Raw genomic sequence first — 60,948 nt, 5'->3', positions numbered from 1 at the left:
AATTAATAATGTATATTTTCAGGGATTAGAAACTAGTAAATATTTTTGTAGGGACTAAAACTAATATTTCTTTATTTCAACCGACAAAAGCATATTTAAGCGATAAGGATATGAATTTTAAAGTCTCACTTCACCGAGTGATCTCATATTCCAATTTCAACCACTCTCTCACGCGCCACCGAGAAGCGCGTGAGTGTAGCAAACACCTCAAGATGAATGACACCAAAATCAAATGTTTTCTTCTACCTATGGTAGTATTGTAACATAATCTCTCTTATTAATAATTTCCATAGCCACGTTGCTCGTCGCGTTCATCATCTCTCTGTCTTCGTTTCCCTTTTCTTGTTCATTTACGAAACTCAATTCGTTAAGTTTTGCTTACGTTATGTGGCTCACATGTGTCTCTCATGTGCAAAGTTTAGGTGACACTGAGTTGTGTAAATAAGTGAGTCACACTGTACCAAACCAAAAAAAACACAAGATAAGAAGAGTGAGTCATCATTTTGTGATTCCGCATAACCAAACTTAACAGCAATGATTAAAATCGATATATAATATATATATTTTAAGGCATTAGAAACTAAGAAAGAAATATTTTTCATAGACAAAAATCAAGCTATATTTTCTAATAATAAAAAATATTTAAGCCTTAAAGATATGAATTTTAAAGTCTCACTTTAGTGAGTGTCGAGTGATCCCATTTATCTAACGGTTCAAATTTCAACCACTCACCCACGCATCACCGAGAAACGTGTGAGCGTAGCATACACCTCAAAATCAAAATCGAGAGTAATGAATTAATGATACATTCACACTTCTCTTCTTTCTCTCCCATCTCAATCCTACACATTTGTCTTCCTATCTCTCCCTGCATTTCATATTAGAGCACATATCAAAATGAGTGGCACCAAAATCAAATGTTTCCTTGAACCTATGATAGTACTACTCTAATGTAAAATCTCTCTTATTACACGTTCATCATCTCTGTCTTCGTTTCCCTTCTCTTCTGCATTACCCACTTGATTTCAAGCTCAATCCTCCTTCTGAAACCGACCCATCTCTGGAAAAACCGTTTTCTCCTCGAAAGCCATCGCCTTTCCTTGTTCTGAATCCGTTTTCTGCAACCCCACATAATCGTTTTTTCTCTCATGGATGAACCTCTGCTTCAATATTTCAGCCCCAGAAAGAAGCCATCACCGTTGTCATTGACACCGCATCTCTGTCCGTTACCGGAGAATGACGAGGTGGTTATCCCCATCACACCTTCGGAGTTCAAAGATCGCCTCATCTTTGGTCCTTCTTCAATGGACCACCCTTCACCTTTGGCTGATGCCTTAACACTCTCTCGGAATTCACCAAAATCTTCTTCTTCTTCTTCTTCCACATCGCATGATTTTGCATCTTCTGCACCACCGCAATACTCACAGCAACAACAACAACCACTTGCTTCATGGCTCGTTGACCCGAATTATCCATGGCGGAAAACCAACCTCCACCGCTCCAAAACCGCACCGGCTATGGCTGTTATCAGCGATTTGAATCACCCGGCAACGGTGAAGAGACCCCAGTTTGCTAGCCAATCGATTGTTTTCCAGGCTGTGGTTCTTCTCGTTCTGTATTTGGCATTGGGGGTGGTGATTTACTGGTTCAATCGGCATAATTTTGTAGGTTCTGAAACTCACCCTATAGTGGATGCTTTGTATTTTTGTATAGTGACAATGTGCACTATAGGATATGGTGATATAACTCCCAATAGTACAGCAACAAAGCTTTTCTCTATTTTGTTTGTGTTGGTGGGTTTTGGTTTTATTGATATATTGCTCAGTGGGATGGTTAGCTATGTTCTTGATTTGCAGGAGAATCATTTGTTGAGGGCGGTGAAGGGTAGGGGTGAGAAGGATGGGAAGTCATATATAATTGATGTGAAGAAAGGGAGGATGAGGATTAGGATGAAGGTTGGATTGGCATTAGGGGTTGTGGTGCTTTGTATTGGGCTTGGTGTTGGGGTTATGCATTTTGTGGAAAGGCTTGGATGGGTAGATTCTTTTTATCTTTCAGTTATGTCTGTTACTACTGTTGGCTATGGTGACCATGCTTTCAAGACTATGCATGGTAGAATCTTCGCTGCAATCTGGTTGCTTGTGTCGACGCTTGCGGTGGCCCGAGCTTTCCTCTATTTGGCTGAGGCAAGAGTGGATAAGCGGCATAGGAGGATGGCAAAGTGGGTTCTTGGTCAGGATATGACTGTGGCTGAGTTTCTTGCTGCAGATATAGACAACAATGGATTTGTCAGGTATGGACCAATACATTTCCATCTCAAAAATTAAAGTAATTTTTGGCATCTATCAATGTTGTTCATGAAAGTATGGCAGGGAAATGTATTTGTGATTTAGATTCACAATATATATATATATATATATATATGTGTGTGTGTGTGTGTGTTTGGCTTGCTCCAATATGCATCATGGACCATTTTCTGAAGTGTGAATTAAGTATCTGCATAGTTCAGACTTCAGATGTTAGCTAAAGTTTTGACATATTTTTGGCAGTATAAAATATGATGTAAAACAGAGAATGAAAAAGTTAATACGTTTAACTTGGACCAGAAGTTATTTCTTCTTATCCAGGTTTTTGTTATATCTTATATGTTTGTGAGTCAATCCAGGTAATTATTTGTAGTTGAATGTCAGTTTTTAGTGAGGTTGAATTTAGAATCTCTAGCTCATGTAAGACTTGCTCTACAACCATTCTTGCCGGTTTCCTAGAGTAGCTCAAGGATGTATTTTCTTTGAGAAGAAAAATTCCATTCTTTGACCTAGCAACCTCCGCCCTCAACAAATATCTTAAGGGTCCCAAATATTTATCTAAAATTCTGCAGAGTGACTTTTTTCAATTTTTTCATTTGTAATATGTCATTTCCCGTAAGAATGATGTTGTCCACATAAATAATCTATACAACAGCCTTTTCTTCATATGAACGATCAACCTCTAGGTTATTGCTTTTGCTCATACGGAGCCTTCTTCACCTTGCATACTTTAAAGTTTCAAGTAACACCTTTGTTCAAAACCAGGTGGTGCTTCCATTTATACTTCTTTCCCCTCGACAATTCTACTGCTTCCCATATTAAATTCTTTTCAAGAGCCTTCATCACTTCCAATATAGTCTCCTTCCTCTCGTGAACCCATAGAGCATCCTGTATATTATTAGAAAGAAACTCCTTACATGACATCTGTGAAGTAAAAGCAGGAAAAGAAGGTGAAAGTTTCTCATATGACATAACTTTAGACAATGGGTGTTTGGTACATGACTTCGCACCTTTTTGAATGGGAATAGGAAGGTTAGAATCATCTAGTTCATAGGATTTATTTATGGGATCATAATTCGAGTGAGTAGGTTGTATAGTTTCATAAATAATATTACCTTGTGATTCCTCGGACTTGTGGTGATGGCGTGATGGAAGGGATAGTCATTAGACTATTTCTTTGAGTGTTTTCTTTCTTGAGTAGACAAGATCAGAGGGTGTATGACTTTGTGATTTGCACATGTCTCATTTCCAGTTGTTTCAAGGGACCCGTTTTTCAGAACTAGGGATAAAGTTGTTCTCCAGTTTTGTGAACTTGAATCACCACTTTTTCACCATCAATAGTTAAAATACATTTAGTTGGCGAGTGAAGATGAATTTGTGGATAATCTGCAAATTCGAAAAACCGTGTTGAATCTTCAAAAGTTCTCCCTGATGAAGATTAGTTGTTAAAACGCTTTTAATTAAAAAAGTGATATCCATGGTGACAATTTATTTTGGAAATGGGATCAAAGCACTTATATCCTTTTATTGTGGGGGCATATTTAACTAACACAATTTTTTGCTTTAGGATTCAGCTTATTTTGGTTTTGCTCATTATTATGAACAATTGTGTACCCAAATATCTTCAAGAGTATGGTTGATAACTGCCCATTTTTTGGAAAAGCTCTTAAAAAAAACTTCCAAGGGAGTTTTGCAATTCAAGATTTTACTATGCATCCAATTAATTAAATAGGCTGCTGCTGTCAAGATTGCATCTCCCTAAGATATTCAGGGACCATGTTTTTGAAAAAGTAGAGCTCGAGCAACTTCCCCTAAGTGGTTATTCTTTCTCTCATCCACCCTGTTGTAGGAACCTTGATGAACAATTCCATTTTCCATGAAAAAATTGTTTAGGCTTTTATTGAATTTTTTTTGCTATTATCACTTACAGAATTTTAATTGTTTTATGAAATTGGATTGTCACCAATTGGAAAAAAAGTTTAAAAATCTCCTCTTTAGACTTATCCATTCCCTCATCTGATACACTCAAGTCAAACTAGTTTAGTCATTGATAAAAGTGATGTTACCTGAAGGTGTAGAATATCTACTTGGTCCCTAAACATCACTATGGATGAGGGTATATGACTGGTTGCTTTGTAGGTTTGAGATGGATAAGGGAAACGATGATATTTAGCCAATTGACAAGTTCCACAATTCAAATAAGATAATTTCTTATTCTTGAAAAGTTCAGGAAGAAAATGCTTCAAATAACTAACATTCTTTCAGTCCTTAGGGACAGGAATGGAATTGAAACTCGTACGCTGACTTTGTCCACTTAAGTCACATTCATCTTCAAATATGTGGAGTCTGCCAACCTCTAGCATTACTAAATAAATACTAATCATCATCTAGAAATTCAATTTGTGTAACTTCCAACATGAAGAATTAAATATGACATGACAATTTAGATCGAGATTGAGTTTATTAATGGAGAGAAAATTATATGACAGATTAGGAGCTTGGAGGACATTAGGTATAATTAATGATGGAGAGAGAGGAAGTGATCCAATTCTAGCTATTGTAGAGAGTTATTCATTTGCATTTTTGAACTTCTTATTCCCTTAACAAGGACTATAAGAAGAAAACTATTTTGAGCAATCTGTCATACGGTCAGTTGCTCTGGAACAATAATTCATAGGGGTTTTGAGTTCTTATTTAAACTACAAAGAGTAGCAGTGAGATAAATACCTTTATAGGCTAAAGAACAAGATGGGTGGTATACTGTAACCTTTGGAGCAAACAGTTTGTATTGTTTTGTTTCTCTAATTCTTTTGTGAGTGAAATTGTTACAGCTATTGATGGTGACTCTTTAGTTTACTCAAAGGTGGTCTGAATAGCACTTCCTTCTTTACTAGATTTCTTTTTTCAATTTGGTGGTTTTCTGTAGAGTTTCTAGCAGGTTTCCTTATATGTGAAGGATTTCTACTATGACCACACCATGGTTTCTTTCACTTATTCCCTTATGAGTCAAATCCGTTAGTTGCTAGAGCTAACCCTTCAGTTTGTTGTGTTATTGGAAGTTCTGGTGTGTATAAGCCTTGAATCCTCACGTGTGATTTATGAGAAGACCTTCGAATAGAATGTAACAGTTTATGGTCTAGGATCCTCCCCCCTACCTCATCCAAACTTCAATCAAGACCAGCGAAAACATCTGCACTCCATCGTTCTCTTTCATCTTTGTTATGTAACTGTAAATTGTATATTTATATCTCTTAAGTATATATAATTATCTTCCACTGTAATTCTGAAATACAGATTCGTTGTATATTTTTTGTTTCTCGCACTCTCAGCAACATTGTTTATTATTAAGTGATATGTAACCAAAGTGAGTCGTAATGGCGCCTTAAACATATTCACAAGTAAGTCATTACAAATAAATAAATTAGAGGATACCCACTGAATACATATCTATGTGTGTATTATACATGCATCGGTGCCAAGTAGTATTTGGCACTATTACTTTGCCAATTGTGAAGCATTCCGGCTCCAAGGTCACTGCACTTTTTATTAATGAAATTCTTTTACTTACCATCCACTTTTTTCCTGGCTGCTTAATATCTGAAGATTTTGTTCTGACTTATTTTGGTCTAGCATAACAGTTCAGATAAACGTTTAGTCTTTAAATAATTCTCTTGTGCATAAAGTTTTTTTCCGTTGTATCTGGTAGTTTGGCCATATCTTGTTTCACTTTTGTGTATTGCTGACAAACATTTACCAACTGTAATGGTCAATGAGTTAGGCCTCATTTGTTTTCAACCCTAATTTACATTTTACTTCTCTTCAGTGGTTTGGATTATGTACTTCAAATTTTTTATCTTAAGAAAACTAAAATTTATTGATTGAATTTTCTGACTTGTATATCTGGTGCTTTTGCTGAATATGTTGAGTTTTGGTCATGCAGTAAATCAGAATATGTTATATACAAGCTCAAGGAGATGGGGAAAGTAACAGAGAAGGACATCATGGAGGTTAGTGAGAAGTTTGATAGACTAGATGCAGGAAACTGCGGAAAAATAACACTTGGTGATCTTATGGAGGGTCATAATGTATGATCTGTGTGTTGCCATTCAAGGAGTAAGGGAATTCTATGTCCCCAGTCTTTGTCACTTCAAGAAGGGAGTGTCAAATTCTCAAGTTGCATGCTGGAGAGTGGTTCACTACAGTTGATGGGAACTTTCTTCTTTTAGGGGTTGGGAGGTGGTTATTTTCCCTCCTACACTTTGTCATGATCATCAGCTCAACGAGTCACGGTGGATGAGAATGCTAGTGAAGTTTTGGTCCTTTTGCCCGAATCTTGCAAATTATTTATAGCATGTTTAGATCAGGCTCTTTTTCTTTATAGTCAATTTTGAAATTTTAGAAGTTACTCACAGATGCTTCTTCCCATAATTGATTATGGCTTCAGAATTAGTTGTAGAAGGATTTCCATACATGCTCTTAGAGGATGGTAGCGACCGACCTTGCTGGAATTTGAATATTACCAATTATAGTATTGTAGGTTGATGGGATGGCCGGTAGTAATGGAGGGGGCAATTTTGGTTGGTTAAATAATTATTTTGTACATATTCTTTTTGGTAATTAATTGGATTTATTCTTTAGTATTTTCTTTCTGGTGAGCTTCTCCGGGTTAGAGTATAGGTTCATTACACAAATAATTGTAGAACTGGAATTGCTTTTGCCCAGGTGATTCGATTAGCTAAGGCTATAATAAAGTTGGTTCAAATTTAAGTGCTTGCATAACCCAATTTAGTTAAGACATTCATTTGCACTCATATTTCTAAGCCATTGAATGACGGTTCTTCTATTACCTCACTTCCTCTCTTTTTTTCCCTTCATTTTACTGTGGTCCACATAGCTGACTTCATTTAGTGGGACGAAGCTTTTGTTGTTGTTGTACTTTGCTAGGAAACTGTTCCTTACTGATTGGTTTTTGTTTGGTGTTTGCCATACTGAAAACTGCAAGTATCCATTCCATTTCTCTTCTGAATTAAGGTACTTCTGCTAGTTTATTGTCATGGTTTGGAAATTGAGGCAAAGCTCAGTAGTTATCAACTTCTCAGTATGATACTAGGAAGTGTATCAGATGTTCATTATAAATTTGTATGCTATTAAAATATATTGAATGAATTCAGGAACTTGGTTCTGAGAAATAAGCCTGATATTGTACTCCAGTATTGTCCAAATTCTTGATTTCAAAAAATGACTACTTCTACAATCTCTTGAGAGGGTAATTATATCCTAGGTCATACATCTCAGTTACACTTACACCATTGGACATTGGTTACCAAAATGCACCCTCTACTGTGGTGATTTGGCATGAGACTGTTGTGAAGACACAAACCTCAATCAAGTGTAAGCAATGCCCATGTTAAACTATATCAAGATTTTGTCTTTTCCTAGAGAGAATTGGTTTTGATATCTCCTAACCAAGCCATCATTTGTCCACAGTTGAAGCAAAGAGTATTATGTAACATGTTCTAATCATGCACTATTTTACTGCACTGATCTATATTTCATGCTGCAAGAATGCATTATTGGGCTGACAAGGAGAAATAATCACAGGCCTAGAAGCCACTCCAAAAACTTCAGATATAGATTCATTTTATCTTCTCCCTGACACTAACAACCTCTCAAGGAATATTAAGTGCTTCAAGCATAATAATTCATCTGAGGCGAAGTTTAAGTGTGTGTTTAATGTCATTTGAGTTGAATGTAACTTAAATAGTTTTTCATCTGAATTCCTAAAAATATATTTCATTTTTTATCTTGAATTGTGTATTAACGTTTTCAATGTCAAAAAATAACCTAAGAACTGCTAAATTGAGTGCATTTCAGGATTTCAGTGGTGGGCTCAAAAGTTTGCTAAAAGCCTGACATTTCTGACAAGTTTTTATATAGTCCTAAATTTCAACCTTTTGACTTGTTTAACACTTCTCTTTTTGCTCAACTTGACGGTTCCTCCACAAGCAGCTCAAATTCTAGATGCCTTTTTGGGGTGTCTGATTGAAGCAGCAAGCCACTAAACAAAAAGAAAATGACAAAACCTGATAATGTCATTCAAAGGTGTCCATTATTTAACCTTTGACCATTCAGAAAAATCCACAGCACGTTACTCAACAAGGGTAAACTCGCCCTGGCAGCATTCTCATAACCAAAGTCTCCATGTACATTGTTTGACAAAAGTTCCCTTTGGGACTTGGAAGAAGAGGTTGAGATAAATAACAGAGGTCGTATATTCTTAACTCATATTAAATGCTTGTGAATGTGAATGTGACTGTTTGTTTGCATAAAGAATACGAGTTGGATTAGGTGACATTGTCATGAACCATTTGGATTTTGGACTATATAGGTGACAGAAGACTAAGATGATTCTTGGTGTTTCATAGTATGAAAAGGGTTTCATACTTTCATTCAGCACTATAACTGATAAAGGAATTGGGTGTGTTGGTTGGCTTTGTTCTTGAAAGCCTGCTTTCATCATTTTCTTTTACCCTTTTGCGTTTTTTTTATGTCATGTTGTTTGAGTCGGAAGCATTCATATTCTTTTTCGATACATTATAAAACAAAGCATTCATATTCTGATGGAACTAGTTTTTTTATTCAGTTTTTTTTCCCACACACAATACTTGAACTCAAGATCTTGTAAAAAAAAAAACAGGTTGTGTTTGAGTAAAAAACTAAATTAAGCGTTTATGACAATACACACTTATTGCATAAGCACTTATTTATAAGCGGGTTTAAGAAACTTATTGAAATAACCTGAAAATAAATAGGCTTAAATATTCTAGAGGTCCCTGAAATTGCCTGTCGTACGAAAATAAGTCCTTGAAATTTTTTTTCCGATTCCGAATCCCTGGATTTTTTTTTTTAATCAGAATAAGTATCTACTCGTGTTTCCAGCCTATGTGGCTCAATTTTTGCTGAGTCATTTATTCCACGTGGCTTTTCTATTTTTTTTAAATACACTTGGATTAAAAAAATAAAATTAAACATTTAAATTTAAAATTAAAATCTTTGTAGGGATTTAGGGTTAATTAGATTTAGGTATTTAGGGTTAATTATATTTAGGATTAATTAGGTTAATAAGATTTTAATTTTAAATTTAAACATTTAATTTAAAATTAAAATCTTTTTAGGGATTTACGGTTAATTAGATTTAGGGATAATTATATTTAGGGTTAATTAGGTTAATAAGATTTTAAATTAAATTTAAATGTTTACTTTTTTTTTCATGTGTATTTAAAAAAAAATAAAAAAGCCACGTGGAATAAATGACTCAGCAAAAATTGAGCCACAAAAGGCTGGAAACACAAGTAGGGACTTATTCTGATTAAAAAAAATTACAGGGATTTGGAATCGGAAAAAAAATTCAGGGACTTATTTTCGTACGACAAACAATTTCAGGGACCTCCAGAGTATTTAAACCAAATAAATATAGACTAGGTAAACATAACATCTTATTCATAAAGTAATTTGACAGCTTATGAAAGTAAGAAATAAGCTCAAAACAATTTCTTTGTTTACCTCATTTTCCTATAAGGTACAATCATGAATTTATGTCATCTTCTTGACAAACAAAATACTAATGATAGCAGATGATGGAATGACAAACAGTCAAACGCATATTGCAGTTGAAGTACAGGTGCGAGAGTCTGGTCTCTAGTGCATGCTTCCTTGTGTAGATGAGAATTCAACAAATTTCATTGTTGAATGGAAAGTTTTATATAATTATGTTAGATATCTGTGACTTGGTAAAAGATTGTAATTTCCAAAGAATCTTTTGGGTTTGGGAATAATCAAACCATTATCAATTGCCATAATCATGCTTTGTCACTGTGCACTAAAAGTTTAGTACTCGAGGTTTGAACAATCTTCAATTCAAAGCTTCGTTTTGCAAAATGTAAAAAGCAATAGGAACCTTTGGTGGAGAAAGACAATCAAAAGTAAAAGGTAATATACTGCTCTGCATCTAATAGACTAATAGCACGGTTAATTTATCACAATTTACACAGAATTTAAGGTACGTTAAGAACATGTTTGGTGATGGAGTTTGATGTTCATAATCACTACAGAGAACCTATAAAGTGTAACTTCCCAGCGTGCTATAGATTGTGTGTCAATCACCAGTCCAATTGTGCCAGCTTCAAACAAGAAGTGATTTTAGAGTGTTATTCACCTCGGACATGCTATAAGATGGATCTATCACAACTAGTGAATACTTATCAAACAGAGTTTTAAATTGCAGTCACGATTGAGGTTGTCAAATTGCGGTTAATTGATGGATGATGAGCAGTAGTTGCACTCATGATGTTGATGTGAGGAGGGAAAAACCATTTAGGTTGCGGTCGCAATTGCAGTTACTGATCGCAATTTAGAATCCTGCTTATTAAAAAATGAAAAAATAAGTATTTTCGACAGGGAACAAAAGTAAGTATTAAACCATGAGGTATAGCGTGGTGATTACTCACCCCATTTCTTAAGCATGAAATTGAGGATTTGATTTATACCCATGTAAATGAAGCACATTTTGCGGTCAACTAGTTACATTATATTTAGTGTTGCGGTGGACAAATTGGTCTCAGAGAAGAAAAAAAGTAAGTATCAAATCCAAAACAACATTATCAAGTATGTCATCTCTCATTAACAAATAAAAAAGCAAGTGGCACCGATTAAAAAATAAGGCAAAACAACATCTTAAATTAAAACAGAATATTGAAAGTATTGTGCTTAATTTCTTAGAATTTCTTAGTCTATCTTCAATGCATTGATCTAAGCCTTCCATAATCTTGAAGCTGGTACTTTACGAGACATGATCAGGTGAATGAAACAATCTGTCAAAGTGGGTCTATGATATTTAATCACCACACAAAAAAGAACAAAAGTTCACAATTCTTTCAAGAGCAGGGATAAAAAAAAAAAAAAGACTTGGTAAAATTGCGAGGCAGAAAAGTGACAAACAATGACTATGTCAAATTACCCTTAATTATTGTATCTTTCTTTATCTTCTTGTTTTTTTTTTGGTACAGATTTATCTTCTTGTTTACTAGTAAGCAAGTTGGTGGGTCATAGAACACGTTTTAAATTATTACTAATATAAAGTGGAAAGTGTTAGTAGTTAGAACAGTCAAATTAATCCTTGACTTCTTAAAGAATCAAAATCTAAAGGAACCTTTCACACTAAACACTCAACTTTTACTTAACTATTGTGTGGAGACGGAACTATTGGAAGTTGTGCTGCCATATATACATATTGTAACTTTGATTTAAAATGATGTATTATATTGCATATGGTTAGATAAAAAATTATTGAAAAAAAAAGGATCAAGTTAGAACATTCCAAGTGGTGAGTATCATTGGTGAAATGTTGACTTTAGCTTTCCAGTCAATAGAAAATATTTAACTTAGAAGGAAAAAGAATATAAGCTCATGTCATGGCTAAAAAGTGCTTAGTGATGTGGATTGGTTTACTACTGTACATTAAACTTATGCTTCAAGATAAGGCAACACCAATCAAACTTATGCCTGTCAAAGAATTGGTGCAAATATAATGGGAAACATGATCAATTTATGAATTAATAGTATATGCTATTTATAATATAATCTTTGTTAAAATTAATTTGTAGAAAAAATCTTGTGAATCTTATATTTCATGGCCCGCAATAGACAAACTCCATGTAATACATAAAACTTTTATATCCCTCCTAAATAATGTATAATTACTTTATGTGATGAAATTTCAACTTATGCAAAATGTAGGATTTATGCAAGTGTAGGATTTTTAAAATAAATTTAGGTTACTGTTTTTCAAAAAGCAAAGGGACCGAACGAGCAAAATTAAACACACACTGTATGGCTAACACTGCCTCCATATCCAATGCAGATCACCCAACCAGGGGTGAAAGGTCTACCAAGATCGGATATAGCTGGTTTTCCGTGAAATCTATTTCAGTAGAGCGTATGATGTCGATGGCCCGAGGTAGAGCACTTAATGGGATAGGGTGGCCCCATTTCGCCTTACCAACCCCAAGACTCACTCGCTTGAAGATGCCTAATAACCGCCGGTTCTTTAGTACTTGAATGGAATACCCAAGAGAGAACCCTGCAGTATATGGGTGCTCCTTTCAGTCCTTGTAATAAAAAAATGATAAGTTTTCCCCTTAAATTCTAAGTCACATATTCCCTCTTGTTAGTTTCTGAGTTAAGTGGTGAGAAAAATCTTAATAAGCTCGCATATGTGGCAATGTATTGTAAATGTCTTATATTAACGTGGCAGTTGTTGAGCCACACAAAGACACCATTAATGTGTGCTCTTATTGATCAAATCTGAATAAGCAGCGGGTTGCAACAGATTGAGTGCAACTTCAATATTGGAGATATTTTCCAACTTGAATATAGGGAAAATAAAATTCTCAAATGAAAAAGTTCAATGTGGTTCAGAAAAATTGCGGCATACAATTCAACATTTAATTTCATTGAACAAATTCATTGTAATCTCAACATATCCATTTCACCCGACTTAACAATATATTTGTGCATAATGTCCACACATATTTTCGTGTCGATCGAAGACAATCATTGCACTTCTTATTTGCATACCATTGAGTGTAGTGTGCTGATTTGGAGTCTCCCATCAATGGCCGCAACTTCAGCACAGGTTGGGCTCTATTCTGAGGGGTTCAAATTGGTTTACAAGCTTCTATGTCACTTTTGGGTTGGGATTAGAATGAATATTAATTGTGACCACCAATAAAAACAGAGCGACGAAATAATAACATCTTAAATCCAGAGACTCTATGGACCTAGCTAGAATGACTCATTTTGGTGTTAGATTTGAAGAGGTGAAGTAGGATCCTCCACTGATTCCTCATCTCCTTCGAGAAAAACTGCTAGGCCATCCCCTCCATCACAAAGAAGCTTTGAACGTTAAAAAAAATTGAGAACAATTGAAGGAGTGGCTTACTAAGGTGCAATGGAATGAACCGAGTTTTCCTCACCACTTAACTAGAAAACTCACAATAACTAAATAATTATATTGTTGATTCGAATTTTAAGGGGATGGAAATCAATATAGACTAAACACATATTTAAGCTTTAAAATCCATGTTAACTATCATGTCATGTGGCGTCTGCGTGACATTGTTAACTGGGATGATCAACAACCATCTAAAATAGTGATTTCTCCTTCACAACAGGGGTTAAAATTGATGATTTAAAATTTAAAAGGACCTTAATTAGAGGCATCTCGAGAGCGTCAAATCCATAAAAGAATCTTCATCGCTACGAATGATCCATGCACCTAACAAATAACCTGCCCTCTTCATTGTTGATAACGATTTCCATCATCAACACCAAAATACTTCAATATTTTATACCACAAAAACCAACTTTGGTCAACAATCTCATGCTTTTTCATGAATTTTTATATGTTTGATTCATAAACATTGTCAAGTTCTTCCATTGAATATATTTAAAAGAAAAGAAAAAAAATGGAAAAAGAACATAAGTTGTCCTTTTTAAGCAACCGCTCCCATCCAATTAACTCTAAAATGATATGTTCAACGTTCTTTCACTTGTCATGTCTCTTGAAGCAGTATTCGAATCAGTGTTATCAGACTCGGACCGGTGATCGACTCGGTCGAGACAATGAGTCAATGGTTCAACCACTGGGTCATTGGTTCGATTGCTTGACTCGGTTTATATTAAAAAATTATAATAATTTAAAATATAATCTTAGTATATCATATATATAAAATAATATACATTCTTCTTAACAAGAAGCAAAGTGGTGTAGTGGCAATTTGGATTAGCTTTCCTCCCTCTAGGTCATGTGTTCAAGTCCTAGCTATGACAATTTTTTTAAATAACTCTCAATTGAATATCATTTGACCAAATAATTAACATTGAATGTAAATTAATTACAGTTTGAATATTAAAAACAGTTTTGACAAAAAAAAGACAAAAACAGAAGAAAAAAAAAACGGACCGGTCAATTAAAACCGGCCGAGTCGCCGGTTTATTCCCTGAACCAGCCTGTCCAAACCGGTTCATACCGGTTGAATTGCATGGCCGATCCATTTAATGGCTCGGACCGGTCAAGGGTCCGGTTTCCGATTCAATCGGTCGAACTGACCGGTCCGGTCCGAGTTTTATAACACTGATTCCAATAGGTATAATGCTTTCCATAATTGACGTATTTATGTTTATAATATTTAAAAAAAAATGGGCGGCTTCGGCCTCAATCAACATCATGAGTCAGATGTCTCTTTACCACAAGTCGCATACTATCGCTCAAACACAAACTTCACATCAACAATATTATAAGAATCGAATACAAACTTTCTAAGAAGAATGATTTGTTATTACTAAATATCCAACATGCTTACACTATACAATTAGCAATCGGATTTGCTAAATTAACCTTTTAGATATTTGGGGTCTTGTAATTATTAATAAAAACAATTGTGTTAAGACATTTTAATAAATAGTATTAAAGTTATTTTTGTGTAAATAATTAATATTACTCAAATTTAATCATTGATATTTAATAATTAGCATTGAAATTATTTTAAGAATTTAAAAATTTATTTGATAATATGAAAAATTATTAAGTTAATTTGAAATATTTAAATTAAATAAAACAAGGTTATCATTAAGTTTGAATTGTTGTGAATTGTGAATTGGATGCCCATCTTAGTTGTGACTTTGGGCTATGAGCCTAACTCATGTGTGTTCCTTTACACTCTACTCTAATGTTATAAATAGATTGAAAGGAGGTTGTACCAAGCAACTCACCCCATTAACAGTATTTGTTTTGGTCGCTCTCCATTCTCCTTACTTGCTTTCTCATTATTCATAACCCTTATAATGTTTTTATTGTTATCATCAAAACTTGACACGAGAGATATGAGCATATGAACTTTTAGAATTTTTTTAAAAAAAAAATCTTTAAAAAGTGCTTATAACTAAGAACAAATGGAGTAACATGTTGCCGGATTTTCAATAATGTATTTTATTAATTTTAACATGAGTTTAATTAGAGATCATTTGTACTCAGATTTTTAATAAACCTCTTATAAAAAGCAGAATTGATTATAAGTGTGTGAGTGTGACTCACCCAACTTTTACAAAATATTAACTTGTGCATGCATGTATTTACATTTTAAGCATTATATATTCTACTTTACATAATCTTTAAAAACATTTTTTTTCTAAATTCAGTTTTAAAATATCACTTTCAAAGAAATAAATTATTTCTTTTAATACTTTCAATATCAATTACTTCAACATCAATTCATCCTTTCAAAAAAAAAATCAATTCATACCAAAACTTAAACAAAAAAATAAGACCAAGTCATTTACGAAATGTTTCAATATCAATAATTAATAAACCTTTTCAGTCCACTACCGTGCATTAACTCTTTTGCAATACATCATTTTCTCTTCAATACGAGTCTTTTATAATTGAGTTGACAATTTTAGTTGAAAAGACAGAGCTGAAAGGATATAGACATATGATAGAGTGGGGGTTGGTATTTATAAGCTTTTAATTGAATGATTATAACCTTACAAGACCATTTCAAAAAAACCTTACAAGACTTTCTCTGTTGTACTTGTAGGTGTACCGTTGTGAGCACCATAATTAATTGGACTGCCAATTTTGCAAACCATACAACACTGCCATTAAACTTGTTTGTATCTTCTCTGACATCAATATATAAAAACACTATACTACAACTGTTGACATTTAAACTCTCGGATAATATAAGGTAAACTGCGCACACATGGTGTTCTTACACCTAAAAAGATATGAGAACAGAAAAAAGAAATGAATGATATAAAAAATGATTATGTGATCAAAAGGAAAAAAGAGATCAAAAGAAAATGAGTGAAAATGATAATAATGTGGGAATGAATCAAAATTGTGTCTCAGCATTTTGAAGCTTCATCAACCCCTGGTCACAAATTATTTTTTTTGCTTTAATAAAACTTCTTCTATATTAGGGGAAAAAATGTATCCTCACTAGCAGGCCAAAAGTTTAATTATTATGATTGGACCAAAAATAGTGTTAGGTGGCCTTTACGTAAAGCATCTGTGCTTGAAAAAGATAAACAGAGGGGATGAAAATGAAAGGACTAAAAAGGAGATGTGATAAAATCCAAATTTAGGAAAAACATGTAAGACACGCTAAGTAGACAACAAAATGATCTGAGATATGTATTATTTGAATTTACTTTGTTAAATATTTGATTTAATTTAATTTATTATTTTATTTAAGGGGAGTTTATTATATGACGGATTCAGACATTTAAAAATATTTGGGGCAATACACATATACAGTATCAAACTTATGATAGAATGTGAGTTGCTATCAGGAAAATTAGTCAGTAAATTTAGTTTATTATTTTATTTAAGAGGAGTTTATTATATGACGGATTCAGACATTTAAAAATATTTGGGGCAATACACATATACAGTATCAAACTTATGAAGTTATGATATATAGCTAGAATGTGAGTTGCTATCAGGAAAATTAGTCAGTAGGACTTAAAAAAAAAATAACTTCATCCTAACAACTAACAAGTAAATATGTAGGTTTATTTCGCCTTCCTTGAGACATAATGGAAGATAATATCCCAGTCTTGTTGGACTAGCACTCGCGCTTCTAGTATGTAGGCTATACAAACATGTAAATTGAGCGAAACTGAATTCGTAAGCAGTTTACCACATTCAAATACTTCATCTCACAAACTACTTTTTGTGCACCAATACGCCGCACAGGAGAGGTTGCACATCTCCAATTCTCTTAAAACTAGAAAAACCAATGATCCAAGCTCCATGATGGTCACGACTAACGCAACAAGATGCCGCAACCCATTAATGACAACCTCTGTTGAAACTCCTGTTACAAATTACATTTATTTATGTTTTCAGATTTATACACGTTAACTAAACAGTAGTAAAAACTTAAAAAGTGAGAATAGCACATGCTGACATAGGAGCAGCATCAGCAGGCAAAGCCGCAGACCGTCTTGACACGTGCCTGGAAGTGTGTCGGCTCCGGTCAAATGACGGTGCCAATCACCAGACACGTGTGAGGCTCTTCTATTATTATTCCCAAAAATTAAAGTTTCTACTTTCTATTATTTTTAGTTTGAATCATTGACTAGCACAGTTCCTAGTTCCTACATCTCACGTGTGTTAACGTTTGCTTCATGGTATAAATTATATATATTTTCGGAAAAAATTATTATATCTAAGGATATCTTTATTAGGGTAAATTAAGAACATGTGTAGTTAATAATTAATATTAGTGGAATAGATTTTGAATTTTAAAATATACGTGAGAAAGAGATCATATTTTTTTGATAATAAGAGATCATATTGAAAATGAAAGATATTGTTCTAAATGGTCAAATTAGATCTCCTTCTCGATCATAAGGTTTTTCAAATGTGATTTAGCGATGACTTAAACATAAAAATGTAGTAAATTTTACCTCAAAAAGATATAGGTTCCAGTTTTGATCTACAAAAACAAGTCATTAATTCATGCATCTTTTGAAAATTATATATGTCACTCATTTTAGCTTTTAATTTAGACAAGCCCTTCATCTATTTAGTGCTAATATAAAACAATGTAAACCCCCGAAAATAGAAGATGTATCTTATGAGAAAAATGTTTTTATACAAGAACATAAGAATAAATCATGACCGTTGGATCTAATCATTGATGATCAAGCTTAAAAGGTAAAGTCATGTGATATTTTAAAAAAGTCACATGACATTTTTAAGTGGTCATGTGACCATTAATTAGTTTTAATTTTGACCATACATAATTAGATCTAACGATCGTGATTTATTCTCATTTTCTCACATAAGATCACATTTCTCATAAGATACATAGAAAAGGAGACATTCATCCCAATAGACATGAATAAAAGTATAAGATTATTTTCCTAGGAATAATCATGGCTAGAAATATTTTTGGAAACTCGCAACAAATATGATGAGAATGTGATATATATTTTCAAAAGTTTTTTAAGAAATTCCTAATTCTTGAAAGAAACACACTCTTTTGGTACTATCTTTGATTTTTTTTTCCACAAGAATATGCCGTTTTTCGATTTTTAAGAAGATCTTTTCAGAGCAGTAGTCACTTGAGGTTTTTATTAGGTTTTTACCACATTCTTGTGCACTTGGGTTCTTTGAAAGGTTTTTGCTAGGGGTGCACATGGGCCAGGTCAACCCAATAAATTCATCCAACCCAATCTGATCCAATGATAAAAATGCGGGTTGGATTGGGCAAACGGGTCAATCGGATGGATTTTATTACGACCCAATCATCTTTGAATCGGATATCGGATTTCGTAATAATTCATCCGACCCAACCCGAAATCCAATCATGTAATAATAATATATTATTTAATATATATTTTTAATAATTTTAATTTTTACCTAACCTACTAGTAGGGTATGTAATTTATGGAGATTTGAGTCACCCTATTTAAGTAATTTTTATGAGACTTGGAGACTAATTTGTTAGTAATAACTTGTCTCCCTACGTACATAAACAAATTAAAGGAAATCCAAGAAAACCATTTTTGATTTTATCACATATAATTAATTAGAAGTGTTTAATGTGTGAATGCAAAACTAATTATATAAAATTAAATGCATATATGTATAACAAATAATTAAGTATTAAGTTTTGAAATTATTTTTAGAGGATCAATTATACATCTAATACATAACAATTGCTTTTTTTTTTGTTACAACATAACAATTGCTTAATTGGTCATATATAAATCACTCCCCAAGACAAAAGGGAGAGAGTGTATAAAACTAATCTCTGTGTTCCTTTTAAATGTTTCAGAAATTAAATTTGACACTATTACTAAGTATTTATATTTCAAGTAGCTAGAGAGGTGAAGAGGTGAAACTTACGTAAAATCAACACCAGAGTCAACCATGCTTTAATTATTTGACTGTTCTTTTCCAATCAGACCTTGTGGAAAGTTTTTTTTAATTACACAGGTGAGGGCACCTAGGATTCTACTGTGCTTTTTTAAAACATAAATATAATTAATTAGTGGTTTCATGTTCTGAGCCTACATTTAATCGATTAGAACAAACTATTTTTTTCAGAACATAGAGAAGCTTATAAAAAAATTGAAAAGAGATGCTATTTTGTAGAAGACTCCAAATTGGACTGAACAGTCAAGAAAATAAAAATGAAAATCACATTGTCAACTTTTAGAGTTTCAAAAGGTTAAAGATTCTTCCTGATATTATTTAATTTGAGATTATATAAGAGAAAATGTTATACAATGCCTGTATTTAAACATAATGTATATATTTTGTCTTTAACAGTATTCTTGTAGTTTTATTTAATAAAGACTTGAGACTTGAAGGAATTTAACGAATATTGGTCATATGAGGTTATAGCTAACCGTATTATTAGGTACTATCTTTTTTGTTGTGTTTTTTTAGAAAGGTTTTTTTGTAGGTACTATCTTTTATAGCAAACCATATTTTTTTGTTGTTAATTTATACATCTTAATTCTAATAGACATTTAATTTATTTAATCTCCACATGAGACAATATTATTCCATGGAAAAACATCTGTGTTTAACTCATCTGACAATTTTTTCAATATATATACAAAACTCAAATATGAAAGTTTAGTTCAGCAAAATTAAACATGTATTAGGCCAAGGCTGCAATGAAAATCCCCCTATCTCCTATCTCCAAAACTAATACTGATCAGTTTCCTTAATGGAAGTAACATGGACTGAAAATGTTTCCATATGAGAAAGCACTTTGTGGTCTTCTCATTGGAGGGTATTTTGTCAACCTCCTTTTAAAAGTGACCATGGCAACTACCCGTTCAAACCCAAGACTTTAATTTTTTCCCTCCTCTAGATTTTTTTCTTATTTTTTTATATATATAAACACACAACACACATAAATAAGTTCAAGAGATAAGACTCCAAAGTCTCACACAACCTCATCATAGTCTTTTTCTTCAGCTTCCTCTCCTTTTATTCTTCATGTCTGATGAACACCAGGACCTTGTCCCAGGAGGAGGATCTAACATGTACAGTGAATTAAAGCATCACATTTCTAATTCCTTTCCTTCAGCATATCATCATGATTCATCATCACAAGCCTTTGATGATCCACCTAATTACATGAGTTTCACTGAGTGTTTGCAAGGAAGAGTCATGGACTACAATTATTCACCATTCGGGAACACTTCTTTTGGCTTGTCTCCTTCCTCATCAGAAGCTTTTTCATCTGTTGATCAAGGAAATCAGAAGCCTCCAGAAGGAGATGTTGCAGGTGGTGGTGGTGGTGGTGAAACCCTTGCAACTACTACCCTTAACTCATCTATCTCTGCTTCCTCATCCTCTGATGCTGGAGCTGAAGAAGATTCAGGAAAGAAAAAGAAAGATAATAACCAGGTCAAAGAAGAAGGAAATAACTCTGGGTAAGTGTTTGTTTCTTTCCCCTCTCTCTTCTTAAATTAATTAAGGTTGACTCGAAGGCAAGATCTATTTTCTAGGCTTATATTAATGGTGCAACTCTTGCAATTTGTTATGGATGAATCATTACAGGAACAAGGATAAAAAGAAAGGAGAGAAGAAGCAGAAGGAGCCAAGGTTTGCCTTCATGACTAAGAGCGAGGTTGATCACCTTGAAGATGGATACAGATGGAGAAAATATGGACAGAAGGCTGTTAAGAATAGTCCATACCCTAGGTAAAACACTTCTCTCTCTCTCAATCTCTTTTTCTATATCTCTTTCTCTCTCTCTCTCTCTTTCTTCTTTGCACCCATAGAAAGATCCAGCACTTTAAGGTTCAAACCTTCAACAATATGAATTAGAACACACCCAACTATCTGCAATTGCTTCCACAAACTTTCTTATAGAGTATTTGGATCAACTTATCTTACATCAGAATTAATTCAGAAACTCAGAAGTTATAATCACAGAAACTTCCATAGCTTAATTTGATGAAACAAATATCTGCATCTATTAGTTATTACACCTTAAGTTCCCAACAGAAACATCACTCCACCTGATTGAATCCTATTAATAAAAAACAAAACAAAATACCAAATGGAAAAATTAAACCAGGTTTTCAAATCCACCACTACTCTACTCTATATACCCTATTATGATTTGCTTACAACTTATAGTATGTTTATTTCACATTTTAATTTCTTTCATATGATCAAACCCGGCTAAAAGCTACTCAGAAAAACTTCTTGTCAGAATTGATTCTTTTTTTCATTGATTTTATAATACCCAAATGTGAACAAGTGGGAAATGGAATTTGATGACTGAATACTAATGTTATGTCATATGTGTGATTGATTCCAGGAGCTACTACAGGTGCACTACACAGAAATGCACAGTGAAGAAACGCGTAGAGAGGTCATATCAAGACCCAACAACTGTGATAACAACGTATGAAGGTCAGCACAACCATCCGGTCCCCACATCGCTAAGAGGGAATGCGGCTGGAATGTTCACACACCACTACTCTTTGCTAACCACACCACCCACTCCTCCACTCAGTCTCACAGCCGGGTCAAACTTCCCTCAAGATCTCTTTCTGCACCACCACATGCAGAACCAAACCCTCATCTTCAACAATAACAACAACAACAACAATGCTCCATCATCAACAAACTCCTCCATGTATTCACACTATAATAACAACTCTCTTCTTCAACATCAGCATCAGCATCAGCTTCCTCCTGATCAATATGGGCTCCTTCAAGACATTGTCCCTTCAATGTTCCTTAAACAAGAGCCATGAGAAGTGAGAACTTTACTTAATCAATGTACTCTCTCTTTTTCTCACACCCCCCTCCCCCTATATATGTAGATCTTTAATTGGGCTTTGTTTATGATCATTTTTGTACATATAGTTTGATTTGATTAAGTTATATGTATTTCTGACTCATCAAAGCCTAGCTAGCCTTTGTTTCAAAGTGAGTGAGTTAATCATGAGGGTACCTACTTAATTAGGCAGAGATTATTAGAAAGAATATATATCTCTATTTATATGCATTTCAATCATGTGCATGCAGCCCATTTGGGATTTCCATGCTATATATGAATGTGTAACTTTATTAATTAGATTGAAATATTTTTACTTGATGGATTAGAGCTATTTCTTGGTACTCCATTTTTCTTTCTTTTAAATGTTTCTTGGTCAAGCTATATATACAAGAACTTGTAGGTATGTTGAGCTAATGGGTTTAACTGATCAAACACATACATGCAAGGATTCATGAGCAAGCTTGAGGCAAGTTTGTATGCAAGGATTCAGTACGCATACAATTAAGAGGATTTAATTATATTAAAATGTTTTGTGTATAGACCTTTCTTGTAAATTTTTATTTTCTCTATATATATAATGTTTGCGAAAATATAGAGAAATGCAAAATTTAATTTACATGGCTATAGTTCATATGAAATTTCAACATAAATGCTCAATTATTGCACTCTTTGACCAAAGAAAAGAATTCAAACTAAAGATTGTGGAGCCTCCAAGACCAAACACTAAATTGACCTTCCTGATTGATTGAATGATGTAGTTGTTTTAAATAAAAACTTTGTAGTTTCTTGAGTTTTGGTTTGATGTCTTCCCTTCCCTCCTTCCAGAAAAAATTAAAGAAGCTGAAAACTATTGGCCCTGAACTATATAATGTTCACACTTGCCTAACAGTATCAATATTTACTTGTCAAAGTAAAACAAAGATGCTTAGTTTTGTAGTTTTTTGATATGGAAACTTTCTTCGTTATCTTGTTTTCTTGGCGGTCAACAGAGCATGTACATATAATGGATGCTTAGTTTTCGTCTGCGAAAGGATAACTGGGAAGTAAAGTTACCTAGAATTTGTCTAAATTAGCAATCATATGGCTGAATTACACTTCCATATTTTCATGTAAACAAAAATATTGTACTACATTAGTGATGGGCCTACAAACTTATTTATTGGGAATATTATTTTATATTGAACAATTCTGAGGGATGAGGGCGTAAAAAAACTGAGGGATGAGATTATATGTTTTTGGTAATTTTCAAGTATATAACTGTATACTGATCAGAATATCCATGCGTCTTTATGGCACAATGCTCTATTGGCTGCTGACATTCAGGATCCTCTAGATAGAACGTAAAATGAACCTAAAAAGAATTTAGGTGGAATCATAGAGAAATTTTTGGTGTTAATAACTTCCTAGTTGCTGACAAGGTGTAAACTCGGTAATTATAAACTAGTAAGATTTTAGTTTTTAGAAAAGGCTATTAAACTAAGCAGGCTAACTAGATTTCAAAAAGCCCATTTTGCATGTCTAGTAGCTTAGTTATTTATTATCTACATATATCGAGTTTAAAGAAAAAAAAAATTCGACAAAGCAGCAGAAAGATTTTAATTCATAATTTGAGATAAGATGGTGGGGGAGAAATAGGTGGTGATTGGGGATACAGTGGTTAATACGAAACAAAAGAAGTTCACCATGCAATCTGGAAAGAGAATCACTATTTCTAATGCGGGTGCAACTGGTTTTTCTGGGGATTCTTTGGTTTCGGGAAAATGTTGTGGTTGGTGCTTCAGACGACGATTTTGGGATTGGTGTCTCCTCCTCAGAAGAATGGGGTTATTTCATCTTCTCCGGTGGAGCAAGGCAGCCCCGACTCTCCAATGAAAATCTTATTGTAGAATTGTCGTGGGCTTGGGAACCTAGAGGCAGTGCGGGCTTTTTATCAGCATCCACTATGAAGATCCTGATGTCTTGTCTTTTTATGGAGACGCGTAGGTTTTTGTTTGAATTATTGGAAATGTGGCGTAACTCTGGTTTTGTAAAAAAAATTCGGTTGACTGTAATGGTAGTAGTCACTCGAGAGAGGGTGGCTTGGGTTTGTTTTGGAAAGCTGAGGTGGACATTCAGGTGGTTTCGGCTTCTTTGACTCATATATCCATTCCGTGCTCCGGATAGATAGTCAGAACTCTCTCATGCAATGTTCGACTATTTATGGTTTTCCTGATTGGCTAATAAACCTAGGACATGGGACTTGGTTCGACGTGTGAAACCGGCTTCTGGTGTACCTTGAATCTGCTTTGGTGATTTTAATTAATGATTTGTTGGACGTAGCGGATAAGGGAGGTGGTGAACCGATTGATCATAACCATTTTAAATCGGATAATAGCATGATTCTGGTGGAGTGCTCCTTCTCTTGTGGCCTTAATTAGGAGACACAAGAAAAAAGAAGAGACGCAGAATGTTTCGTTTTGAGAAAATTTGGTTGAACAAAGAGGAGTGTGCAAAGATGGTCTCTCATGTTTGGGGGAAATCCTCTGTGAGGACTATTCATAAACTTGCTTCTTTGTCTAGGGTTCTCGGTGATTGGGTTGAGCTCACTTTGGTGACATACCGCGGAAGATTGAGGAATAAAAGAAGGCTCTTGCTGCTTATAGCGAAGTGTACAGTCAGGACAGGTGGTCAATGAGACTTGGGAGCTTGAAGGGGAGCTTGATCGGTTACTTGAGATTGAGGAGGCTTATTGGTGTTAGCGTTCGAGAGCTAATTGGTTGTGCTATGGGGACAGAAATACCAAATTCTTTCACGGGAAGGCACCAAAGCACCACAAGAGGAATTCCATAGATAAGATCCCCGATGACTTGGGACAAAATTTGTGGATGAGGTGGCAATTAGTTTGGTGCTGACTGGTTACATTGAGAATATATTTTCTGGTCTATTAATAACCCTACGAGAATCGTTCAGGTTACTTCTCTGGTTGCTAATTGGATTACTCTACAGCATGCCCAGGCACTGTCTGGCCTATTTTCCATAAAGGAGGTGGAAACTGCCTTGTTCAAGATGCATCCTACAAAAGCTCGAGAGCAGGATGGTCTACCAGCTTTGTTCTACCAACGAGTTTTGAGTATTGTTAGTTTTGAAACTTCTGAGTTGTGCCTCCCGGTGTTGCATGACACTCTATCTCCAGGTTCTTTTAATCACACTTTGCTCGTGCTAATTCCTAAAAAAATACATCTCATGCCTCTCGTTTCATACCTATCAGTTTGTGTAATGTGGTGTTTAAGGTTATAACTATGACTATCCCTAATCGTCTTAAGCTCATTTTGCTTGAGATTATTTTTGAGACCATAAGTGCTTTTGTGTCTGACCATTTCATTACAAATAATGCTATGATTGCTTTTTAATGTTTTCATTTCATGAAGAAGAAAGTTTCAAGTCGGAATGGGGTGATGACTTTGAAGTTAGATATGTCAAAGACGAATGACAGAGTGTGGGCTGATACCTTGTGTTGCGTGCCCTCTCATGCTTATGATATTTCCTATTTTACTTCTATTTTGAATGATATTGTAAGACATTAGTGTCGACTTTTGATTTCTTTGCTTTGTCTTTTGTTAGGAAGTCTAGTAATCAAGTGATTGATTTTGTTTCAAAATTGGGCTATACATGATTATCCAAAAGTTATTTGGCTGAAAGATGTGCCTCCAAGCCTAATTGCTTATCTGCAGGCATCGTATTGGACGTTGTCCCCGTTTGTTTATGCTTAATATAAGTTCATTTTCTAAATATGTAATGATATTAATCAATATTGCAATCATAAAAGGTGGGGTCACTAGTAAAAGCAACTTCTGCGTTGTAATAAATTATAAAAATGAACCTCCTCTTGATATAATCTGTTATAAATAACTAGTGCGGTAACCCGTGCGTTGCACGGAATTTTATATTGGAATTTATTAATAAATAAATTTGTTTTCATATATATATAGGTGTGTAATTTTTAAATTATAAATAAGTTAATCGTGTATAAATCAATCATGTAATAATATATGAAGAGAAGAATGAAATAAATAAATGAAATTATGTTGTCTATTTCAAACATTTCAAAAACTTCCTTAAACACCACATTTACCGTATTGGTCTGTTGTTTGCCCGACTCATCCAGTATACAAAGTTTAAGATCATTTCTTGAGCGTACTCTAGAGAGAGCTACATATAACTGGCCATGAGTGAAGACGGGTATCGGAAGGAAGAGCCCAACCTGAGATAGTATTTGTCCTTGACTTTTTTATGGTCATCACAAAGCATACTGCAATTGGAAACTGTCTTTGTCTTCTTCTGAATTTAATTGGAAATTTGGAATCATAAGGAACCAAGTCCGTTCTTGAAATGTGCACTTTGACATTAGCATTTGTTCTTGTGGTAATAGTTGCATCGATAACACGTTCACAAAGTTCCACAATTAACTTGGTTCCATTGCATAAACTTGTTGTTTGATCTATATTTCTCAAAAGCATGATTGAAATATCAACTTTCAATAATAGTTTGTGGTTAGGGATTCCTGAACTTTTAGTGTCGTTAAAAAATTCTATGGTAAACTACTCACCTCAGATTTCAGAATCCTCATCTGATCGCAAGGCAGAGTCAGAGCTCAGATATTCATGTTTTGGTGCAGCTATCATGCCAAGCATGTGTTTATCATTTCAACAGCCTCCAGTGTAGGGACCAATATTACTCTATCTTGAAAGAATTGCAGGTCTATGTATATTTAATCAATTCCATTAATTGGTCAGGACTAATTGGGATGAGAAGATCTTGCGGGATTTGAACATCATGCTCTCCTGCAAACTCTTTGATTTCTTTTGCTTCATCAGGCGTCTCAGCTATGGTTAGTCGCATGTTTTTAGACAATTTCATAACTTTGCATTGCTTCCACAATGATGAAGAGGTTATAGTATCTTCCACAATTTCATGTATGCTTCCACAAAAGATTAGAGTTCTAAACTTATAAATATTTAAGGAGAAATTGCATTGTTATGTTTATCATTGTTACATTAATCTCCCCTCTATTTTGCAAAATTTATTGACATCTCCCTTTCATGTCTCATTTAGAGTAATAGAGTAGTGTTAAGTGTTATAATGATAAATCTTAGTGGAGGTCAACACAATAATGCTAAACCTCAAGGAAATTGGTGCAATGTATCCAATAAAATGAGGGAGATTAGTGTCTTGTTAAAAATAGAAGGGAGATAAATGCAACAACAATAAATCTCATTGAAGATTAAAGCAATTTACCCAATATTTAATGTATTCTTTAGAAAGGTGAAAGGTCATCTTTTATATCAACTGCAAGTAAGTGAAGTTACTTTGTACAAACTTTGTTAATATTCATAAGGCATTAGCAAAATACCATAAGGTTAACTGACTACAATGCAATTAAATTCTGCAAGTCAACAAGATGAACATGAGATTTCTACTAAATCTCTATTAAAGTAGAGACAATTACAAAAAAGAATGTCATCTCAAATAGCCTGCCCAAACTACGTACTAAACTTATAGTTTGTTTTTGTTTCCAAAATTGGGAAAAGCTTGTCCCTAGCCTTGCCCAAAGACGAAAATGAATAAGGACAATGAGAGTAAAAATAAGTCACAAGATCTTTATTCCATAATAAATTTCATTATGCTTTATTCATTCTGCACATGGTATATCACTCTAGTTGCCTAAGCAAGTTGTTTCTCTATTTGCACATAAGCATAAGTATCTTAAATAAGTAAGAATGGTTCTTTACGTCTTTGAATTCTCCCTCTGACAAAGAAGGTTTCTCTTCATCTCTGAATTTTTTGGCATACTCGACAATGACCTTACTCAATGGATGCTCATTATTCACCTGAGGAAGCGAACATAAATTGCAATTCTTTATGACATGAATTTGCATGTATAGTCCAAGAATTCTAAAAGAACTTGGAGCAGTTATTAAATTAAATTCGAGTTATCATAGCACTAAAATAACTATCAAAAAACTACAACTATTTTCCATAATTGTTAGTGAGGCTAAGCCTTACAGAAGGAGATGAGGGAGAGGCCTAGCTTAGCTGCAACCACAAGTTCATAGAATCAAGTCTTCTATCATTAGAAAGATAAATACAATAACCAAAATAAATACAATAATTATAAAAGGCGCCAGCACTTTTGCTCACAATGTTCAAATCACTTAGTTTGAGTCAGCTCACCTCTGCAAGAAAATAATAAAATAAGAAAGAACATTTTTTATCGGTCCAGAATGCTAAAGGGGAAGGATGGCGAAATCTTCGATATGTTAGCCAATTCAATGCATCAGCATTGGTGCAATAAGGAGGAAAGGTGAAAAAGGAAGAGCCATCAAAAGCATATCGGTGAATGTGTTGTTCATGGGTAAGTACATCCATGTGACACATAATCTTCATATTCTTATAATTAACTATAGTTGAGACCTATATGCACTCCTTATTTATTTTTCACTTTTTACTATTAAGAAGTATACCCTAAAACATTAGAATAAAATGTACTGCAGTTTTGTCCATCTTGATATACATCCATCCTTCTCAACTGTGAAGTTTTAGTAATATCTGAAATTCCTCTCAATGATCTAACTTCTTGACCAAGAAGTCTAGAACAAAAAGTAAAACTAAAAGAATGATTTTCCAAAATTTAACTGTGAGAAAAGCAAATTTAGGTTGAAAACAACTATTGCATGATAAAACTTCAATAACAACAAAATTTATCCATCATTAGTATTTTAACATCCCACTTCAGGCCAACATAATATGCAGAAAAAAACTACCAATTACCATTTTCAACTTCTTTCATCCAGCACAGGTCACCCTTTTGTAGCTAATGCAAAAGAGGCAACATCCCTCGCTGAAGAGTAACATCATTTAGGCATTGCAAGATTCAAATCATAAAATTAACAATGCTGTAAAATAAAACCCAGAATTCAAACCATCCATAAGACAAACCTACTAAATCATAATGAAAATTAAGAGATAAGGCTAGCACATGTCCAAGTTCGTTGTTCCCTTTTTAGCACAACTCCCTTCTTAGTCTCTTTCTCTCTTTTTCAAAACATCAACTCTTCAACCCATAAATCATAATTAAGAGACCATATTTTCCACATCAACTCTGCTACTTGGCCTTTGCACAACCATCACAATACCATCTTCACTGCCTACAACAGAATAATATATACAATAGCTAAATATTTTATCTTAGTTTTAGTGAGCATGCCAATATGATTTAATAGAGTTTTAAATTATTGTTAAATAAAGAAAATGAAGATATTATCAACCATTTGTAGTCTAATACTCTAATCTGATTAAATACAAACACACTCACTTGTAAATGGCTTTTGCCTTTACCATTAGTCAAGTCTTCCACTTGCATCAGTTCTATAATCTGTTTAGGAGATGCCACTGCAATGAAAAAAATAAACAAATTAGTTTCCCTAGTTTCACAACTTACCAAGTCCTAAAAGACAAACAGATTTATGTAAGTCATAAAACTAAATTAGTAATAAGATATAAGATATGCAGATATATGAGGTTGAATAACGACAACATTGGTAGACTGGTAGCATGTTTTGAGAACTTCGATACATTCATCGAGGCTCCGGAATGTCTAGCTCTATTCAAAGTGAACAACATATAGTTAAGTCAGCAAAGATCCTGTTCAAAATAAAATTGAGGAGATTCCTATATCTAAAACTGCAAACTAATCCTTTATTTCTTAAACTATCCCATGAGTTTAAGAGATATGCTTGCTCGATCCAAGTACTTAGCCATATGTGACAAAAAAATTCCTTACTGAGCAATAAATGTCTCAAATGAAAACATAACTATCCACTTTTCCTCTTTTGATTAAACCTGAAGATCTCCTATTTCATCTTTATAAAAGATAGTAATGAAACTCATTCGGTATACAACCCAAGTCCCTCAACTTGATATTCCATAATTACTGGACCAGGGTAATTATTTATCCTCATTTATGCTTATGGAATTAATAATCATTAAACTTCTTCTCAATGTCATCCCCTAAACACATCAACACTTCAATATTGTTGCATTGTTTCACTATTAACATAAAGATATGAATAAACTTAGGACCAATAAAATAAAAGCACAAACATAAAGAGACATCAAATACTAAAAAGATAATAATTAATATGTTTATATTTTACCTGAATTTGTAATCTTGTTTACCAAAGAGAAAATCTGCATAATTCTTAGCAGAAACAGAAAAGTTTGATCCATTGACTCTGAGGCTCCCAAAACTTGATAGGTTATATAAGGGTGAAAGTGGTGTTCTGGCTCCAGCAACACATACACATATAGGAGAACATCAAGGATACAAATGGTAAGTAATCTAAGTAAGCATACAAAATACATTTTCAAGAATGAAACTGAAGTAATTTAAATATATGAACTTACTTATAGAATTTTGTCTATTCTGTTCTTTTAATATGCTAAATATTACCTAGTTACTTTCATACTAACAATTGATATTTACGCAAGCACATTCTCATTAAGAGCAATTGTGTCCCAAAACAAACTTGTCATTTCATAAGAAAAGCTTCAGCCTAAATCAACAACGGAGACAAAAGGCAGAGACATCAAATTATATGCATCAAAGGAAGGACCACAAGCTACAACCTCATTTCATTAAATGTTGCATACCTACCAATCTGCCATGTCATCATCGTATATCACCATAGCTGGGTCATCTAGGCTCATTTTGTCAAGTTCAAAATCTCTCATATCCAAGTTCTCCACTGATTCTTGATGTAGTTGATCATACCCACCACATGCCCTATTTCCAAGCAATTTAAACATAGGCATGTACTCTGTGGCCATAATATTTTTTCTTATACTTTGGAGGGCCTAAGCCCAAAACTCTGTGGCCATAATTGACATATGATAAGAATTGAGTCGTTGATAAGCAAGGGTTCTCTGCCTAAGCATTTCATTTTTGTTATATCTTGAGCAGCTTTGTAAATGAAATAAATCATAGTTCAGAGAGGCACTACAGTGAACATGAAGAAAATAAAGATCTGAAAATCGATGAACAAAGACTCACATTCAAACCACGCAATAGAGGTTGAGTCGCTATCTTCTTTCCAATTTATCACTCATTTCACTGAGTCTGACCATGATTCTTCCACTGCATGAGAAAATCTTCACCAGTTAAATCTTCCACACACAAAAAAAACTAATGCTTCATTATCAGAGGAAAGAATTTAAACGTTGTTAGTGAGTACCTTCCAAGTTGGAGAGGATAAGTTTCGGTTTGGATTTGGATCCATGGCTTGGCTTTGCTGATCAATGAAGAAGGTGATAGAAAGAGAAAGGAAAACCAAAACCAGATTCTGGACAGGAGCCATGCTTGGTCTCCTTAAAGGATCCTCTGAAGTACAAATTAGCCCCAATTTCAAGTGCAATTTTGGAAAATTTAAAATTTTTCAAAAGAGAAAACACCGATTTTGTTTTTTTCCAAAAAAACTCAATTTTAAAATTTAAAATTTAAATATTTTGGAAAAGGGCACAATGATTTTGTCAAAATTACCAATTATAAACAATAAAAAAATGCAATGGGGTCATGAATGCACCGAGAATTTGGTCCCTCAATTTCAAGTGAAAAGAAATGTAATATTCTTTCTACATCTCTTCATAACAACTTCATGAAGTATAATAATTCAAATTGTCAGTATACTGAAGGAGCATGACCAACATTGCACTAAACTACACCTTCTAGTTCTCGGAAATAGTAACAATATCTCAAACAAATTTGTGCAAACTACACCTTCTTCCATCCATACCTTGTTAATTAGGTGCTTTTTAGTAAACTTGAGTGATTCAACCTCCTCTTTTGAATTTAATGTCTTAATTTTGGCTTTAACCATCTCCAACTGCAAAGCAAAAACCATAGAGCAGTTTTACATACTATCAATTCACGTTCAAGAACATAGTATAGTATACATTCATCAATTTTTTTTGTTTGTGACACATTTATCAATTTAAAAAAGAATTAGTAAAATATGCTTCTTTTTAGTTTAAAAAAAAAATTATGCTTCATTTTTACTTTTTTTTAAACCGTTAATTCCAAAGATAGTATCACATTCAGGGTAAAATGAGATTAATGACAAAATGATGATTTTCCACATGTGTGATCTTTTTTAGAATATTCCTAATTAAACTTGATTTAATTTTTTAATTTCTATATTTATTGAGTCATCAAAATGGACCAATCAAAATTCATCAAATGAAAATTTATTTATTGATTAATTTATTGATTTATTTAATTATTGATTGATTTCTTGACTCATTAAATTCGACCAATGAAAATTAAACAATGTGGACCAATTAGACGATGTCATTTGGAAATTCAATGACAACAACCAATAGAATGCAAACATGTGAAAATTATGTAGCAATGTGACCCACTTTGGTGGATGGGCTATATATATTATTAAGATGTGATGAGAAATAAGAATCTTACACTCCTCAATATTGTCATATTTTGTCATTATGGACCAAAAAAAAAGCAACCCAACTCAATCCTTCAAAGAGAACAAATGTCCAGCTAGATAAAAATCTACTTTTTATATTTGTGAAACTGACTTTAAAAGAACTTCTTCAATGTCATTAGCAGTTGTAAACAACTACATCAACCTGGATAAAAAAAATCAACACAATTGATAACATGATTGAAATGACTTAATCGGTATTAGGAAAAAAAATACTAAACTTAGTTACTTTCATTTCAATTCTAAACCAAAAAAGTAATTAAATTTATGTTATATCAAATTAAAACTACTCTCATTTCAATTTCAATGGAAATCGACCAGTTTGGTCCCTTTTTTCCGTTAGTTATTATGCCTTTTTCCCTCTTCAGTTACAAATAACTCATATAACACTCTTACTCATTGTGCACCAATAGTAATTTCCCACAAAAGTTTGTTACGCAATGACAATAAAAAAAACCAAGGTCAGTCATTAAACTATGACTGTATTTTGTCACAGTCAATTATATGTTTTATTGTCTAGAGTAACATCACCAAAGTGAATGAAAAAATACCTATTGTTGTGTATAATGATACATTATGCACAATATACTAAAAATGCAAATATACAATGAATTTCCTCAATGTAATTAATTATATTGAATATATCTATATATTCTAATTTTTTTCATTTAATAGTTTCTTACTTTTATATAAATTTAAATATCGCAAATAAATTAAAAATATAACTAAAAACGAACCCATGCAAACGGGTTTAATTTCTAGTGAATAATAAAGTGGATGTAGTTTTAAGTTTAGTTTTCAATTTTTTATTTAATGTATTTAATACAAAAGAAATTTGTTATTTCTTTATGTGTTTAATGCCATTTTTTCAAGTATGCTTTACATATGTATATAGATATCATTTCTCTTAAAGCATTTCTAATGCTAGTTCTTAGATGTGAGTTCTTAAGTTAGGAACTAAGAATCAGGCTCTTAAGCATTGGAGATGGCTGACATGGAGTTTCTAGTTCTTAAAATTAAGTAGTTCTTATATAAGTAACTTTGCTTTATGAGTTCTTAAAACATTTCAAATGCTAGGTTCTTAGTTCTTAACACTATTTATGTGGGCTCATGGTGTCACTTGTGCTTAAGCAACTCTCAAGCAACTTTTGCATATTTTGCTCCAAGGCTCCAAACATGAGTTCTTAGTTCCTACTTCCTAGCATTATTCATCTATTCCCACTAATCATATTATTTATACTTTTTATTTTCATAAAGTAATAAAACAAAACTCATGTAGTAATAAAAAAATTTAAATGAAATTTTTTTTTATGCTCTAAGTACCTAATATTGGTAGGCTCGGCTTTTACTTCCTTTGCAAGTCACCGAAACGATATGCTGGTACGTGTCAACCTCTTACTCGCCAACAGTACTGAACCGCAGGCTCTTTAGCTGTACAACACCGTATGATCGCTCACTCACTCCTCCCTCCATCGTCGTTTTATTTTCCCTTGTTTCTTTCCCTCTCACTCACACACTTTCTTACTCACTCTCCTTCCTTCTGGGAATTAGATTTCCCACCCCCTGTTTTAGAATTGCCACCCTAGCCTTTTTAAAAAAATGCCGGGACTACTCTCCGGGACTTAAACCTCCATACCAGTCCAGAGGTTGATGTTCTGGACTAGTCTGAGAGTTAAAAGTTCGGATTCTTTAGTTACAGTTAAAATAACATGATCCTGCGAACGGGACCAGTGTGGAACTCACATTGCGAGATCCTGCTCACACTGACTTCCACTACTATAAGCCTCACAAATGCCACATTTTACAGCTTCATGTTAGTACTTTCTTTAATTTTGAGTTAGGTATTTTTCCTCTGCGAAGTCTTTTTTTACTCTTGTTTGCTTGTGTTTCTTCTGAATCAGGATGGGAGAAGTGAAATGTCCAAATCTTTTGAGGTTAGGATTTTCTATCATTTTCTTGTCCATGCTTCTTGTTTAGGGATATTTTGATTCTATTGTGTTCTGTTATGTGTTAAATGCAATGCAAAATATGTGAGATTTCACGCCAGATTTTCATCTGCTTCCTGAGGAATATTCTTTCCAAACAGCCCTTGCAGACTTGATTGTGAGATCATTAACAAAACAGAGACTTTAATCTCATAATTTTTTTTCTTCTCATTGAGACACTAACATTGCTATTCATTCACCAGGATAATTCCTTGCAAGCTTTGTGGTCTAAAAGGGGAAATAGCAGAAAGCTAATTAGGTATGACCCTTCGGTTTTTTAGGATCACAATTTTCCTTTTAGTATTAAAAGTACATAGTTGTATTAATTATCTGGTGTTCTCCTGATTTCTTGGCTGTTTTCTCACACTCGGGTCTAATGATCACCTGCTCATGTTTTTTTTTATTGGCAGAGTAAATGTTGGTAAAGATAAGATTTCAATTTTCGACAATGGCCCTGGCATGGATGACACTGATGATAATTCCCTAGTGAAGTGGTAGCTTTCTGATTCTACATATTTTTTCATGATTTTTCTAGAAGTTCCAAATTATATGGTGATGTTAAGTTGTTTGAGTAAATGTTTGGTAAAAATATTTCCTTTACATCTTTTTGTTGTAATTTCAAAAATATGACTTAAATTTTTGTCTCTATTTTTTGTTTTTACCACATCTTATACAATTTCCTTAAAACAGGAAACAAAGTAGACTTTTTACTATTATTAACGAAACATGAAATGTAAACAGAAGCGTTTACCCAAAACTCGAAGGAAACAGCTCTGAAGTTTCAATTCTGCCAGTGCTCAGTGCTCACACATTAGTTGTTTTCTAAATTACACCTTGTTTTCAAACATAGTACAAAGCATAATTGCATGTTTATCTTTGTTTATACTTTCATCATACATGATATCTTTCCATCAAACTATAGAATACTTCAGTCAGGACATCTGTCCGCTGCACTGTCTTCTTTTGATTATATAGATTCTTTATCTCTTTGACAGGGGGAAGATGGGTGCTTCACTTCACAGAAATTCAAAATTGCAGGCTATTGGAGGAAAACCTCCATACTTGATGGTGCTCTTAATTTTTGTTCTCTTTCACATTTCAATATTTGCTGTGTCTGTTTGTTGTAACATGCTTAAATGATTACATGTATTTTTTAAGCTTCAAGAGCATAGACATGTACTTGAAACTGGAATTATTTTATTTTTGCAATATGTTAATCAGAAGGGGGCAGGTTTATTTCAGCTTTGTAATTTAAAATGATGTATTTGAGTGATTGTGCAGCCTTACTTTGGAATGTTTGCATATGGTGGACCTATAACATCTATGCATTTGGGGAGGTATGATTTCTTTGATAAAGGAAGAATAACACAGTTTTCCTACTTCTGTTCAAGCACTTCCCTAAAATTGTATTTATCTCTTTATAGCTCCTTCTCATGTTTTATCACATAACAGGCGTGCTTCAGTTTCCTCCAAAACAAAACATGTGAAGAAAGTCTACATGTTACATCTTGAGAGAGAAGCTTTGTTAAGTACATGTTCTGAAGTCAAATGGAAGGTATTCATGTTTCCCTTCCAATGCATTCATGTATGTAGGGATGGCAACGGGTAGGATCGGGCTCTAAGATGTTTGTAGGATCACGCGCTTACCACTACGCCAAAACCAATTGGTGTTAGTGAGGGCGCAACGTTATTTCTTATAGCGTAGCAGACAGCGCCCCGTTTCGAATGCTACCTGCAGGCAGGATGCTGGCCCACCTGGACCCAACAATCCCCCCCAGCACCTGCCAGCCAAACTAGCTGCACAGCATGCCTTCTGTGGGATTCGAACACGGGACCTGGCTCTGATACCACTTGTAGGATCACGCGCTTACCACTACGCCAAAACCAATTGGTGTTAGTGAGGGCGCAACGTTATTTCTTATAGCGAAGCAGACAGCGCCCCGTTTCGAATGCTACCTGCAGGCAGGATGCTGGCCCACCTGGACCCAACAATATTAATAGAGCATATCCTAAATCCAATTAAATGGGCAACCTGCCATTGCCAGTCTTGCAAACTTCAAGCTCCAAAGGTCCAACCCTGGACATGTGTGGGTGTGTTGAGGTCCTAGATTGACTAGAAATAAGACTAAATAATTCCTTATAAATAGTAGAGCACCATCACCCTTGAGCTACGTAACCCGAATTGTAATAGATTGTTCTTATATTTGCTTATGCATGTCCACTGATGAAACCTTGGTAGAGTAAATTGGAAAACAATATAAAGGCATGCAATTGGATATCGAAGAAATGAGTTTGCTCCATTGTTATGATGATCAAGAAATTATTGCCTTTTCAGACTGATATAGCTCACCACAGTCCTTTGACCACTGCTCTGACGAACCTGGGCAATAAAATTTCAGACAATCAGAAGGGTATTGTTTTCTTATTAATTCCTATTACACTGTTACGTCACAACATTATTGTCAGGGTTTTTAGATACCCAACTAACTAGTTACTTAAAATCAGCAGATGTTGCTATTGAAATTCGTAAAGATCCACAAGTGTTAACTCCTTTACAGCTTGAAAGAGAGTATGCGGAGTGGTTATTACAGATGCATGGTCAGTATGATGAAGAAGCTGATTCTGGTGAGGATCAGGCAGTTATTATTGTTAGTCCTGGAAACAAAAAGGAACTTCGTATCTCTTCAGATGGTAGGTGTTCAAACCATAGTTTTGAAGAAAACAGTTTCCAACTCACGAAATTTCAGTCTTCCTAGTCCACACACGAAATAAACAACAATTCTTCCTGGAACAACAATTTTGTGATATGGCCACAAACCGTTTTATTGTAGTCTAGGGTAGTGAAAATGCTAGTGTATGTTTTATATCTGCTACTACTGATTTTTTTTTCTTTTTTTCTTTTATCTGATTATCTTTCTTCTTATTAATTAATGCAGTTATCAGAGTTCATAAGGTTCTGAAGAGAAATGAAAAATCATGGAAGCACGGAGAAAAAATTAAGGTGCTAAAGGGCGCATGTGCTGGGTGTCACAAAACCACTGTTTTTGCAACCATAGAGTCCTTTTTGCTTGAAGGATTTGAAGGAGATGCTGTTGGTAAGCTTTCTGCTTGTAGTACCTAAGTAAAGCATTAATTTTGGGGTGTCTCTGGTTCTATCAAGGGTTATATCATATATCCATGCAAATTCACCTACCACAACAATATTAAAATCTTGCCAGAGCAGTCTTGTATTAATAGATGAACTGGTATCATATTTTCTGCATGTGAGGTATAAGGCAAACAAAGCTTCCTTCTAAATTGAGAACAAGGCAAACAAATTCACCTACCACAACAGAACGATAAATCGATCCCAAATTCCCTCACAATCAATTCAAAAACAACACAACCTGTCTAGTTTGGATCAAAATACAATCATTTCTAAAAGAAAAAAAAAAGTTATGATATTCCTTCACAAGGCAATCTTATGGAAATGTGAAAAGCCCTGTATCCCTAATTCGTTCCGAACGATAGAACCTGGTGTCCGGAATGACTGGAGGTACATCCCATACAGTTTCATAGAGCCTTTGTTTTATATTTTCATACACTTGTTGTATTGGCCGTGACTCTTTCAATTCTGGGATCAAATGTGTGAGAAAATGATCATCACGAATAGAGGTTCGTTCTCCTGTCAGTGTAATAGCTAATATTTCTCCCCTATCGCCCTCATCTTTTTCAGCATCTTTAAAAAAACAACCTGCATGACATGCATTCAGTAGGATTGTGAGGCGGGCTCCAACTGACAGCTTCTTCATCATTCTACTCCAATAACCTTCTGCAAAGTTGCAAATTAAAATTGCTATCAGTAAAAGTCCACATATCAATCAATATAAATAGAAATAAATATAAAATTTGATTTTCTTAACTTACCTGTTAGATGACCATAGTCAGAGGATAAAAGATATGGCTCTTCACTTGGGGAGCCTCCATCACTTCCATGAGTAGCCAGATGTAGAAAACACACATCACCCGGCACCGCATATTTGATCAACTTTTTAACTTCTTGTTTAATTTTCTTTTTGGTGGGATGTTGGTAGTTCCCATGATCACAAAGCAGGGTGATGTTTTTATCTTCAAATTGATGGGAGTTGATCAAAATTTGCTTCATCGCTTCAATCTCTGGCAACACGTGAACCAATGGCACTTCGTCGCGTACGAGAATGACCCCAATGAGAAGAGCTCTTTTACATGGGGCTCTTCTCGGTGCTCTTCCTCCCTTTGTATAATAGTCTACAGCCACATATTTGCCTTTATAAGAAGAAGAGGCCTCCATTTCTTTCACGTACTTTTCATCATGTGATGATGATCTCATAGGAGTTCTTATGTTGAGAACCTGGGATACATAAAACCACCTTACACATTATGTAAACATTCCACTAAAAATAACGCAACAAAATTTGAGCAGAAGAAATGTATTTACAAATGAATTTCTAATTCTATAACGAAAATGGGGGTCTTGGTTCAGATCATATTGTGATAGCGAGCTCAAACACCTCTCCAAATTGGGAGAAAAAGAAGAAAGAAAATTATCTCACATGTCCTTGATCTGAACCAACTGCAAGATGCATTGAGCTATGATCTATGTTGATAGAAAGTATGGCACTAACCTTTACAAGCCTCACACTATGAATTATATGATCCATCCCTTTCTTTGTTCCTCCTGCAAAAGAGGAATGAAAATGATAATTGGTACTATCAAAATATGAATTATGCTAGTCTTTGATAGCTATGCCAAAGTCATATGCTCTGAGATAATTTTCTTTCTTCTTTTTCTCCCAATTTGGAGAGGTGTTTGAGCTCGCTATCACAATATGATCTGAACCAAGACCCCCATTTTCGTTATAGAATTAGAAATTCATTTGTAAATACATTTCTTCTGCTCAAATTTTGTTGCGTTATTTTTAGTGGAATGTTTACATAATGTGTAAGGTGGTTTTATGTATCCCAGGTTCTCAACATAAGAACTCCTATGAGATCATCATCACATGATGAAAAGTACGTGAAAGAAATGGAGGCCTCTTCTTCTTATAAAGGCAAATATGTGGTTGTAGACTATTATACAAAGGGAGGAAGAGCACCGGGAAGAGCCCCATGTAAAAGAGCTCTTCTCATTGGGGTCATTCTCGTACGCGACGAAGTGCCATTGGTTCACGTGTTGCCAGAGATTGAAGCGATGAAGCAAATTTTGATCCACTCCCATCAATTTGAAGATAAAAACATCACCCTGCTTTGTGATCATGGGAACTACCAACATCCCACCAAAAAGAAAATTAAACAAGAAGTTAAAAAGTTGATCAAATATGCGGTGCCGGGTGATGTGTGTTTTCTACATCTGGCTACTCGTGGAAGTGATGGAGGCTCCCCAAGTGAAAGCCATATCTTTTATCTTCTGACTATGGTCATCTAACAGGTAAGTTAAGAAAATCAAATTTTATATTTATTTCTATTTATATCGATTGATATGTGGACTTTTACTGATAGCAATTTTAATTTGCAACTTTGCAGAAGGTTATTGGAGTAGAATGATGAAGAAGCTGTCAGTTGGAGCCCGCCTCACAATCCTACTGAATGCATGTCATGCAGGTTGTTTTTTTAAAGATGCTGAAAAAGATGAGGGCGATAGGGGAGAAATATTAGCTATTACACTGACAGGAGAACGAACCTCTATTCGTGATGATCATTTTCTCACACATTTGATCCCAGAATTGAAAGAGTCACGGCCAATACAACAAGTGTATGAAAATATAAAACAAAGGCTCTATGAAACTGTATGGGATGTACCTCCAGTCATTCCGGACACCAGGTTCTATCGTCCGGAACGAATTAGGGATACAGGGCTTTTCACATTTCCATAAGATTGCCTTGTGAAGGAATATCAGAACTTTTTTTTTCTTTTAGAAATGATTGTATTTTGATCCAAACTAGACAGGTTGTGTTGTTTTTGAATTGATTGTGAGGGAATTTGGGATCGATTTATCGTTCTGTTGTGGTAGGTGAATTTGTTTGCCTTGTTCTCAATTTAGAAGGAAGCTTTGTTTGCCTTATACCTCACATGCAGAAAATATGATACCAGTTCATCTATTAATACAAGACTGCTCTGGCAAGATTTTAATATTGTTGTGGTAGGTGAATTTGCATGGATATATGATATAACCCTTGATAGAACCAGAGACACCCCAAGCCAAGTAATATCGGACATTTTAATTATAATGAATGAAATTTTTGGACTGCAATCACTGCATTATTTCTCGGTTTCTCCAATTCTTTGTATGTAACTTAATTAAATACCTTTCTATTAGCATTATATGATGGTTGATGGACTATTAAACTGGTAATGGTGCAATTTAGTAATTTGGTAGAAGTTATGCGTTGTCGACAAGGTATAGGGAAATTAAAAAGTACATAACATCCCCTTATTGATTGGATGGGGATGCAGTATCAGATTCACCTCCGAAATATGAAGAGAAGAATATAGCCATGGGTGTTTTTTATGAAGAGAAGAATATAGCCATGGGTGTTGATTTCTGAGATCTCCATATATCCTGCTGATTTGTTTGGCCATAATAACTTCAACAAACCTTTTGGTGACAGGGCGGAGGCTGGTGTGGATCTATCAGAAATTGTGTTTATAGTAAGAAAACACGTCATGGCTCATCAGCATTTATGGAAAAATATATACCATTTATTGGAATACCAAGCAACAAGGCTGAGGAAAATCCAGGTTATAACTCTCAGACTCAAATGCATCACTATATTTTTTTTTGCCCCATTAAACACCCAAGAGGCCAAGAGACATGCTTGCAAACCTGTGTATGCTTGCTTTTCATATTTAGATAGAAATTAACTCCACCTTTCTTTTGAATGATTATATCTGCAGATTTTTTCAATTGGAATAGAGTGAAAATTCGTTATTGTGATGGTGCATCATTTAGTGGGGACAGTCAAAATGAGGTAAAGCGGGGATGCAACTATGCAAGCTCTTTTTCAACACTAGCTTCCTCCAGAAGACATACGTTCTGTTCAGTAGGATTTGCAACATAAAATAAATAAGGCTTAATCCAGTTTTTTGTCCCTATCCTTTGTCATAAATATGGCTTTAGTCCCTCGCCGGTGCAAAGGTGGGGATTGGTCTCCAGTTTTTTGCAAAATAGTTGGCTTTGGTCCTTCCGGCCGGTTGGGTCAACGCCGGAGCTCCGCCGGCTGATGTGGCCCTTGCCACGTCAATTAATGAGCCTCGCTGGATTTTTTTTTTCCGTTTTCATTTAAAAAAATTAAGAAACTCAGATTAATCACCATCATTCAATCTTCATCTTCATCTTCCTCAACTTCATCTTTTCTTTCTTTCAGAAACCCAGAACAACATTAATTCTCAATCCCTAATTAACAAAATCTAATCCCTATTAACAATTCCCTAATTACTAAATCTGAACCTGACAAAATCCCTGAGAACTCTTAGCAAATTGGGATTGTTGGTGATAATCTAACTCAGTAAAACATATACATCTTTGCATTTTAGGCATCAATCTTCATCTACTTCGTATCGTAGTATTTGTTAGATCATATTAAAACAACTCTCTTCCTTAGTTATAATTTTTAATGTATTCTTTGCTTCCAATAAATTATAGCAATCAAGCCATCAAAACCCTTTTGTTCTTCTCTTGGTAAACTAGGCAACATGTTGAATTGAAAATCATGCAGCAAGCCTATTCACGTTTCATTCATAAGGGTTAAAGATGAAGTATGAAGTAATCAACTAATAATGTTGCTACTTTTATAGTTTTGGCAGATGTATACAATAGGCTTATTCAGAATGTGTAGAAACCAGGTCAAAGCACAAGCTCAAGTTTATCCTTGCCCACCATTTTAGTTTCAGGACCCAACAAAAATCATCAATTTTCACAGCTCCATAATAGCAGGGAAAGGAGGAACTTTTTCCAACAGAGAAGTGTGGTTGTGCTTCTGGGCATAGCTGTAATTAATAGTATTTCTAGGCAATATTCGCGTAATATTATTAGTCAATCTAAAATTAGACTGCACCTTCCAAGAGATAAGGAAGTCCAAAGTTTGAGATATGGAAGAGAGAAGTCAAGTGAGGGCCTTCCTGTGAAGGAACCTCAGCTACACTTATGATGTCTTGAATGTTGGCTTCTATATACAGTGGTTTTTTTTATGTGCTCTGAATTTGATTATATTTCTTCTCTTTTCCATGTTGTATTATTTTCATGTTGTATTTTTCTCACTTGAAAACCTTTGGATACAAGTATTGCTCTTCCCTTTTCCATTTCTTTATTTGTAACACTTTGTGCAAGGGTTTTAGATACAAGTATTGCACTTCCCTTTATTACATCTCCTGCACTTTCCTTTTTAGGTTGCATGGTTTAGGTGGTCTTATCAATTAAGCTATGAGAGGAATGGAGACTCTAATGACAGGTAAATTTAATTATATATGAATGTTATTTGTTTTCTTTTAGTTTAAATATGATATTTAAACTAAGTAGATTTAAAGAAACCTTATGGTTTTTTCAAACTTTTAAACCTTAGATTGGAACTTTGTTAAATCAAAGATCTATATGTAAGTATAACCCGGACTTTTATTTGATAGTATGAGATTAAAGTGTCTATTTTAAGGAAACTTTAAAAAGTTTTTAAAAACAATGATCCTTTCACTTATCTAGCACGCTCTTCACAACCTTATGCAGAGCAAAGTGCCTCCTGAAAATCTCTTCATGCATATGATTTTGTTCTTCTATGTTGAGTATTTTTCTTCTTTTATACTTAAATTTCAGGGGTAGTTGATGGAGCATGAATACTTATAAGAGTTCATATCCAAGTGATTTGTGGAGTGAGACATGAACAATGACCACATGCATATACACAGGATGAGGACCAGACTAAATGATCCTCTAAAGGGAATTAGGGGATAATAAAAGGCCACAAGTCCTTCAGTTTGTGGATTAATGTTGTAGGAACCAGATCATGATGGGTGAGATCCAGACTGTATAGAATTAAGATTATTGGAGGGGTTTGTGATGTCCTATAAGGTTTGATGTACATTTATGGAGGGTGAAAGGATATTCCTCCAGCAAATCAGCCATTATTAATGTGATTGCAGCCATTTTTAATTTTAAAATCTTCTTTTTAACTTTAGAGATTTCTTTATGTATATGTAACGTGAGATTTTTCCGATACGAACCTTCATATCGTGTGAAAAAAATTTGTGTTGATCCTGAAATTATTTCCGATTTCCTTACTGCCAACCCCCCGATGAAAAGATGTCGTGCGGAGATTAGAAGACCTTAATACATATATAATCTATATTATTTATATTTAAATTAAAATGTTAAAAACTCTCACGGGGAATAATATTTTACTTGAAAATATTTCCATACGAAAAAAAAAATTAACAATGTTTTAGTGGTTTACAATATAGTTTTACATTAAATTTATACTACATTATAATATAGTCCACTTTCATTTTTTGTACAAATTATACGGGTATGTACAAAGTTTGATATATATCATAAATTTTGTAGGGACCCTGCAATATTGGCACAAACTTGGATGACTTGATATAAACACAAGGATGTCATACTTTATGATTTATCTTTCACAATCCTCATTTATGCTACTATCAGATTCTTTTTTTTTCCATGATTAATATGTGTTTACCATCTGCTTTATTGGTGATTTCTTAAATCTATGATTTGTGCTATTGTCTTCATGTCCAAGAAGAATGTGAAACGAGTTCATGTTGATCTAGATCAAGCTTACAAGAGAAGTCTTTTTGTTTACTTTTGCTTAGCATTTCAGACTCTTATATTTCATATGTTGTTTAATATATTTTTAATAATCAATGTGTTGATTGACGTATCGAATATAACAGACATATTCCTCGTGCAACGCGCGGGTAAAAAACACTAGTATATTAGAGAAGAAGAACTTCCATCAGGCTGATTTAGTGACGTGTCATTCTCAGGTTAATTCTCATAAGAAAAATCCCACGTGTAATTCTCATGTTAATTTTCATAAAAAAAATTTCACGTGTCATTCCATTAGATAGCTTCTCTTCTGTTGTGTTATTTTATCTTGAAATTGAATTTTAAAAGATTTGCCCTAATTATCTAAGATTTACCTAGATTACTCCTTACTAAATTTATTTCCAAAACAAATTTTAAAACCGTTTTCATTATGTCTTTAAATTAGGAAAAGTCTCAAGCTTAATTTACGACATATTTACAGGAATCCCCTGATTTCTCCTTTTATTCTTTCTCATGATCTACAATATAAAAATAAAATATGTAGTGCTGAAAAATCTCACGTGTCGTTCTCAGGTTAATTTTCATAAAAAAAAAATCACATGTCATTCCATTAGATATCTTCTCTTCTGTTGTGTTATTTTATCTTGAAATCGAATTTTAAAAAATTTGCCCTAATTATCTAAGAAAAATTTGCCCTAATTATCTAAGATTTACCTAAATTACTCCTTACTAAATTTATTTCAAAAACAAATTTTTGGAAAAACCAAATATATATTATAAAGATGGAAGGCAAATGCCTAAGGTACATAGGTGCAGCATTACAGATAAAGTCTCGAACAAAGGAAACAGAAATGGAAAGCCTAATTTTAAAACAAATTTTAAAACCGTTTTCATTATCTCTTTGAATTAGGAAAAGTCTCAAGCCTCGGATTTTTAATTAATTCATAAATTTATGAGTTTTTATTGTCATTTGCTAGATTTTGGTAGTTTTTATCTATCTTTATTTAGTACATTTTTAAATTTTAGATTTGATTAGGATTTATGTTGTTTATTTCTTGATTTTATCTTAATTTATTTTTAATTTATTTTTAGAGTATTAATTAATTTTTATGGTATTTTTATTGATTTTTGGATTTTTAATTAATTCAGGATTTTATGAGTTTTTATTGTAATTTGCTAGATTTTAGAAGTTTTTATCTATCTTTATTTAGTACCTTTTTAAATTTTAGATTTGATTAGGATTTAGGTTGTTTATTTCTTGATTTTATCTTAATTTATCTTATTATTTATTTTTAGGGTATTAATTAATTTTGGTTATTTCTCATAAAATTCAAGATTTTATGTGTTTTTATTTTGATTTGCTAGATTTTGCTAGTTTTTATCTATCTTTATTTGGTACCTTTTTAAATTTTATATTTGATTAGGATTTAGGTTGTTTATTTGTTGATTTTATCTTAATTTATTTTTAGAGTATTAATTAATTTTTAAGGTATTTTTATTGAATTTTCAGAATTTTAATTAATTCAGGATTTTATGAGTTTTTATTGTGATTTGCTAGATTTTGGTAGTTTTTATCTATCTTTATTTAGTACATTTTTAAATTTTGGTATTTACAAATTAACTACCAATCTAATCTTACGGAAAGAAATAAAACTAAGTAAAACTGTTTAATCTAAGTCATTCACTTGGCCTAACTTCAAAGCTCTGAACTAGGCATAAGGTCTCAAACTTGTCAGCACTATCTCAAATTGCTCCATCATGTATCTGAATCTTGTAGCTACTGAGAACGTGTGCTCGTGGGCTTCATCGTGTGTGACTACTCAAACGTGGGTTAGTGCTTATGAAATCTGACACGTGCCTTTGCTCTTGACTTCTTCAAACATTCCCTTGAACAACTCCACATATCGATGCTTCTAGCTCGATTTAAACATTCTGAACTTCAACCACAATATCATCCTCTTGCTCGAGCAAGAATCCTTTGAATCTTGGATGAGTGATATCCTAAGTGCAAGCTCAAAGTGACTTAACCTCCGAGCAAAAGTTACATTCTCCATTCTCCTTCGAATCACCCATATATCAGTAACTCACAGCTACAATCTCTGATTCTTTCGCTCTCGAAACAATCATTTTAGCTTGCTCATTTGAATCACTCATATATCAATAACTCATAACTACAACCTTCGATTCTTGCGCTCTCGAAACAATCCTTTTAGCTTGCTCCTTCGAATCGCCCATATATTAACAACTCACGGCTACAAGCCTACAACCTCCGATTCTTTCGCTCTCGAAACAATCCTTTAAGCTCGCTCCTTCGAATCGCCCATATATCAACAACTCACAACTACAACCTCCGATTCTTTCACTCTCAAAACAATCCTTTTATTTTGCTCCTTTGAATCACCCATATATCAATAACTCACAACTACAACTCTGATTCCTTCGCTCTCGAAACAATCTTTTTAACTCGCTCACTCTTAACAACAACCTTCAAATTTAGTATTAAAAGTTGAAGAGCAACTTTAAAAAGCAAAACAAACAAAAAGGAAGTTGTGGAGAGATTGAATCCAAGAAGGCATTTCATGCTTTAACTAGACCCACCAATCATCTCAAGCTCATCAAACACTAGTAGTTGGGATATGGTGGGTTTTTATAACGTGTTAGTTACCAAAGCATTTTATTTTATTTTAAGCAAGCTAGGAAAAGAATGTAGCAACAAACTAAAAGGACACATCAAATCAAAGTATCACAAAAACAAAGAGTTACAAATATTCACAAACCCATTATTGAATTGAATTGAATTCAATCAAATACTCAATACTCATATATATCTTCTATCTATCTATCTTGAAATGCAAAGAACAGAACAAAAGAGCTTTCTCTCTTCTTCCTTCTTCCAAGTCTTGTTCAACCACTGAGAGAGAGACACCCCCTCCGACATTTTCTCTATTCTTCAAGCAAACTCTTCTTCGTTTTCAGATCTCACTCTCTCTCTTCTCTCTCTCTCTCTCTCTAGGGTTTCTCTCTGCTATTTATGATCACTCTCTAACACGCTTCTTCACCCCAAACCAGGTGCTTCCATTTCCATCAATCTTGGTAGATATCGATCGATGCTGTTCTCAGATTGATTTCGAATCTCAATTTCCCAATGCGCTGTTCTCATTCTTGTTTTTTTGCTTGCAGATTCGAGCGGTTTCATGGGATCGGAGATGGTTGATGCGGGGCCAGTCACGCCGGGGCAGGTGCGTGGTTGGTTACTATATTTGCTTAATTCCATGGTTGAATCCAGAGCTTGTTGTAGTTGATTGCATGCAGTGGCTGATCAGTGATGAATTGGTTTTGTTGATTTCGGATAGTTCTGTGTTGTGAATTGTGATTCTCCTGATCTGCTTGTTTGTGGCGGTGTTGTTGATAGGGAACTGTTTCATGTTGGAAAATAGGCTCAATTGTGTGAAAACTGAAAACTCATGGAAATTCTTCATAGTTGATGAGTTGAGTGCTAAATCTATAGTGGTTATGATGTTACTGGTTTGCATTTCACCTAGGATCTAGTGTTGATGATTGATTTTTTTTTTTTTTTATCTGAAGCTATATGATAAACCTGCATTTGTATCATTTGTAAATTCTATTACATGCAAGCCAATTTCCGTGCTGTTCACCAAAATTTGAGCATACTGACTTGGAGTATAAGTTAGTTACTTCTTATTTATTTCTGTGATGTTGTTTGAAGGGGGAATAAGGAATTTATGATTTGGTCAGTTCAGTGATTGGATTATTGTGTGATGGGCTTCTTTTTGTGGTTTTGATTGTTGATGTGAATATTTATTATGCTAATATTTGGGATGATCTTGCCAATTTTCTTATGGATCTTTGCTTATTTTGCCTTCAGGTGTCTTTCCTGCTGGGAGTTATTCCAGTTTTTATTACATGGATATATTCAGAGTACTTAGAGTACAAAAAAACTGCATTTCCTCCCAAAGTGTAAGTTGTTAGCACTGTTGTTGCAAAACAGATCATTGGCTTAAACTGTTTGGGTTTCATTAGGTCTTAAAGTCTGTTTCATCTTGTGATTGAATTGATGTACGTGAAGAGGGTGATCATGATGTAGTAGATTGCAATGGTATTAATGCATAGAAATCTTGTAGTGGCACTTGATGGTACAGCAATGTTGTAATCTGCATCAGTAAAAGAAAAATCTTTTAAATAGGTATAGTTGAGGTATTTGGGAAACAGTAGTGGTTCAGAAATCTGGTAACAGCATTTAAAATAAAGTATACAGCACCCATTTTGTTTACGGGTCTGAAACTGCACTTGCCCCTTTACTTGAAACACATAATAATATGTACTTTACCAACTGGATACTTCATATTAGTATATTTGGAAAAAATGGAGATTAACATTTAATAAACAATCACATGCTTCTTAAAGCTTTGAACTTTGGATAAAAACCCCAGTAGTGTTTAGTCTAGCTAACATACATGAACACTTCATGTCTGATATACGCATCAAAATTACTTGTATTATGCAATCAAAGTTGTTGAAACATTGAGAATTTGGCATCATAGAATTGCATATTGTGTGCATAAAAGTATTTATCTGCAAATATTTTCTGATGCTTAACAAATTCTCCTGATGGGCTGCAGTCATTCAGATACTAGTCTTGATGAGTTAGGGAAGGATGCAATCAAGGAGGATGATCGGGCCATTTTGCTGGAAACAGGGCTTCCAAGATCAGCATCAGCAAAACTCCATGCATCATCTGTCAAATTGAATTTGATTCGGTCATTTTCTATGATACTCAATGTCAAGGGATTCTTTTCAGTTTAATACTTTTATCTTTGAAGATTCTTACCTTATTACTTGTTCTGTTTAGGTTCTTGACTATGGATGATTCTTTCTTGCTAGAAAATCGAGCAACTTTGAGGGCAATGTATGTCATTTTTATTTGAACGACTCATGTTATATGTTCCACTCCTTCCGAATTCTGAAAACTTAAAACCCATTTTGTAGGTCTGAGTTTGGGCTGATTCTGTTTTATTTCTACGTATGTGATAGAACCTACATACTTGGAAATTCTACCAAGGTACTTGAATACCAATTATATATTTCTGCCTGTTTTTGTTTCAAGCTGCAACTTGAAATATTATTATACTTGTATAGAATTTAGATATGTGCTGTGACACGGGCTTGATTTGGAATACATATATCACCTGTATATAAAGACATTTTATTCAAGGAGCAGCAGTGTATTACATATTTAAACCATTATATGATTAAAAAATTGCCATTTGTAGTAACTTTTTTGTTTTTACTTTCTTTTCCTTCTTTCTTTTCTTTTGACAGAATTACAACCGGGATCTTTTCTTGTTCCTCTACCTTCTTCTGATCATAGTTTCAGCAATGACTTCTTTGAAAAAACATACTGACTCATCGGCATTTTCTGGAAGAAGCATACTTTACCTTAATCGGCATCAAACAGAAGAATGGAAAGGATGGATGCAGGTGGGTGCTCCTTTTGACTGATGTGAAAACTTGTAAATAGAGATGTTATACCTATGTTCGCTTCCCAAAAAGTTATGGTTAAAGTATTAGCATGACCTTTTCTTTTCATTTATAATTTAGTTTGAAACTAGCGTTGTTTTACTTGCTACAACTTGCCAACTGTGAAAAATTATCTGTTTCATTTTGATGTCTCATTTTTTTTTACATTTGTAGTTCATTGATTATAATTTATAGGCAAAACCATCTAGAGAGATATAGAGGAAAGTGGCCTATCTTAAAACTCAATACATGTTCGTCATTATGGCATTGTTTTGTCCATGTAGCCGGCCCTATCTTATAGGAAAGGATTTGATTGTTGTTGTGGTTTATGTATTATAATTGATATGTTAGCGGATGCCAAGTAGAAACTGTGGAATACTGGATCTATTTGATGTTATGTAATGGAAATCAAAGCTTTTAGTTATTGAAATGAAACTAAAGTCAATGCAGCTTAAAGTAGTTGTACTGCATATTACATTCAAATGCCATAATGCATCCAAAATGTTTTGAATTTGTCAGATACCTATAACTATTGTTCATATTTTTGTTCCATTTTCCAGGTCCTCTTTCTAATGTACCATTATTTTGCTGCAACGGAGATATACAACGCAATACGTGTTTTCATTGCAGCATATGTTTGGATGACTGGATTTGGCAACTTCTCCTATTATTACATCAGAAAAGATTTTAGCCTTGCACGCTTTGCTCAGGTAACATAGAGTTCTTGACCTTGAATATGATTTTTATCTTATGCACTATGTACTCTGAACCCTATACTCTTTTTGCCCATACAATATCCCTAACTCATTAAACTGTGGTGCAGATGATGTGGAGGCTTAATCTTTTTGTGGTCTTCTGTTGTATTGTTCTTAACAATGACTATATGCTATATTATATATGTCCAATGCACACGCTTTTCACTTTGATGGTGTATGGAGCATTGGGTATATATAGCAAGTACAATGAAATCAGCTCGGTGATAGCTGCAAAGATTCTGGCTTGCTTTCTTGTGGTGATCTTGGTTTGGGAAGTACCTGGAGTCTTTGACTTAATCTGGGGCCCATTTGCAATCTTTTTGGGTTAGTACGATACATAATAGTTTTCTTCTGTATAATTAGCTTGCCTAGGTATATTTGTTTTGTTGTGACTTTTTTTACTGAATCATCATACCTGAGCTTGCCAGCTGGTTTCATGCTAAGTCTTGAATCAGTTTTTTCCCACTTGTGGCCACTATTTTGGGATTTGAACGGTTTTATTGTCTTTGAAATTGTGGAATGTGGAGGCCTCCTCCTCTTGTTGATTGTAATTATTGCCAATGTCATAAAAAAACATTGTTGCTAAAATGACCATATATTTATTTTTAGATACTTTCTTACATTAAAAAAATTGCAGACACTCTCACACTCGAGCAAATACTTCAGTACTTCTGTAGTGCCTTAGAATACTCAATGCTCCCTTTCTCACATACAAACAGTTATTTCCCACTTTTATTTAAAAAAATATGAGCCAATGACTAATCATAAAAGGTGGCAGCATTATAGATAATGTAGTGTGTACTATTGTAGCACTGGAGAAAAAAATTCCTCAAACTCTCTCAGTGCAAGCTTTTGTATGTAGTGTTTATGCAAGTTTCAACTTTCAAGTTAATTTGCCAATATACATGCTTTTTGCTGCAAGTGCATAATAGTAATCTTTATATGGCAGGTTATACGGATCCTGCAAAGCCTGATCTCCCTAGAATGCATGAGTGGCATTTCAGATCTGGGCTTGATCGCTACATATGGATAATTGGAATGATTTATGCCTACTTTCATCCAAATGTAATCTCATGTACTAGCTTGTGTGGTGGGTACTGAATATTTTTTAAATAATATCCAGAAATTTTAAATTTTAAATATTTTACTATTTCAGGTTGAGAAATGGATGGAAAAATTGGAAGAGTGTGAATCCAAGAGGAGAGTAGCAATCAAAACCAGCATTGTTTCAGTTTCTGTATTTGTGAGTTACATGTCTTTTGACAAAATTATTGCTTGGATTACTCATGGTTTTCGCTTCTCTTTTTATGTTGTTACTTCAATTTTCTCTGATGTAGATAAAAAAGGGTAAACAAAAAAGTTAATTTTCATCTTTCTTTTCTAGGTTGGGTACTTGTGGTATGAATACATATACAAGCTGGACAAGGTTTCATACAACAAACTCCACCCCTACACCTCATGGATTCCTATTACGTGGGTGTTATCTTCTTCACTTTTACCTTTTTTCCAATTCTTTATGTTTTTTTTTTTATTTGTGTTTCCTTCCTTTCAGCTTGAAAGATAGCAATCCTAGAACTGCTATTGATCTTTTTTTTAATTTTTTTTTTCAGTGTTTACATTTGCTTGAGGAATTTCACTCAGCAGTTTCGGAGTTTCTCTTTGACCCTCTTTGCGTATGTGTTCATTATCTTAATCATTGAAATTCCATGTTGATTGGTTTTGACACCAACATTTCTACTAATTTCCATTTCTTAATATCTCCATTTCTGTATGGATTTTCAGGTGGCTTGGCAAGATTACTTTGGAGACTTACATTTCACAGTTTCACATTTGGTTGAGGTGTGTATGCATATCGATTGTTTTTGTTCACAGCTATTTACTAAGCCTCAATTATGTTATAATTATGAGAGTAGGTTTTGGTTTTCTATTACATCGGGCTATGTGATGCCAATATACATTAGCAATTCTGAAAGAGTTATCCTCAATCCTCAAATCCTTTCATGTGCTCTTTCATACGTCCGTTTATAGATCCAGTCATCCAGCTCAATAAACTTTGGAGTCAGCTAATTTTTTTGATTTCTAGATCATGGATTCTTGTCAATAGTGGCTGAACAAGATGTGTTCTTGATAACTTCCTCTTTGCATGCAGGTCGAACACGCCCAACGGACAGCCCAAGTGGCTTCTTTCTCTTATCCCAGAGTATCCTATGCTGAACTTCATGCTTACTACTGCTATATACGTCTTGGTATGGATCTTCTTTCCTTCTTTCTTCTGTTCATATTTTATTTTCCTTATGGGTCTTGTTAATGTATGTTAAAGAATCAAGAAATAGAAAATATCTATTGAAAGTAAAGCATTCAATACATTGATAAGGTTAAAGAGTAGTACTTTTTCATAAATACTTCCACTTTTGACTCCTTAACCAGTGTCCTTAGGGCAATTTTTACCATTTGTCTTGTTTTATTTATCTTCAAGTCTCATGAAAGGTTCCATACTAAATTACAATTTTTGTTCTGATCTGCTATGTTGAAATGGTTTTGCAGGTATCTCATCGACTTTTTGAATTAACAAATACACTTAAGGCAGTATTCATACCCACAAAGGACAATCGGCGGCTGCTGCATAATTTTATTACTGGGGTGGCCATCTCTGTTACCTTGTATTGCGTCTCACTTATTCTGCTTCAGATTCCTCATTCAATGGTAAGTCTTTGTTTTCTATATAAAGGGTTTATGGAAAGTCTTGGGGAGGGATAATTACATAGTGTCCGGGGTGTTTTTTTTATGTCCCTTTAATGCCTTGGCAATGAGTAATTGAGTATCAAATTAAGTTTTCTAATGTTTGTATTCTTAATAATTGGAATTCTTTTTCACACTGATAGGCTTGAAATTGAACACCGAAGAGAGTTTATTCATGATTCCCTTTGCATTGTCTGTGCTGAAAAGAAGCTAGGTGGATAAAAATAAGAATACATGGAAATGTGGGATCTCATTTTTTGGAGCCGTGTTTGTATAGTTGTCGGAAGTAGTATCCTCAATCACTGCATCAGATATAAACACATTGGTGCTGGTTTATGTTGGGAGGTTGGATGATTAAGAGGGGGGATTAAACCCAAAGGAGTTTAGACCAGTTTTCTGTAGCTTCATTTGTTCTCACATATAAAGGAGAAAAGGTAGGATCGTTTTACATGAAGAAATTCAAGATTCGTTAACAGTTCATGTTCAATTTGTGCTGTCATTTTTTGACTTGTTACATCTGTGAAGGATAAGGAAATATATGTATATTCATTTTGACAATTTTAGGTGAAACATGTCATACCCTTGTAACAATAGTTGTGTTTTTTCTCCTTCTTGTGTGTACAATTGAGAATAAAGTTTAAACCTATCATCTCCTGCGAACTTTCTAAAAACCCTAGCCCCCTCTTATAATGGTCCTTGTGGTTTAATGACCATTGTTGCTAGTGTTATCATTTGATTGCAAAGTATAAACAATTCAAATCACAATATAGTCACTCAATAAAGCACATAATAAAACTAACAGCATATAAAAACAAACAAACAAGTCATCCCTAAAGCTCTATCATGTTATTTGATACACTGCCTCCAAAAGAGAATTTGATATATCACTTTTTCAAAAAGGAAAATAGTTTATTACACATTTGAAAATATGTGATTACAATCTCAACCTTTCTTTTATTAATTAATGGTTGTGATGAGTTATTTTATTTTCAAAAGTTTTTTTTGAAAGTTTTTTTATTTTCAAAAGTTACTCCCTCACTTTAGAGTATCTATATGCATTTGATTTATAGTTAAGGTTAAAAAGAATTACATTTTTTATGTTAAAATTAGTTTTTCATTTAAATTGTGTGTAGGTGACTTTTACTTGGGAAAAACTGAAAAAGTACGTTTACAAGTGACTTAATTTATGTTTTTTTTTTTCGAATGAGACTTAATTTATGTTTATCATAAGTGAAAATTTTACTTTTTTTTTGTACTTTGGAAAGATAAATTACATCCTCCAAGAATTGATTCCTGGACCTCTAATGCTCAACCCACGTGTCTTCTAGCTCTTACCACTTGAGCTATCATTAGGGAATGTAAATTTTTTACTTTTACTGAGGAATATTTTATGTGAGATTTACAAAATATAGAAATATTTAAATTTTATAATTGGCTTAATCCTCATATTAGTCCCTGTCTTTGTGTCGCCGTCTGAACCAGGTCCCTGACCGGAAAAAATTGTGGTTTAAATCCCTCTCTTTTAAAAACGTATGGAGCAAGTCCTCGCCGGAGCTCCGAGCTCCGGCGAGTGATGATTTAGCGTGCTGACTGTGTAAATGATGCTTACGTGGATTTAAAAAAAAATAAAAAAATTACACATAAGGAAAATAAATTAATTTAAAAACCCAAAATTAATTAAAAAAATATAATCCCGAATTAATTAAAAAACCCAAAATTAAGCAATTCATTTCCTAGAAATTCATCTCCTCCTTCATCTTCTCAAAAAAAGAAAAACCTAATTTCCTAATTCATCCAGAACCCCCAAATTCATCTCCTCCTCCTTCATCTTTTTAATCTTCTTCTTCACCATCAACATCATCAAAGACCCATGAAAACGACACCACCACCACCTGCAACCCCCACCTTCTACCCCTGAAAACCTGCAACCGACTGCAACTGATTGTCTGTGAGAGAAAAAAGGAAAAAGTGAAAGGAAATGGCGAGTGGTGTTGGTTGGCGACTTCGCGGTGGTGGTGAATCGTCAAATCTGGGCAAGGAGCGGCGGAGGTAGCTTATGGGTTTGGTTTCATGGAGGCAGATCGGAGCCCTCAGAAAAGCGTGGTCTCCCGTTTCTCTTCCCTTCGCCTTCAGGTACCATCGCACCCACGCCCCACCATTCGGACCCAAATCGAAGAGACCTAGGACCTGTGCACCGCTGCGCCAACAGTCGCGACCAACACCCAGACCTCTGTCGTGAGCTGCGTCTTCATCGAAGATGAACCTAGATTTGTGCAAGGCTGGAAAGAACAAAACAATTCTGGGTTGCGGTGGATGGGGTTATAGTGAGGTGGGTAGAAGATTGAGCAGGCTGCAGCAATACCCATGTGTGTCTGGGTTTTGAATCCTTGTTCTGGGTTTCCTCTGTTGGTTTGTGCACTGTTCTGGGTTCTTAATGCTAGTTCTGGGTTTCCTTCATCTCCTCTCCCACTATTTTTTATGCCCATGGAAATAAAGCTTGCAACTTTAAAGTCAAACTTAGCAAAATTGGGTTTTGCCCTTACGCCTTCATCTCCCACTAGCTTTGAATATTTATCTTCTGGTTTATTCCCTTATGCCAGTACCTTTATTTTAGATATATGAAGAATTTAGGGTATTTTTAATTATTGATTTTACCTTATCTGGTTGTGGGGTTTGATGGTGGAGGTTGAGTTGATGATGTCTGGCCAAAATTGATGAAAGGTGATGAGACAAAGATGAAGATGGATGATTTCAGATGATATGTTGTTGAAGATGATATGGTGGGTGGGTATGATGGGAGAGGGAGAAAGATGAGAAGGTGGAGAAAATTTGTTAATTAAAGTACCCTGAAGTAAAAAATTGAGAGGGTTGAATTGTTTTAAAAAAATTGGGGTTTTAATTTTATTAATTTAATTTAATTTTCTGATATGTAATTTGTTTTTTATTTTTTATTTTTTTTAAAATCCACGTAAGCATCATTTACACAGTCAGCACGCTAAATCATCACTCGCCGGAGCTCGAAGCTCCGGCGAGGACTTGCTCCATACGTTTTTAAAAGAGAGGGATTAATCCACAAATTTTTCCGATCAGGGACCTGGTTCAGACGGCGACACAAAGACAGAGACTAATATGAGTATTAAGCCTTTATAATTTGTTTATCTTACCATTTGAAAGAAAACTTATTTTAAACTTTACTTTTACAATATCAATTTCATATGAATTTTTTTTTATATTCATCAAATTCAAATTTACAAAATTTTAAATAACGGACCGTGGGGTTGGGTCGATGGTCGTGGTCCCTTTCAATTTGTCCTATATTGACCCGTACAAAGATAATATTTCTCTTCACAATCATAAACTTTTGCGGAATAAATGAATCATGTCCACTTGCTTGCCTAGCCTAATTTGGTGATTTTGGAGGTTTTTAAGATGGCAACAAAAAGCTTTTGGTGGGGAACAAATTCGTACAAAATTTTTGTACATTACAAATTAGTACAAGAGGGGTGCGAATTTTACTTTCTAATTCAAATGAACATTAACTGACGAAAAAATTATTCATATACTACTTTTACTTCAATAACCATATCAGTGATTTTTTCAAATCTTAAGAAAACTATGTCATCAGCTTCGATTTTCATCTCCTTGCAGAATCGACGCCAGTATAATCTACAAGGAAATAGGATACGTGATTAATGATGCTGCAAAGGAAAAGAGATAAAGTCATAAACCCTTATAAAGATACGTGAATTAAACAAAAATATCAAACATGAATTAAACACATGGTAATTCAAATTTAAAATTTGAATTGTATGTACATTAAAATAGATAGAACTAAAAAGCATTAAGAACAAAATGAACAATTTGATAATAGCACATCAAATTTTTGTTGGCAACAAAAAACAATAAGGTTTCCTTTCAAAATTTAAAAACTCCTTATAGCTATCAGACATCATTAGAGCATTAGGCTATAGAGGTAAGTTCAAAACTCTGCAACGTTCAGAATAAAGATAAATCATTCTAATGACATGAAATATATGTGGACAAATTCAAAAGTATAGATATAAAAAAGTTGTATTTACATGTACATGTTTACCTTTTCCATTTTTTCCAGTATTTCGTTGTTTTTTTATTGAGCAGAGCACAACCATCGCGATCAAAAATTCGCAGATCCAGTATTATCAGCAACAGTAATTAGCAGCTTATACCTAATGAAAACATAAATGAATAAATAATTTGAACAATAGAATTGATGTGCATGTTACATTTCGAACAATAGAATAGTACTTCGTCAGAGGATGCTGCTCTGTGATATTTGTAGTCATGATAGAACCAATCATGAGTACTCACAATCTCCTCAATTGGTCCCCGTAGGATAGCTCAAGTGGTAGGAGCTATAAGACATATGGGTTGAATAGGGGAGGTCCAGGGATCGATTCCTAGCGGGCGCAATTTATATTTTCGATGTACAAAAAAAAACAATCTCCTCATTGTGACATCCATAATGAATATTGTACTCTGTAATAATTAATAGATGAGTTACATAATTTTGTAATAAAAAAGATTAAAAAAATACAAAGTGGGAAAAACATATTGATCTGCACTCCACTAAGTTTTTATTGTTTGTGCATGGAAAAAGCTTTAGGAACTCATCTTGTGCAGCAACATTTAAATTTTCAATCAGCACGTTCAATACTTAAGTAGTATACATTCAAGAAACATTCTAGGCACAATCATCGCTATATCATAAGGAGTTAAAGCAATCATAAAGAAATCCAACTATATCTTAAGGAATTAAAGCAATCTTAAGGATATCCAACTATATCTTATCAACCTTTTCATGGTCTTCATCATTTTTGCATTTGTACTTCCAGTAACTTCTAATATGACACCATCGCCTGAACGACGTTTAGAAGGTGTGACAGAGTCAACATCTAAAACGGGAGTTGTCATTGGGTTAGCACCTTTAGAGCTGGACTGCGAATCAGAATTGAACAAAGGCTTGAATTTTTATATCCTTGCAGTCCAGCTCCAAAGGTGCTAACCCAATGACAACTCCTGTTATAGATGTTGACTCTGTCACACCTTCTAAACGTCATTCAGACAATGATGTCATATCAGAAGTTGTTGGAAGTACAAATGCAAAAATGATGAAGACCATCAAAGTTGATAAGATATAGTTAGATTTCCTAAAGATTGCTTTAATTCCTTAAGATATAGTTGGATTTTCTTAAGATTGTTTTAATTCCTTAAGATATAGCAATGATTGTGCCTAGAATGTTTCCTGAATGTATACTACTTAAGTATTGAACGTGCTGATTGGAAATTTAAATGTGCTGCACAAGATGAGTTCCTAAAACTTTTTCCACGCACAAACATTAAAAACATTGTGGAGTGCAGATCAGAATGTTTTTCTCACTTTGTATTTTTTAATCATTTTTTACTACAAAATTATTTAAACCATCTATTCATTATTGCAGCGTACAATATTCATTATGGATGCCACAATTGAGGAGATTGTGAGTACTCATGATTGGTCCTATGATGACTACAAATGCCACAGAGCAACATCGTCTGACAGAGCAGTATTCTATTGTTCGAAATGTAACATGCACATCAATCCTACCAAATGTTTTATTTTCAAATTATTTATTCATTTATGTTTTCATTAGGTATAAGCTGTCAATACTGTTGCTGATAATACTGGATCTGCGACTTTCACAATTTTTGATCACGATGGTTGTGCTCTGCTTAATAAAAAAACAATGAAATACTGGAAAAATGGAAAAGATGAACATGTACATGTAAATGCAATTTTTTTTTTTACATTTCACAATCAATTGATAAGATATTAATTTAATTACAAAGTTCAAATCAAAGGTTAAATTTTATACTCGTATTGCCAAATTGTGGTTGTTTATATCTACACTTTTAAATTTGTCCACTTATATTTCATGTTATTAGAATGATTTACCTTTATGCTGAACGTTGCATGGTTTTGAACTTGCATTTGAGAGCTCTATAACCTCATGCTCTAATGATGTCTGATAGCTATAAGTAGTTTTTAAATTTTGAAAGAAAACATTACGGTTTTTTTTACCTACAAAAATTTGATGCCAAATTCAAAAACATTCTACTATTTGAAAGTTTTGTCGGTTTATTGTTCATTATGTTCAAGTTTGCTATTCAAATTGTTCATTTTGTTCTTAATGCTTAAATTTGAATTATCATGTGTTGGATTCATTTTTAATATTCGTGTTTAATTCACGTATCTTTATAAGGGTTTATGACTTTATCTCTTTTCCTTTGTTTAAAAAAATGTATTATTCTTAGTTGAGCATCAATAATAATCACGTACCCTTACTTTCAAAAAATAATCACGTATCCTATTTCCTTTTAGATTATACTGATTTAAATATCTACTCCTTAATTTAAGGGATTCTGACTTTGTCTAATTTCCTTTTTTTTTTTTAAAGTATCCCCATTTGCAACAATAACTACGCCAACAATGGCCTATTTTTTGGAACAAAAAATTATATATTTTAAAGTTTTAATCAAATCATGTTAGAATTCATGGCAATCAACACAAAACACACACAAATGTGCAAAAAAAACATTAAAGAAAAACCACGTTAGGATTAGACTCCGATTAACCATATAAAATTACTAAATATTTGAAAAATATTTTTAACCTTAAATTTAAAATTTATTTCCCCGTGCAAAAGGCACGGGTGATATATGTATTATGTATGCAAAAATTCAGTTTTCCGTCCTCGAACCATGTCCTAATCCTAATATATGCAATTGATGGACATAATAATATCTTAATGTTATAACGCATAGCAATAGACAGGATTTAAAATAAGTAGCAACACACATAGTGGTAGACAACACCAAACAATACGAATGATTTGCAGATGGAAAAACAAGGATTTAGATTAACGTGCAGTAAAAAGGATGAGCAATTGAAAGAGAAAAGAACTCACTTGATAAAAGCAAGTAGATTGACCAGAAAAATAATATAGTTGGGGTGATTGATTGATCTCCTTCAACAATGAAGAATTCTTTTCATTTTGGTCCTCGCACCTTTTGGGTTATATTACTGCAATGAGTACCTTCATCCCTTCCCTTGCTTTCATGAATTTTCAACAAGCTTCTCCTCAGGTTGTCATATATATGGGTGAGAATGAGGATGATGAGAGAAGATAGAAAAAATGTTTGTGGCATGAAGAGAGTGGTGATTATGGCTGAAGTTTAAGGAGATTTATGTGTGAAGAGAGTGAAGAATAGGGTTTTGTGGAAAATGAATTGTGAAAGTCGTGGCATGCATGATCGGATGAAATGTGTACATCCCTAATCAACTCTCTTCTATTTATAGCCAGGGGTTGGTGTTTTGCTTGACATCAT

General features: G+C 33.9%; 4 protein-coding genes across 14 annotated transcripts; 3 read left to right on the top strand and 1 right to left on the bottom strand.

Moving 5' to 3' along the window:
- Positions 1-901: 901 nt before the first annotated feature.
- On the top strand, positions 902-6,951 carry LOC130714718 (two-pore potassium channel 3-like). Its single transcript, XM_057564652.1, has 2 exons — positions 902-2,293; positions 6,247-6,951. The coding sequence occupies exons 1-2, from the start codon at positions 1,149-1,151 to the stop codon at positions 6,395-6,397; spliced, it is 1,296 nt and encodes a 431-aa protein (XP_057420635.1). The 5' UTR covers positions 902-1,148; the 3' UTR covers positions 6,398-6,951.
- A 13,357-nt stretch (positions 6,952-20,308) lies between these two features.
- Positions 20,309-22,516, top strand: LOC130715417 (WRKY transcription factor 28-like). Its single transcript, XM_057565514.1, has 3 exons — positions 20,309-20,834; positions 20,962-21,105; positions 21,731-22,516. Exons 1-3 carry the CDS (start codon positions 20,395-20,397, stop codon positions 22,170-22,172), a joined length of 1,026 nt encoding a protein of 341 aa, XP_057421497.1. The 5' UTR covers positions 20,309-20,394; the 3' UTR covers positions 22,173-22,516.
- Positions 22,517-27,530: 5,014 nt separating this feature from the next.
- On the bottom strand, positions 27,531-31,657 carry LOC130715680 (uncharacterized). Of its 11 annotated transcripts, none has more exons than XR_009011738.1 (6): positions 31,468-31,657; positions 31,287-31,370; positions 30,391-31,104; positions 29,550-29,626; positions 29,006-29,075; positions 27,531-28,065 (listed from the first exon to the last, which is right to left on the bottom strand). XR_009011738.1 is itself a non-coding variant. In XM_057565795.1 (6 exons), exons 3-6 carry the CDS (start codon positions 30,907-30,909, stop codon positions 27,916-27,918), a joined length of 372 nt encoding a protein of 123 aa, XP_057421778.1. In that variant the 5' UTR covers positions 30,910-31,019; positions 31,287-31,370; positions 31,468-31,655; the 3' UTR covers positions 27,531-27,915. The 11 variants fall into 11 exon arrangements, 3 of the variants coding, with proteins under 3 accessions (XP_057421778.1, XP_057421777.1, XP_057421776.1); XR_009011733.1 differs by having other exon boundaries at positions 27,531-28,410; positions 29,006-29,382; positions 31,468-31,654; XR_009011734.1 differs by having other exon boundaries at positions 29,006-29,382; positions 31,468-31,654.
- Positions 31,658-47,344: 15,687 nt separating this feature from the next.
- On the top strand, positions 47,345-54,215 carry LOC130711615 (protein REDUCED WALL ACETYLATION 3-like). The gene is made up of 17 exons (XM_057561311.1): positions 47,345-47,605; positions 47,693-47,751; positions 48,399-48,490; positions 49,153-49,290; positions 49,383-49,439; positions 49,520-49,592; positions 49,853-50,011; positions 50,611-50,760; positions 50,874-51,129; positions 51,755-51,870; positions 51,962-52,048; positions 52,190-52,278; positions 52,416-52,478; positions 52,588-52,644; positions 52,955-53,051; positions 53,350-53,508; positions 53,688-54,215. The coding sequence occupies exons 2-17, from the start codon at positions 47,707-47,709 to the stop codon at positions 53,691-53,693; spliced, it is 1,644 nt and encodes a 547-aa protein (XP_057417294.1). The 5' UTR covers positions 47,345-47,605; positions 47,693-47,706; the 3' UTR covers positions 53,694-54,215.
- Positions 54,216-60,948: the final 6,733 nt, after the last annotated feature.

Source organism: Lotus japonicus, chromosome 4, assembly GCF_012489685.1.
Source record: "Lotus japonicus ecotype B-129 chromosome 4, LjGifu_v1.2".
NCBI classification, from domain to species: domain Eukaryota; kingdom Viridiplantae; phylum Streptophyta; class Magnoliopsida; order Fabales; family Fabaceae; genus Lotus; species Lotus japonicus.
Note: the sequence above shows the minus strand (reverse complement) of the source record. Positions and strands in the feature narration are given on the sequence as shown.

Bases quoted from the DNA above. Each gene is read 5' to 3' on its own strand.
- LOC130714718 (XM_057564652.1), top strand. From the start codon at position 1,149: ATGGATGAACCTCTGCTTCAATATTTCAGCCCCAGAAAGAAGCCATCA. The intron at 2,294-6,246 runs GTATGGACCAAT...TTGGTCATGCAG, and splicing joins GACAACAATGGATTTGTCAG to TAAATCAGAATATGTTATAT.
- LOC130715417 (XM_057565514.1), top strand. From the start codon at position 20,395: ATGTCTGATGAACACCAGGACCTTGTCCCAGGAGGAGGATCTAACATG. The intron at 20,835-20,961 runs GTAAGTGTTTGT...GAATCATTACAG, and splicing joins GAAGAAGGAAATAACTCTGG to GAACAAGGATAAAAAGAAAG. The intron at 21,106-21,730 runs GTAAAACACTTC...GATTGATTCCAG, and splicing joins AAGAATAGTCCATACCCTAG to GAGCTACTACAGGTGCACTA.
- LOC130715680 (XM_057565793.1), bottom strand. From the start codon at position 30,598: ATGTATTTTGTATGCTTACTTAGATTACTTACCATTTGTATCCTTGAT. The intron at 29,627-30,390 runs GTAAAATATAAA...TTTTCATTGCAG, and splicing joins AAACAAGATTACAAATTCAG to TGGCATCTCCTAAACAGATT. The intron at 28,066-29,549 runs GTGAGTGTGTTT...TCGCTTCCTCAG, and splicing joins AAGGCAAAAGCCATTTACAA to GTGAATAATGAGCATCCATT.
- LOC130711615 (XM_057561311.1), top strand. From the start codon at position 47,707: ATGGGATCGGAGATGGTTGATGCGGGGCCAGTCACGCCGGGGCAG. The intron at 51,871-51,961 runs GTAATCTCATGT...TTACTATTTCAG, and splicing joins ATGCCTACTTTCATCCAAAT to GTTGAGAAATGGATGGAAAA. The intron at 52,049-52,189 runs GTGAGTTACATG...TTTCTTTTCTAG, and splicing joins TTGTTTCAGTTTCTGTATTT to GTTGGGTACTTGTGGTATGA.